Raw genomic sequence first — 66,881 nt, forward strand, 5'->3', positions numbered from 1 at the left:
TAACGCTTTTCGCGATTTTGTTCAGCATTTTGTAACAAAATAACGAGTTTTCCTAAAAGATGCCTAACTCTTTAGTTTTCGTTGCGAGAGCAGTAAAATGCACTGTAAGAACTGAAACGAACTGAATTTGTTTTTGAAGGTCATGGAGATACACAAGAGATACTAGATACATAACCTTTATTGCTTCTATCGGTCCGACACGACAATTTAATTGCTCTATTTCTTCATCTGTTTCATAGTGGTCAGATCTAGACCGTTGCGATGGTTGCAATGGCATGACCTCATGAAAGAAATGATTGTCTACTCCTTGGAACACTTGTTTATTTCGAGTGAGAATTATCTAATCAAGGTACCCTCCACTTCAAAGTGGTATAAATGCGCAACCCGAGCTTTCATCATCACTTTTCAGCAGCAGCATGTTCAGAATAGTACTGGTTGCCCTGTTCGCCGCTCTTGCCGTTGGTATGTATGCATACATTTAATTTAAAAAAACTGTTTACTACAGAAGCAATAAAAAAAACAGAGGCAAGTCCAAGACTTCGTTCCCAAGTTCCCCAGCTAGATGGAAGAATTGTGGGCGGTGTCGATACGACCATTGAAGATTATCCTCACCAAGTTTCGCTCCTGGATTACATCGGTCATGTCTGCGGTGGATCGATTATTGCGCGCAACCTAATTTTAACTGCTGCTCACTGCACTTACGGGTAAGACCAAGTGATAACTACAGAAATAGGCACTAAGCTGCTTAAAATTACAGCATGTCTGCACAAGACCTAAAGGTCCGCTACGGAAGCAGTGTAATGGATCAAGGAGGCACCGTTGTTTCCGTTGTTCAGATCAACCAGCATCCTAGGTACAATCCCGTCATGCTCGACTGCGATGTGTCCGTCTTGAAATTAGCAGAAGACGTAGTCCTTTCGTCCACTGCTCAAATCATCGAGATGGTTCCTTCCAATACTCAAGAAGGTGGCCGTAACGCTTTCGTATCAGGCTGGGGAGCTCTTTACACCGGTGGACCCGCGCCGACCCAACTCCAAGTTGTTGAAGTCGCAGAAGAAGACCGACACGTCTGCAGCTGGGCTTACGGCGGAAAAATCACCGACAGGATGATCTGTTTCAAGAATCCTGGCAAGGATGCCTGCCAGGTACCTAATTGACATATTTGATTTTAGACGCTCTAACATAATTTATAGGGAGATTCTGGTGGTCCTCTCATCTCTGGTGGCGCTCAAGTTGGCGTCGTCTCTTGGGGATATGCATGTGCAGATGCCAGGTACCCGGGAGTGTATTCGCACTTGAATGAGGCTTACATTAGGGCTCATATTGTAAGTGTGATGGACCAAAACTAAAAGAATGAAGAAAATAAAAAAGAAATTTAGCTGTTGTCGCTGGCTAAATTTTTATTCGTTCTGACTCGGCTTACGGTTAATTATTTCCTCATCCCTCCTCGAGCTTGCTTCGTCTGCAATTGTAAAAAAATGTAAACACTCAAACGGTCTTTTGTGACATTCTCTTCAATCTATATTTTATATTCTAAGCTTCAATGCATAAACAAGAGCAGATGCGAATAAATAAATCACCCCGGCAGGAAATTCGACTTTCCTCCTAATCGACAGATTCATACCATTTGATACAATGGTTTATTTCTTTAGTGGCATCAATACAAGTACTGACAAAACAATAAATAGATAATTGATAGTCAAACGAAGGTACCAAGTATTACCAAATTCCGTCACCATTTGAGACATGAAACGCGAAATAGAAAACACGTTTCACGGAGAGGTCGTGGTGGACATTTTCGTGAGCATCAAAGATAACTTTAAACATCACTTTTACATTGGAATGAACTTGGCGAAAGATAACAATTCTTGTTGTATTATTCACAACTTCGCTCTAATAAATAGTTTTGCTTAACCGTATTTTTCCTATTGCATATTCGTAATGAAAGTAAAATATGTTGCCATTTAAAAAAAAACAAAATGGCGGCCCTGTCAAAAAGCCATACGGGCCAAAAAATTTCTTTTCATGCTAAAATATGCACAAACTCATGCTATTTAAGTGCTGAAACCTTAGACAAGGAAAGAATATGGACGCATAATTCACTAGCGGTAGTGTTACCAGCTGCCACATATTGACATTGGCCAGTGTCGTAGCATCCGTAAATGCGAATAGTGGCAGAAGCACCTAATTATAGCTAATAAATCACGTTGAAGTTGAACATACGAATGAAATTCGTGCGTTGCGCTATTTATTAATCAGACACGGGATAAACGAAACTTCCTCTCATCTTTTTTCGGAAATGCCTTCAAAACTAACTGTCCCTCCAGCTAAAGATTGTGATAAAATAAGAATCTTCATTGCTTTCTGTTTGATTTTTCACGTAAAGCCGTTTCCGTACCAATTTTCTCTTTGAAAAACGCGGAGTGCTAATGACTACGTCTATGGAGTTTATTGAATAATTCCGTCCTTGAAGACGTTTGTTATCAAAATTTGAATGCATGGGATTGGTCCTGTTGTAAGAAATTAAGTCAAGTCGCTCATTAAGGTATGAATTTTAACATATTAAAAGAAGAATATTCAAAGAAAAAACTTTATGAGGAAAAATAGGAAAATACGTGGTAACGGCATTAGGCACATTTTCAATATTTACGTTTGAAATGAAATTCCCGGTTCCTCCTTCTCACTCCGGCTTTTGCATCCACAATATGCACATTTCACCATGATTTTAAGTTGTTGTTTGTGTATTTCCTCTCAATTTAAGCGCAAAAACTCGTAAAAAACGATGTTACTTTAATGACATATGTGCCACATATAAAATGGCGGACTTGTTTAAAAAGGTAACACGATTCATACACGGGCTGTACGGCATACGCGGTATCCATACTCTTTCCTAATCTAAGGCCGAAACGATATGTCCAAACCGTTTTCAATGCCATCGCCTTGGTTATCCATAAATTTAATTAGCAACGTCATGTATACACGGAAGATGGCATTTAGAAATACGCATGGCGTATCTAGCTTACGCTTTCAACTACGTTTGATTAATTGACAGTGTATTTCGATACGGCTTTACGAAGGAAAAAATTAATGAAAATGGCACCGCACCAATCAAAGTTAAACAATGCATACTTCTTTCCGAACTTTCATAACATTATGGTATTTAAGGAGATTCTGGCGGCCCTCTTATTCTGGAGGTTGGGATCACCAAAGTTGGCGTTGTCTCTTGGGAATATGGATGTGCAGAAATGCCAGATACCTGGAGTGTTTCGCACTTAACTGAGGCAGCCATTAGGGCAGCATATTGTAAGTGTGATGCACTAAAGAATGAACAAAAATAGAATGAATTTTAGCTGTTGTCATTGGAACGTAAATTTCATTCATTTGACTCAGGTTTTATGTTTAATTCCCACCCGTTCCCATATCCTTCCTCATGCTTGACAATGCATCGTATGCAATTGTGAAAATGTCCAAACGTTTTTGTGATGCATAAAAACACGAAAGCGTATGCGTTTTTTCCCTGAAGTTTATTTATTTAAAAGTTAGTTTTGAAGAAAGAACTTTCAATCACCACAAACTATCATTACAAACAATTGGTCCTAATACATGATAAAATTAACTAAAAAGATCGGTACCCTGAAAACATTCTTTGCAAGCGTTCAATCATAAACGAAAAGAGGCACGAAACTAAAGCGTCTTTGAATATATGGCGTTAAAAGCTTACTCGCAAATATTCAAAACTAGGTTCGATTGAGCAACCTAAAATTACAAACAGAGTTAAAAAAGTCTTATGCAAGCAATAAATAACGAGAGCATTTTTAGTCCTGCTTAATAGTAATTTGTCCCAAAACCTTTTGATGCTTTCGTAAATAGCATTGCGCATTGTCTACATTAGAAATTTTATTGAATACTACCTTCATAAATAAAACATACAGCATGCGTAAACAGTAATTTTGAAACCGGTATTAGTTTTAGTTTCATTCAAAGTGTCTACATATGATATTTCATTTAACTGCTTTCATAAATAATAAAGTTGCCATTGCGCATGCGCAAAACCAAATTTTAAGATCGGTGTTATTTTTGCTTGTATTCCAAGTGCCTATGTATTAAATTTCATTTAAATGCGTTCATAAATAGGAAAGTTGGCAATGCGCATGCGCAAAACAACATTTTGAAAACGTCGTTAATTTATTTAATTTTAATTTTTTAAAGTTTCATTTAAATATCTTCATAAATAAAAAAGTTAGCATTGCACATGCGTTAATCCAAATTTTTGACACTGCGCATACGCAAAATCGAAAAATATCGGTACGCACGGAATCCTTGGACCAAGCCATTTCAAATGAGCCCTATATCGCCCAAATCGGTTCAGTGGTGTAGAAGGAGTACGTGTGACGGACGGACGGAGACAAAGTGCAGCCAATAGCGATTTTTCACTTTGAGGAAAATACGCTAAAAACTGTGAGTGATAACACCGCTGCAGAAGAAACGAAGAAGCTCCATTTATAGACGTCAAAATGAACACGTATTTTATCTTAAAATAATTTTAAAAGGTGCCCAAAATTTGAGTCCGCACATCATTTAAGGGTAACAGGGTTTGGATATTCGTGTTTAGAGGGAATGGGACCGAAATCTCAAAAGCAACATTCGACCAGCGTGCGATGCGAGCAATAACAGTGTTTTCACAAAATCTCATTTCGTAACCTTTTCCCACATTTTCAAAATCAACATTGACAAAATTATGGTTTTCAAAATTGTTTAGGTCGACCATCGATAGAATAAAATTTTGTTGCTATGACAGTAAGGATTACCCACTTACATCCAACCACCTGATTATGGCGTCTAAAATCGAAACTTGATAATGACAAGTAGAGGCTAATCAAAGGATCTTATCTTTTAAATCGGTGTAATCGACGTGATTGCAAGGGAAATTCAATGTTATGCCAAACTTTGTTCTCAATTCAGAAACGTTATCTCATTCATCAGTGGGTGTATTCAAATTATGTTTACACATAGGTTCTTTGATTGTCCCAAAAAAGGACAGGCTTAGGCTGGTGATTTCCAAAACCTTAGTTTCGGTTGAAAGAGGAACGAATTTGAAGGTGCTTCTTTATTTTATCGGTCGGTCAGTTCGCCTGGAAGATACAGTTTTCTTATTATTTTGTAGAAATTCTCACGATATATTCTGTTTGAAAGCAAACGTAAATAAATAGTGATCGCTATGTAACAACTTCTATTTCGCTTCATGTAGAAGCAAGACATTTTAATTGCCCTTTTTCTTCTTCTGCTTCATTTAGATCTAAACGGATATCCCGATTGCAATGACATGATCTCATGAAAGAAGCGAATGTCTAGTGCAAAACCTGTTGATTCCCATTGAGAAATATCTAATCAAAGTAGTAATCAGTCCTCCACTTGAAAACGGTATTAAAGCGAAACTCGAGTTTTGATCATCACTTTTCAGCAGCAACATGTTCAAAATAGTACTGGTTGCCGTATTCGCCGCTCTTGCCGTTGGTAAGTATATATCAATTTCGAAAAACATCTTCCTATATCAACATAAAAAAACAGAGGCAAGTCCGAGGCTCCGTCCTCAAGTTCCCCAGCTAGATGGAAGAATCGTGGGCGGCGTCGATACGACCATTGAAGATTATCCTCACCAAATCTCGCTCATGTATTTCGGGAATCACATCTGCGGTGGATCGATTATTGCCCGCAACCTAATTTTAACTGCTGCGCATTGCAATTACGGGTAAGACCAAGTCATAATATTACAGAAGTGGGCACTAAGCTGCTTAAAACTACAGCCAGTCCGCTGAATCCCTAGAGGTTCGGTACGGAAGCAGCGTAAGGGATCAAGGAGGCATCGTTGTTGCCGTTGATCACTTCCATGACCATCCCGATTACAATCCGGGCAGCAATGATTACGATGTTTCGGTTTTGAAATTAGCACAAGACGTAGTGTTTTCGTCCAAGGCTCAAATCATCGAGATTCCCCCTTATAATGCCCAAGAAGGTGGGCGTATCGCTTTCGTATCAGGCTGGGGCGCCCTTCACTCCATTGGACCCTCACCCAACCAACTCCAAGTTGTTGAAGTCGCAGAAGAAGACAGAGATACCTGCAATAAGACTTACAACGGAAAAATCACCGACAGGATGATCTGTTTCAGAAATCCCGGCAAGGATACCTGTCAGGTACCTAATTGGCATACTTGATTTTAGACGCTCTAACTAACATAATTTATTAGGGAGATTCTGGTGGTCCTCTCGTTTCTGGTGGCGTTCAAATTGGCGTCGTGTCTTGGGGATATGGATGTGCACATGTCATATACCCTGGAGTGTATTCGGGCTTAACTAATGTGGCCCTTAGCGATCATATTTTAGGTATAATGGGCAAATATTATTACCCGGAATCGTCATGAAATTCTTAATTTTCATCCCTACTTTAGGTTAAGAAATGTTAGTTTCCAAGACAGTGACAGTAACACTTTACCTGACTACTTTTCAATTTTCATATAGAACTTTGTCAGTGATTACAGATGTCATAGACATTACAAATGTGTAAAGACCAGACTACTCCTGCCGCTTTGCATGTCACATTTGTAGTGTCTAATGACTTCTGTCATTACTGGCACATAATATATTAATCAGAAGTTCTATAGTATGAAAATTGCAATTTTATACTAAAAAGACCATTTCGGGAACAATTTAATACAAAACTGGTCAGTAAAATGGCACTACTTAACTCGAAAACTAAAGTACTCGATCTCACGGGGGCCTCGAATGTAATGTGTCATTTTTCTGACTTTTATCATTGAATATAAAGTGCTTATTCAATGCTTTCATGTAAGTAACTACTGATTTGGTTCCTTCATTTTTAATAATTGATAACATTCCATTTGTGATTCTATTACAATTTTGTGATCACGTTGTTCTGCGTATAATAAAAATTTGCTCTTACAATAATTAGGCGTATTCTTGGCGTTGTATATTTTGAAGTAATCGTAAGTACCTTATTTATGCTCACATTATGCTATTTTTTCTCATTTTCAATATTTTTTTATTTTTTATTTTGTCTTTATTTTTGAGTGGGCGGGGGTTCAGCCAAGGCTGCTCTACCAACCCAACCCAAGGTTGTTTTATTAGAAAGGTTGTCTGGTAACTCTAAACCAATAGAATGCTTGCATTTTGAAGGCGGGAAAACGTCATTCAGAATTCACATTTAAAATTGCTCATAGGTTACAATGCTAATAAAAGTGGTAAAAAATTTAGCTTTTTGCAGTATATTTTTGGATTTATATGGGTATATGTATATAAGGGTGGATCTTATATTGGAAATCTTGGAAGTTTAAACTTCCACCTTTGAAAGCAATCAAAGTATTGCAAAAATGAGTGTGGTGCGTAAGCTGTTTTACATTGCACGAGGAAATTAATTTTAGAGGTGGAAATGGATAAGATTCCGCGTTCTACAAAATAGGAACCACCCCTATGTACCAATACCTAGCCTTTGGGAATTAAAACTCTAAACATTCTTTAGCGGATGACGCCAAATAAAATGCTGTTGAGTTTTATGGAAAATGTATATTTATAGTATGTACAAAATGGTAACCGAGGTGCACACGGCGAGCTCTGTCGTTGGGGTGAGCCCAGATGCAGGTCTTCTGACTGATGGAGTGTGGCGCGAGGTCGAGCTGGCAAGGCGACCTGGTTCTGCAGGTGGAGAGCTTTTTGTTTCTTGAAGTGCAGTCGAAGCAGAAATTGCGTTGCACTTTGCAGAGTTCGTGGCTCTGCTTTTAAACGTTTGCGGCCAGGGAGGGACGCCACGTTTTCATTGGTTGACCGTTTTGACCAATGAGGGCGCAGCACATTTTAGTTTGCTGCCGGATGTGAAACATTTTCTTACCCATTCTTTAAGAACGGTAGGGTCCTTGGGAAACGTAAAAACCGAGATTTTATTTACACCAGGATGAGGAATTTTAGTGTTACCGCCACTCATCTAAAAAAATATTTAATTATAACATACAAAAGTGCATATAATTGATGAACTAACCTTTCAATCACGGCTATGAAAACCCACAAAATTCACAAACCAAATGTCTTTATATTGCACCAAACAGGTATCTACACCTAAAATATGTCCTTAAGCACTTCAAAATTCAACAAATTTTAAACAAATAAACTATAACTCAAGAAAAATAAGCACCCGCGCGACTACAAAACAACCTTGAGCGTCAATGTCTGAATTCTCGATGACGTATACATTACGTCCCTCCCGCTTCCGCCCACATAGTTACCAGGTAACCTTTGAAATAAAATAACCTTGAACCCAACCCACCATATATTTACAAATATCCAACGCCGAACCCGGATTCGAACCAGGAACCCTTAGCACCACAGTTCAGCTTTAACTGAACTGCGCCACCCGGGCCGGCTATTGACGTGATAAGTTCACCTTGTCAATATGCCTAGACTAGGACTAAAAAATTCCTCTAAAGCCCGGTCAATAACTGTAAGCTATTATGCATGTAATGCGAATAGAAATAGTAAGGAGCGAAAAATGGGAAGTGTTTTAAGAAATGATGTACCCTATCTCATTTACCTCTTTCATGATTATTTCACGTAAGTAAGCGGAAATTTTACCGAAATTCATACAGAACTGTAGGAAAATTATTAGGTTATTTAAAACTGGCAATCCAAACTTGGTCGTTAGAATTGGCGAACAATTAGAAGTCTAGGTATAATTCGTTTAAATGTCAAATGTAGAACCCCAAATGCAAATTCGAATTTTTGAAAAGTTACGTTTCGGGTGACCCTTATGATGCTTCTTTGGGGATAAACTTGATCTTCAACACTTTATACCAACCAACATCAAGACAAGTATACCTAAAATTTACAATGACTCAATCTTGTACAGGAGAATGTGTGCTTTTTTCGGTTTTGACAGCATTTTTATTTTTTATGTATAGTGGAGAATCAAGCTTTCAACCATAATCACGAATCACTTGACATCCATTGCATTGGTAGAATACAATATTGTTAAGTGCAGTTTATGTTATGTGATCTTGCTTAAGATTTCTTTGGCTAATTGTCCTGTTTTGGGGTCCGCTCATACTTATTCGTAATTGTTGATAGCAAATCGTATAACGTAAACAGAAAACCACCCCTAACAAAATTCGAATGAATAAATCGTACAAAAAAATCATACGGAAAATCGTAAGCAAAATCACATAACGTAAATTGCACTTAACGATTTATTCTTAAGTTTAGCTTTGTTTACGGCTTACATTTACTGCTTATCGAAGAACCCCCGTATAATAGCATTGAATCAATTTGATAGAGGGCTCCACCTATTGGTGGAATGTTAACCACGCATATTTGCCTTGATTTTCGGTGTCTATATTTATATGAATTTAATTATTTTGTTGTTTAGTTATGTTATGTTTTTCTTGTGTTTCTTTCTTTTTCTTTTTTCTTATTACACTAAATAATTGCGCGTTAACTATTAAATATGTATTGTCCTGTAATTGGAATGTCTGTGCTGTTGGGCAATAAATCTCTATTATTATTATTATTATCGAGATTATTATTATTATCAAAGTACACGTCGATTAAAAAATCAGCTGAAAGCGTAAGGTAAAAGGCATGGGATTCGCATTGCCGTCTTCCGAATATCTCGATCTCTGGCGATTGAATTCATAATTTGGTAATTCTGTAGTGATTAGTTTAGACGGGATTCGCCTGTGCTCTCAGTGGAGGATTTACATATGCGTTTTACCCTTTTGAAGTAAGTACCGCCATGTTGCACCTCGTTTATTTATCGTGTACCTTCTTTACGTTTCGGCTGTAATTTGTTGTAATGTAGTTTCCATCGATAATCGTTGCTTCATCGCCCCTAGCAACTCCGTTCCGTATAAAAAGCGTTTATTGTAGACTCAAACCCTACGTATATAAAATAAGCATAAATGTCCACCGGATATTGCTATATTTTTGTAGGAATATTATGCGTTTATTATTTCTCATTGATATACGATTATAGCGTAGGTATACGCGTATTTTAAAGTGTTGTTATACATGGTGGTGTTCTTAAGTGGACCATTAGAAGTATCTCGGGAACGGTTTGGAATTTTGATTCGGGACCCATTGCCTTTTTTAAATAATCGATCAAAAGGAATCATTTAAAAATATTTTCAAGATGGCCGCTTTTCCGGTTGTATCAGAACGATACCGATGCTTTCTTATTTCAAATGGCACTATCTTTTCTGATGGCACTATTGAATTCCTCATAAAAAATCAGTATGATTTTGTGAATGATGCTATGTCTAACGGCCATGGTTTCGCAATTATTCGACATGCTTTTACAGTTTCAGAGGTTCAGTAAATTAACCATATCACTGTTGTTTGACAACTTAGCAAAATGTTTTTTTCACGAATGGACAGCTAAAAGTCAACGCTACCAAATGTTATTGGTCTGATTTTCAAATGTGATTCGAAAATAATACGAATAAGCGTTCAACTTTGTTTTTTCTTATGGAAGCCATTTTCTTTTATTTTCAATTTCAAAACGCCATTATGTTAAGTACCAAAATATGCAACTTTTCCCAATTTAAACTACCTATAATCCCTTATACTTACCGAGATCCGCATGGTAGCCCTCGAATTTGAATCAGGCTGTATTTGTTTCGCTGATTGGAAATGTTGCATCTTTCTCAATTTGACGAAACCGTATTCTGCGATTTTTCTCAAAACTATACCATAGATTTTACCCAGATCTTTTGACGCGTTCGCATTTCAGACGTCCTGAACGTGGTTTATTGACAGGAAATTCGATTGGTTTTGTCATATCCGAATTTCTAATTAGAAATAAGTACAGCACTAACCTGGAAATTCTCCAATGGACTTCGTATAACTCCGCCTGTGGTAGCAGTGTCTCTGACCGAGTCGATCAATTATTGGCTCAGAAAGAACATTGCAATCACTGCCGGTCCCAAGCCCGGATAAAGGAGGAGGGTACGCAGGTGAGGTAAGTAACATACCAGTAGTAAAACAGTCCTTAATGAAATGTCAGAGAACACATTCAGAAAATAAACAAATTACAGGTGACGTGAAAACGGGAGTGATTATGGAAAAGTCCTAGAAACCAGAACGTCACGTCGTGGAGGCAGGGCCAGAACTACTCAAATCTCCGCCCCCCCCCCCCCCCCACCCAATTAAAAGCATTTTATACCCCAACCAATATAATTTTTTACTCTTTACAGAAAACTGTTACTACGATTTTCTTCGCCCTAATTGATTTAATGAGCAGTAAAACCATTTTTTATATTAATTACCTATGAGATTTAAAAAGTGTTATTGAAACAAAGTATAATATCTGTAGTTTGAATTACAAACAGATAACTGTTTAATATTTAAAGAAAATGTACTCCTTTTTTTAATATTTCCATCATTACATCAACAGGTGATCATAAGGGGCTATATCTAATTTTATTTTTAAGAATATACGTTATTACTTGATATTTACAATGTGAAATTCAGAAGTGGTTCTCCAAAGTACCTACCCCAGGTAACGGACGATCAAAAATGAGTTGCTGTAGAGTCGCCTTTGGAAGTTCAAGTTAAGTACAATTTCTCATGTAAACAAAAATTATAAAGGTGACTCGACAGCAACTCATTTTTGATCGCATAGTATTAAAATTGATAAAAATGGCTAAAGGACACCTTAATTAAGTGCTTTCAACAAAAATACTTGCGGGAGAAGCCCTAAATTGTTCACAATCTTAATACAAAGTTCGCATAATTTCATCGAAATGTGAGGTTATGTTACTCCTTATTTCATGATTACTTTTAAGTTGGTATGAGTGTGCGTAACATTCTAACTTCAATTTCTTAAGAGGTTATGTTATTTTTCCACGATAATACTGTAGAATTATTTCCCAAATTTGTTTTTTTGCCGCCCCTAAAAATTTACCCCTATGGACCCGGGCCCACATGGCCCCATGCTAAATCCGGCTCACCCCGGACCTTTGGTTTTCAGGTGAATTCTTGATCAAATTTGTAGATCGGAGTTCGTGAATTGGTAAAGTAGGCCAAAAAAATAAAGAAGGTCCTTTTGACATCTCCGTTAGTTATAAACGGAATTGCATGAAATTCAAAATTAGTATAGCTTTAGCCATATAATTCGCAATACCAAGCTATAGCCATACCCAGGAGCTCGTTTGCTATATTTGTTTAATTTATTATTAAATGTATACAGGTCACAATAAATACTACGGAAGCAAACATCACCGGTGGCTGTGCTACTGCCTTAAGCAAAGCAAATGAAGAAAAAGAGACGATCTATAGTACCTAGTGTCTCAGGATTCAGGAATAATCAGACGTGAATCCATCAACACAAATGGAGCTAATAACAATAAACCATGGTTCACACTACTGCAGCAAAGAGACTTCCTCATAAAATGAGCACCATAGGCAAGTGAAGTTTACAAGAAAGCTAGTGAGATAAAGAGACTGAAAAGATATAATGGGAAAAATTTTCAGTAGAGTACAAGGTATGGAACATGCTAAGAAGGAGAAAGAAAAAAGATGAATTTTGAAATACAAATAAATTCTATAACACTAGAAACCTAGATAGAAGTGTCTGCACAAAGATACTAAAAATAGATGTGTAGATATTTTACTCCCTGTATTTAAAAGCTTAGTGGGTGAAATTTTATGGAGTGGTTATCGGGTACACATATTACGGATTTAAAATCTGGCGTCTGTAGGCGTACCTATAGGGAACAGCTGTAAGCTGTGACTTACATTTGAATTGTTAATATCCTAAATTATAGACTCCTTACTTCCGGCAAACTGAATCGACTATATATAATGGGAAGTAGGTAGTACATAAAGTTTTAACAAAGTTTTCTCAACTGCTTCCATAGTAAGCGAATTTATTTCGTGAAGCTCGCGAGAAAGCAAAATTACTACGTGTTCGTGGAATGTGCGCGTGCGACCTTCAAATTTGCAGAGAACTTGCTACACAAAGTTACAGCAAGATTGAAACGCACACGTAAAACCCGTAAAATAATTTTGGAATTAAAAACACTTGTGCAATGACATATTCAGAAGTAAGGACTTTTATATATTGACAGAGTAAACATTTACGGGAAAAAGACAATGTCTGGAGGATTTTTTGAATTTATCTTTTGATAAGCGTAGGAATATTTACACATATACCGCTTTATAGTGAACAGAAACAAAAGTATGTCCGGAAATAAAAGGCGATAGTGGGATGAGTATTTTCAATAAAGCGTGTCTGGGATTTATCTTTTAAGATAAGCGGGGAGAGGGACTGTGTAAGCGGGATTTTTAGACAGCAGACGAGGTTAGCCTTTAAAAGAGTAAGCACGTACTACTGGAGTGAGAAAAAAGTGGTTATTCGGCGTATTGGCGAAAACGTCGCCGCTATTTATTTTTATCAATTCCGTGTGTAAGAGCGCGCCTTTAAGAAACGCTTTGTAAATGAACTGGTGACAAAGTGGGAGTATCTACAGGCTCAAGTTTACATTAAAATTCTGAAGTTATTTTGTAGTAGGGCCATTCATTTGCAATAATTTAAAATGGAAGCGTTCTAATTTTCACTAGTAATCTCACAAGTGCATTGATTCTTTCCGGAAATTTTTTTGAGTGCAGTCCAACAACGTATTAATCGGCCCGAGGGGAACGCGTTATATACCTCGGTTAAATCCTGTGAATTCTTATCTAATCCTCAGGCGTCCTTATAGCAGGTGAAATCAAGGTTGACTTCATGGCAGCTCGACAAGATGACCGCTATCTAATAATCTAACTGATAAGAGCAAACAGGTACTATTCCTAATTGCTTCTGTAGTTGGTATGCCCTCGAACTAGGACTGGTATTTGTCAGCAGTGATATCTGGAAAATGGATAACCAAAAAACCCCAATCTAATCCACGAAGGGGTGTGGACATCAATTAATAACGAGTAATGATAGACAAATAAATTGATGTAGCTACGTCGGCCCAACGGTCGGATTACATTCTAAGTCCAAAGAGAATGCACCAAGATAACGCCAGTAATCAAAATGGCAGGTTTTTTACCACATCTGTGCAATTTCCCAGTTAATTCCTCATAAACTAAATAAGTGTTATTTGAAATATAATCAAATCTTCAAAAATTACAGGTGAATCGTCAGATATTGAAAATCTTCTAATTTAATATACAATCCACTTTAAGGAACAATTTTAACACACCATTAGCAGCTTTCACAAAGCGTGCCAAACGAAAAATAAGATCGATAGGGGGATCTCCTTATCAAAAAGCCTTAGATGTTACGGGGGTTCCCCGACAAGAAATAAAAACGTGAACATTAATAACGGGCTGTTCATAATGAAGAAAATAAATCGTTACAAGTTTTTTATCGTACCCATAATTATGAAAACTTTGCTACCAATCTACGCACCTACTTTAAATTTGTGACCAGTCGCGTAAGTACCTATTTCTGCATGGCCAAGGGGCGCAATTTTTAATGGTAATTACAAGGTTTCGTTACATATTAAAATCAAAAAAATAGCTCGTTGACTTGTTCGTTCGGTTCCTTATTATTCGTCTTAATTATTTCTTGCCGAACTTTGCTCTTTATCCCTCCCTCTTTTCGCAACTCAACTTCTTCAAGTCTTCATTAACGGTAAAACCTCAAAACAGAATTAGTCATTAATTATATTGCATACAAATTACAAAAATGCTTAAAGACGTTGGTTCGGATGTGGATCATGATAACCGATGGCGATCTGGAGATTCTGTACCTTTACTACTAAAGTAGAAATAAGGGCGAAAGAATTGGTTTGATCCAAAATAAGTTATATTTTCCGGATAAGATCCGAACGAGAAACGTCAGGGTTTGCGTCAATTTCATACGTTTAGAAAAGGGCGAGTGTTATCACACTGACACAATTAAAAGCTATGGCATAGAAAATGATTGTACCAGAGAATTAATCCACTGCAGTATGATATTGTGCTTACCTGTATCTGACAAAGAGGACACTTTCGAAAGAGCCTCGTTCACTTTCATGCTTTTACACCAAAAGCCTCTAGTAAACACTGAAAGAAAACACCTCCTAACACATGCGTATACGTGTCATTCAAACTAATCTTCTTAATATTAACTTGTTTAAACTTAAATTAGTTCGAATTAAACACAGATGCGTACACTTTACACTTGACGGGATTCGAGGATTACCTACCAGCCCATTGCAACCAAATTAAAATTTTCTTCAAAATAAAATTGTACTTCTGGGATAGAAGTAAATATTTGTCCCCATTAAAGTCCTCGTCAATCGCACCCGCTTGTTTCTCAAAGCATATTCGGTTGAGCTTTATATTTTAATAATCATATTCCATCAATTCCTTCAATTAAAAATTTAATTTCTGAAAGTTTTCAGCGCTGATACACCCAATAATAAACCATCGTGCTTAGTTGGAATCGCCGTATTTGCTTTATTCGATTTAGATACTAACGATTGAAAAGGATTCGTTGTGCGGAAATGATTATAAACACTTCTGTGACACTGAAAGGAAATCCCTTGAAAATTTTTCTTTGCCCTCTATCTCAAGTTGAAAATATCAGATGCAGAAAAGGGATTATTTCTATAGCGAATATAACAAAAGAACTTCAATTTTTGTTACCACCACACCCGCATTCGAAAAATGTCACCTGTGGATTCGTGTTGAAATTGTTTGTATTTCAAAACTAATGTGCGTCCTTGCTGCGGGAATATAGTTTGGCATAGTAGGTACTATAGTGAGACAGGTATAATTACCCTGATACCACTCACCTTCTCACAGACTTAGACTTCCTACATGATAGTGAGATTTTATGTTGTGTGTTGTGGTATTTTAAGTTACAATGTTAGAGGTCGTCGCGTCGTCTACTAGTTTTATTGATAGAATAATAATACCTTTATTATAAGAGGCGTAGTTCAGCCTAGGTCTGCTTCTCACAGAACTACCAATTAAGGCACCATTTGACCATACTGTCATCCGTAGTAACCAATTTAAAACCTACTTAAAACCAGTGTAAGTTACTCTTTGAAACACTTTAATAAAAAAAAATGTATCAATATATTATATGAGGAGAATAAAATGAATTAATTAATCCTTTCAGCTAAGTTAATATAATTTACTAGCAATTACAAATAATTATAGCCCAAGGCTGCTTAATATGTTCATTAATCATAAATTAAACAAATACAACAAACGATCTCCTGGGTACCGCTATATCTTGCGTGGCGTATTATATGACTAAAGCTATGTTCATTTTGAATTTCATGCAATTCGGTTCATAACTAACGGGGATGTTAAAAGAGCCTTTCTTATTTTTAGCCTACGTTGCCAATTCACGAACTCTGATCTACAAATTTGATAAAGAATCCACCTGCAAAATTTCAACGTAATCGGTCCATCGTGCTAACGAACAGACAGGCGGACAGACACCGCAACATTATGAACTCGATATTAGCTCATTAATAAAGTACATACACCAATCTGTAGTTCGTAACTTTAATTTATTATGTGTGTCCCTCGTAACGCCCCCATCTGTTACATTTATTCATATCAGATCACGCGCAGATTTATATAGCATTATAGATGCTTGCAAATATTATAACGGGCGATCAAAAATGAGTTGCTGTCGAGTCGCCTTTGGAAGTTCAAGTTAAGTACGATTTCCCATATAAACAAAAATTCCAAAGGTAACTCGACAGCAACTCATTTTTGATTGCAAATTCAATTAATTAATATTAATTGAAAAGAATTTACCTTATAGTGAATTATTCCTATTGTGGATTCGCACTAAATATAATTAACAAAAATGCTTCCAACTGCACATTTTTACATATTATGCTTGACTCCACTCCCAAGGCTTTCTTTACAACTTAAATATCCATTCCTTAAGAACCACATAAACAATCAGGCATGCTAGAAACGTAAATTTTTCGCCTTTATTGCTTCAGTGCTTATGCTCCACATCATAAATTATTAGTTTACGTGTTTAATATCATTAGCTAACGACTCGGTTTTGTTTAAAAAAATGGGTTTACTCGGAAGAAGAGTACTTTATGCATGTTAGTAATAACGAGGGTCTAACATAAATGGACCTCTTAAAAAACTTTCGTTTACCCAGTTAAAAAGCGCGTACGCATTCGTTATTTCTATTTTAAAATTCCAGTTAAAGTTAGAGATTCTTACATGCTTAATTATTAATTAACAAGTACGTAGTACCTACATTTTTCTGCAAATTAAAAGCTTTTAAATGCAAAAAAATATGCTTTTAGCTGGACTCACCTCTCTTTAAACACCACCTTTTTCTCCATATTCTCTTCTTCTGTTACTTTGTAATTCTATTTGCTCAGCTATTTGCAAAAAAAAACGATGGCCACAATTATTTTTTTTTAACTCATTATCATGCAACACAATCACAGCGACCGAGCGAACGACAGACTCGATAGGAATGTGTATAATAGCTTTCAATATTTCTAGCGCGAAACGTGTCGAGCCAGGAATTGACGCCCAGATCACGCTCCAAAGCTGCAAGTGTAGCCCTAGCATTAGACTGTTCCTTGAAACGCCACCCACTGAATATTTTGCCGAATTGCATTCTTAAAATACAGGAATGACCTAATCCTGATTCTGCGGTTTTAGAAAACGTTAAGGTAATAAAGATAGGAATTATCGCCGACAGGTTGAAGCCAGCGATTTCCGTAACTCATAAGTTCAACACGATATAGAATTTAAATACGCAGAAAGAAAATATCATAATTAACTACGAGTTCCATACAAATTTAAATTTAAAATGTATGAAGCCAATACTTCCATTACCCTGTGTGCTCATAAAAAATCTTTAAAATTTCAACTTTATAAAAATTCGAAAACATATAATTCCAAATGGAAAGCTACCGTTACACACGTCAGTTTCACTGAAAATATGTCTAAACGTGTCTGGAGTGAAGACAAGTCAAAACCTTTCCTTCGATCAGTGATTTTCAAGCTTTTATTGTGTGCAACCACGGTGCCCCGTGGGGCCCGGGTCGAAACTGTAAAATTGATATTGTAAAATTGATATTTTCTGAAAAATTCCATGCAATTTTAAACTTTGTGGATTTGTCATTTTAAGATAAACGATGTATATAGTAAAAGTAAATAAAAAGATTAACGCCCTAGTGTTCAAATCGGATTTGTGGGAGTTTCATTGTCCAGCCCAACGTGAACATAGGGGAATATGTCCCCAAGAGTCCGAAACACATTGCTGCGTTTAGGATCAATTTCAAAGCAACTTTACTTCAACTTCAACGAATAAAACTATATGGGGAAGGTTTAGAGAGTTTTGATCACACAATATATTTCAACCCCCCCATTTCGAGGAACGATGGATCCAACCCAAAAAAAAAAATTTCAAAGCAACTTTGGTGGTAGAACGAGAGCCATTAACCGAAGTGTCACCTAAGTTAACTTTACGGAATAGTTAAAAATACATAATGAATATTCTGCGATTGGGAAAACAGTAGTATCTAATTTCATACAGGATGTTACAAAAAAATAAGTACGTATAATTAATAATTGCAGTGGAATTTTTTCATGTTCAAAAACTCCTAGGTACTAAATTTCGTCGAAATCAGAATTTTTTTCGTGTGAAGAATTTTGAAAAATCGGAAAGGGCATACCCCTAAACATATTCAAAGACGAGCTACCAGTCTTTGTAACTCTTATGGTTGCTGAGACAAAAATTAAAGAAGAAATGCAAATTTCACCACTTTTTTGAGGGTGGGTCCCAAACTAAACACATTTGACCTTGTTTTGATCCCCTCTACAACCCATTTTTTTTACTTTGCTTTACTTTACTTATAGGTAACACCCTGTATATGGACAAAAGTGCATATGTACCGCTTCATACGGATAGCAGGCACGAGTCCTTTTATTAGCGAAAACGTGCTCATTTAGAATGCGACGGTGTTTGCCAAGATAACAGAGAAACGTCTGGCTTTGGTGGTTTCCTTGTGCAGAGATGAAACTGCATAGTAGATAAGAATCGGGGCTTTCGGATTAGCTGAAACGGGGACGAGCTCCCGACATTTGCGTTGGATCCGTTATGTTTTGCTAAGCAGTTGTTATACCATGTAACTCGTCCTCAAACGAGATCGCGAAGTTAAAGGACTAAAGGTCTTACACGCATAGTGTACGGACATTGTAATTTACGGAATAACCTAAGGAAACACTTTCTAAAACGTGATAACTGCAGTTACTTTCGAAAGCGCTTTAATAAAGTAAATCGTGACCGCACAGTTCTGTTGAAAATATTGTTATGGATGACCAAGATAAAACACGGAACTCTAAAAATAAACGAAGTGCATTGCCGTACCCGCATTGTTAATTTCGAATTGGAAAATACACGATATCGTACTCGCATTCGGGTTATGGCAGTATCTCAGAAGAGCGGCATACAAGTGGTTTTCACTGTAGTAAATTAAACGAAGACAAATTAATTTCGCTCTACAATCGCACAAACCAAAGAATACAAAACTCCTAGAAATTAACATGATTTTGTTTCGATCGCGCTACAGTTGATTAATTTCTATTACCAATTCATTATCAACCAAAACCACCTTGACATCAGAGAAGCCGAGGAAGTTTTAAATTCAGTAAGGAATTCTTTACAATCTGCGCGGAACGTAAGTCAGATGATCTTTGTGGACTTACTTGACATAAACACGAGTATAAACTTCGACCTAGGTCCTAGGGGGACCTTGTCTTCAGACAAGTTCTATGTTTTTTATTCATCGCAAATTTGGTAGCTTAAGGCCACAATAATTTCAATTTTCTTTTAAATAGCTCATTTGGCTTCCATTAAATTTCAAAAGAAGGGACATAAGACACTACGACCATTTGTCAATTTTTAATTAGCCAATAAAGTGTGTATGCTTTAGTGGGACTTAACTGGGAAGGTTAAATTTTTAGTTAGTCAGATTATTTACTGTTTATAGCTTTAGAGTTTTTTACAAGAGCCTTCCCATTTAAAAGTACAAATGTACCTTACTATAGTAAGGTTATTGAACTTCCAACAGAGTTAACGGAAAGGAGTCAATTTGGCTGTAAAGGTGATCACCTAGGATATTGCAATTTTATTTTGTTACGAAACCAATCCCATAGATTTTGATATTTAATTTTGTAACTACCCGAGTCAAAAATGTTTCCTGATTTTGAACAAAATCCAGCAATCCAATGGGATAAAAAATACTTCACAGTACCTATATTCATCAAAGTGCTAGGGACGAGTTATACTAAAAAACTGCCTTCGCATTTAGTGCATAAAATGCAAGCTGTGACACGACAATGATAAATAAACGTGCCACCAGAAAGTGTTGCAAACACTGTAGAAATTACACAATAGAATATAAAACGTTCCAAAAGTTTTAACGTGCTTTAATAAAAGATCAATAGATGCGGACGCATATAAACGGTTATCAATTTCAAACCAATGTCATATTAAATTTACCGAAATCAACAAACCAACAGGTATTGCACCAGTATAACTGATTAAGAATCAGTTGCGAATTGGATAAATGTAATAGTGCAACTTTCCTGGTCTCTGACATAGTTTAGCTCATACTTTGATGCTCTTTTAGATGTAATTTTTTTTCAAAATTCTAGTAGATAATAGCTAAAAATTCATTACTCGGAAATTAAGGTACTCGGTCACAAAGGGGTCTCGTACTTCAATATTTTCTCGCATTCTCTCCATGAGCTCGCCTAAGACCAGCAAGTCTATTCTTACACTATGACCTTTCTAATTATATAAAGCACTATTTCAGGGTATTATATTAGTTAAATTTCATTACAAAATAATAAGAAACTGTGGCAGCTGTTGCTCATACCAAAATCTCCAACATTGCAGTATTCAAATAAAGGTTGGCTCTGCTGTTACTATTTTGACACCTTTCCAGTTTACACACGCATTGTGCGTCAGGTATTTCATGAATACTAAACAGTCCGAAAAAAGAACAATCGGTTTCTGTGATTTTGCTTGTATATTTAAACGCAAATGCTATTTGTTCAAATTACAAACTGAAAAGCAACCACATCTTTGGTATCAAAGTTACGTAGACATCTATAATGCAATATACCAAAAGTAATATTCTTTATGTCACTACACAAAAAATAGGGAGAAAAATGTCGTCGAAGATTAAGCTTTACTATTGATTTTTTTCAATTTTTTAAGTGTCCTTCCAGTAATCTTGATAGCTGTATTAGAGCTTCTATTCATATTTTACGATGAGGCCATTGATACCGTGGTGGAAGCCTTCGAAAAGGGAATTTTAAATGTTTTCCCATCATTTTCCCAACGTTTTATAAAATGAATGGAGGTTAAAGAGCGAGCAGGAGATGTAATTTAACGATAGGTGCAAAATGAATGGTTTCGTTGCATAAAAGTGATGATAACGTAAAACACCTTTTAAGTTAAACTTCTGTTTTGAAATTTATTTGACTGGATAATGGCGCAAACATTTAGTTATCAAAGTAACGAACGCTGAAGTTAACAATTAGCTATTACAACCAACAAGCAAAAGTGAGAAGTGTAATTGTAAATGATTTATGTACCTAACTCGGATTTCATTCTGGTGGTATGTCGCTTGAAAATAGACAATTGCCTTCAATTCATTATAGTTTTTTCCATATAAGCACATTATGTATATTTTACATTTATGCGAAAAAGCATAAATAACAAAACATTTGCGTCTTGTAGGTCGGGATAATGAATTGTGACGTTTCCCGAACAAAATAGGTGGTAAATAACGATGTGGAATCTTAGTTGGAGTCCTTAGTCCAAGTGTAGTAGTTGAATATTAGGTAGTTTATTTACTTTCTCCAAATACCAGTAAGCATTAGGCATACTCTACGTATCAAAATTAGGTATATTCTAATAAAACTGGTTACGTCGCCAAATTAATGCCCATATGTGTCGCGCTTATCAATGCAGGTGTCCTTTAATCAAACCTGGTCAATTAATTTTTCTGATAACAGCTTTTACACAACACATTTGTCCAGATAAACTTATTTCTTACGCTGGTGTCGTTTAAATGGTTCCTTATTTAATATTTATGCGTTCCTTAGATTTCATACATATACAATAACAACCCTTAAAATAATTCACAATTAACAATTTAAAAAAAACTAACCTAGTAATCAATGGGGAGAATAGTGCAGTGAATTTTCTAACGCGATGTCTAGGCGCCACCAAGTTGATAGAGGACTAGTCATCGGCAATAAGGAATGAGAGCAGGTAGGACTCATTCTTTCTGTAAAATATCATATGACTTCTAGACTTTTCGGGAAAGTTTATTGTTTTCAATATAAGTAAATTAAATTATGCTTAGTTTTTAGTGTTTAAAAGAATATTTTCATTGAAAATGACTACAAAATCTCAAATGACAAAGAAAATCAAACACAGAAAATCGGCTCCAACCAGCCGATTTACACCGATCGGTATCTTTAGGATTTTTTTTCTTGATTACTAATTCTAACAAAAAATATTTACGCAGTTCCTTAAAAAGAACCAATCACTATTTTTATACAAATCAAAATCATTACAGTAACTTACATATAGCGCTCTTTTAAATGATGGTTTGGTGGAAAAATTGGATCTTCAACAGGATTACAACCGTAATTCTCTGGATGTGAGTCCCTCGCGTCGTATTAAACTGTGCGGGTAAGAAACTTCTTTGTTTATAGTCTCTGAATTGAACTCGCGTTATGCTCTCCAAACATAAATTATTATTAGCGTACTATGAAAACGCCAAATAGGTTCAAAGTTACTAGTCCAGTCAAATTAGCCCAATTTTGGGCAAATAATAACATTAATCGGTAACGTTCTGAATTTTGGGATACATGTTTATTGTGGATGTTTATTGAACAGATAATCTGTTGTGTTCGAGCCGCCATCTTGAAAACAGAGTACCGTTTTTCATTTTTTGCCCATATCTCGGCTATTACTGATACGAAAAAATGTTTAAAATGAAAAATATAATTTACAAAATTACCTATAAAAAAGAGTACCTATCACATTTTGTTGTAGCTCACACGAGGAGCATTTTGCCAATTCGTATTCGATAAAGCGGATTTTAAGATTAGTACGCTAGATGACTACATTCCATACTATGAGAGGCATTGTGTGCTCGACACCAGCTACCGCAATTGTTTCAGTCGAGCAAATTGCAAAAGTCATGGTAACATCAACAGACCAAAGTATGAAAACATTTGAAAATCTCTGAATGGAAGGTGATGGAAAAATATTATGATTGAAGCCCTAAAGTTGGGATGGCGATATTGTGGATGTAATACCTCTACATGGTTACGTTGGTGAAAAAATGTATACAAACAGAAAGGGAAAGTAACTGGAGCGATCACCTAAAAGTTGTACAAAAAAATGCTTCCATTTCTTTCACACCAGTGGCCCCTTGGTGTACGCCACAGCATAGCCTTACTCTTATTATGCCATGCGCCAAAGCATATGATATGTATCTTCAGGATACCTAAATCTACAGACTCACATGGAGATTAAATCGACAAATACCGTATTCGTGGAAGATGGCTACTTTGCAATAAGAAGGACAGACAAATATTGATCGATAACTTGGTCGAATATGGTGATAGAACAAAAATCGTATGCGATGTGGTATTACTTATAACTCGAGGATTCACTGATAGTGTTCGTTTAAATGGATTTTAGCAATGCCTGCTCTTCATAAAATCTGCAAATCTTTGAAACAATATGCAGCGGAGAACAGAACGTCGATTCGAGGGAGTCGCGAATAGAAATAGATGACCTAGACGTGAAGCGATTGTAAAACTGGCTTTCCGGGCTTATTTGAAGGATGAAAAATGACCTACAGTACCGTGGAAAGAGCCCACATCCGATACTGTATCGAGAAGCTGTACCTAGGGAAGCCACCTCACATATGCAGCCAATGAAGAAGAGTACAAGTCGCCCTAATGTTATACATTGATTTCACCTAAACACTTCGTGATATGGCCGACTGACCGTTGTTTAGTCGCCTCCTACGACACGCAGTGCCTCAGTGGTAGAATTTCTACTGCCTGCCCCCACACGAGGAAAAATATACAGAAGACTATAGTACCAAACTGTACATCCAATTTAACGACATATCAAAAATTTAAAAAAAAATACGCTAGCGGGCTCCCATTATATCGTGTGAATACAGGTAAGTTATGAATAATAATGAACTGTTAAAAATCAATCTATTTAAAACAGTTTTAACTTAGTTTCTCCTTATTAGTGTTAGTTCCTGCGAACTTTAACAATTGTGCATAAATAAACATGTATAATGGACACATAATATTCCTACAGAATATGACAATATGAGGTCGATAACCATATGAAATACACAGTCGGTTAAATTAGAAAAAAGTTGCGTGTTTAGGATTTAGTAAAATGGGGTTGTAAAAATTCGGAAATTTCGGTCAGTTCCGTAGATATTCGAAAAAACCGAAATTAACCATATTCGATTTATTTTTTTCGGGCCCTGTTTGAAAATATATCAAACAACAAATAACACTTCCTCATAGGCTCTTCAAGATGATGCCCACACATCTTCACTACAACGTTTCGGCCGGTCTTCAACTTCATATTTTTATATTGACTGGAAAAAAGTAAAATTGTTTATTATTTAAGTCAGAAAAAAGGCTTATTAAATTCTTTCACATTTTGGTGTAGGTGTGTTGACAAAATGTTAAAACAATTCATTGATGGCTCCTTTAAATGGCAATAAAGAAGAAGATTGGGTTTTTTACGTATGGTTTTAGTAGTCTACAATAAACGCTTCTTATACGGAACTTTCTGACGGGTTGCTGGGTTTTAAATTTGATTGAAATTGCTAAAAATATGAACATAATCTGTTTACTGACTTGCTTGTTTAATCAACGTAAAACCATTGTAAAGAATACAACGGTGTGGATTAGAAATGCCAAAGACTGAAATTAAGTTTAATTGTTCATTTGCGTTTGTTGTACTATCGAACTTTAAATTAAACAACTTCACCTGGGTGCAGTAATTATGGACAAACAAAAAGTAATTTTCAAACAAAATTATTTCCGTAAATTCCGAATTTAGTACTAAATGCAGAAGTTTAATAGGAGCACATTTTTTTTCTAGACCGTGCAAATGAATTTTGTATAAATTCGCTGATTACTTCATTAAAATTAGATGACGTTTTCCAAGAAAGCCACGTAAGGATTCCTGCAGATTAACGTTGAGCGAAATTTTAACGAGATGTTGACACTCATCAAAGTATAAACTTTGCTCATGTACATTACTTGACATTGCCATCAACTTCGTAAACTAATGCAATCGCCATCGCAACTCTAGTAGTTCCTGTGAGAAAAAAAACTCTTCCACGAGGACCTGTACTTGCACCCCTTTTTCTCAATTAAAAAATAGGCGCTGCTGCTGAAGTTATTAACAAGCTACATTGTTACATAGCGCTAGTTTAGTTTCAAGAGTAGTTTAATTAAAACTACCCTAGGTAGGTACTTTCGGAGTAGATAAAGTATGAAGATACTTATAATTTGAAATGTAGAATAAGTCATACGCACAATACAGCTAAATCAGCTAGGTTTTCACGATTTTGCTTACGTCAGAAAACCAGGATTAGGTAATTAAGAAATGACAAATGTATTTCATTGGCATCGAACTTCTCTTCCCATTTTAACTTGGTGCACACAAGGATTTTTTATATTGTGGTCATCGAAAATGCATGATTCGTCGAATTACTTCGTTAGACGTACTATCAATCACTTAAAGAATAAATACGAATATTGTGGAAGGTAGAACAATTCTGATTTTATGATTAGAAATTAATGACAGTGTACGTATGGGGTTTCTTATGGTAGTCGTTTGTTAGAAATGTTCGTGAAGAGTCCAGGGTAGTAATTTTCAGTTTAAAATATTATCATGTGCATTTTTAAGGTTAAATGTGATCTCTGATTTATATTGAACACAATTTCGATCATATCATTTGAGTTGTTGTTTTGTATTAGAATTATATGTTTTGTTTGCTTTATTGTTCAGTGAAGTTACGTTAAAAAGATTAGGGACGCCGTCGTCGGAACTACCTTCAGTAGAGACAGGGTATCTTGGCCCATTAAATTTAAGTATTTTTTTTTTAAACAATAGCCTAATGCAAGCTAAGTTACATTCTTTCACTTTTCCTCTCTCTTCGTCCCATAACCAATCCGGCCCCTTTTTATTCCTTTTTATTTTTCAAATTTTTCAATTTTCCCGCTTTTGCCCCTTCCCTTCAGTTACTTAACCTGTCGTATTTAGTTTAGAACATTTCACACTTTAAATTGTTAAAATTGTTTCCCATGTCATAAATTAGTAATTGTCCCTGTAAGTATAACTACATTCTAGACTCGTTTCTAACACATGTTTTACAGCATACGGATAACCAAAATGTACCCTTTTAAATTGTAACTTTTCAACCACCTTTACATGATCTCGTAAATTTAAGGTATGTTACCTAAGGCGTTTCAAATATTAATATTTCAGCTTGATAATGACCTTCGGGTCGAAACTATAGTCGCTGTCACCTAATGCCGGAAATAATAAAAAGAAGTATGGAGAAGGTTTAGTGTCTTTTATTAATCTACTTATTCACTATCACCCCGTTTTGAGTCGTTATAAAGATGGATAGCTACCAATTATTTGTGATAATGAGTTAGTTATCGTTTCTTAAAAGCTTATTAAATTCAAGATAAGCCGCCAGGTGTCGAAGAGTCATATCGTAGTTGAGATTGGCAGTTGTCCTTTTTAGTAGGCTTGATTGGCTATTAAAGAAGCAGCGTCGGAAAGTGGTAGAAGGAAAGAATCGTTAAATAAGCGTAGAAACCGTTAAACTTTGCCTTTTGGTGTTTGGAAAGGTTTTTTTTTGAAAGACAGTCAGTCTTTGTGATTGTAAAGGTTGTAGAAGAAAGTTTTGATAGTGTCCCAAGAGATTTAAATTCTTCGTACTAAAAGTCAATTGTGCTAGTTCGAGAGTCAAGCAGTTATCACATATGTGAATATACAGAGTGGTCCAACGACAAGTATACAGAGGGCTTTTAGGGTATTAAATTTATAAATTTTGAAAAATCCTCGAACACGTCAATTTTGTATTCGAGGGGGACAACTTTTGGAAAACAAATCACGAACCCAAGTCTTCACCCCTCTACGTAGGGAGCTTAACCCCTAAAATTTTAAATGGAATCCTATGGCAAATGGCACATTATTTGAAAGCCAATTTAATCGTGATTATACTAATCTGCTTTGCTTTTTAAATTGTATTGATTCGTTTCGGAGATATTCGCATTTGAAATGATTTCTTTCCCCTGATTTAAGTCCTTTAGATTACTTCTTGTGAGGATATTTAAAGAATAAAGTTTATGCTACTCCGCCCGGAACATTACAAGGGTTGCGAGCACGTATAACCATAGTGTAAGAATAGAATACACTATGATATAACTCAACAATTTCGAGGGATTACCCCTGAAATCTTGCAACATGTACGGCAGCGTTTTGAAGCAAATCTTTATTATTGCATGGAAGCAGGCGGAAGGCAATTCGAGCATTTATTGAAATAAATGTTGTCTGTTTAATAAGTTATTTGTTATTTTTTGCACAATTTAAACCTTTTTTAATACAAAGTGACTTAGATCGCATTTGTTTTGGTTTTTTTAGAAAAAACCATTTCAAATGCGAATATCTCCGAAACGAATCAATAGAATTTAAAAAGCAAAACAGATTAGTAATCACGATTAAATTGGCTTTCAAATAATGTGCCATTTGCCATAGGATTCCATTTAAAATTTTAGGGGTAAAGCTCCCTACGTAGAGGGGTGAAGACTTGGGTTCGTGATTTGTATTCCAAAAGTTGTCCCCCTCGAATACAAAATTGACGTGTTCGAGGATTTTTCGAAATTTCTAAATTTAATACCCTAAAAGCCCTCTGTATACTTCTCGTTGGGCCACTCTGTATAAGGGATTGCAGTGTAAAACAAAAGATATCGCGGCAATTTTAGAAATTTGAGGCAGATTAATTCTAGATAATACTTCCATAACTAATTTACATTTAATATGTATAAATGAGCAAGGAATAAAATAGTATACGTTATACGAAAAGTAATCCTGTCGCTAATAGAAACCTCATTTACCTAATCTTACACGAAAGGGGACATTAAATTTTATTCCAGAGTTAACCTGGGTAATGTGCTGACCCAAATGCAAATTATTTCATTTTCACTAAGGAAATACAAAGTCGCTTAAATGGGTGAAGTTACACAGAATAGTATACTGAACAATTTTCCCTTTCAAAGTCTCTTGTAGCTCTACAAATAGCGTAGTTGCCTTTGCGCAAACAACTGAAAAATGTCATTTACGAGAGTACTCTGGCATTAATTTACTTTCAATGAAATCAGTATATATTACGCCAATTTGTTTATTTCTATCCAACGTATTTGGCAGGTCTTGAGTAAAGATGATTAAGTTCGTACAGGTTGACCGTGGGAAAAATCTATGTTTCTCATTTCCATTTTATGCTTTAATATGGGGAAATATTTTCCAGTACAGAATTTTTTCAAATATTTTGGAAACGATATGTAGAAGTGATATGGGTCGATAATTTATGTTGTTTTTATCCCTGTTTTTGTAAATTGGACCAACTTTTGATAATTTCCATATCTCGAGATATTCCCAATTAGTTAAAACAAAGATTAAATAATTCGAATATCTCGTTAACCATTGCCCTAAGAAAAAAAATGAATGGAAATCAATTGGTTTAGAATTGAATTTTCTATAAGGTACAGTTGGTCCATGTTACCATGACAATTTGCAAAAACATTTGGTTCAACACTTGAATAGCACCACAGGATTAAAATTTAATTATATGTATGGCCAAAGAGTATTTCGTTGTATACTCTTTGGTATGGCGAACCTTGATATAACTACGGCGTCCATAAGAAATAAGAAAGTTTATTTGCTGGAAACCCACATGCCCTAAAAATTTTATTTTAGCACCATCACAACGCTGAGGAAAAATTACCAAGGGTTTGTTACAGACCCGTAGCCAGAATGAAGTAGCAGGGGTGGCCGGCATCAAGGTGGGGCTTAAGAAGTTTTTGATAAAGACTTCCGCTGTAATTTTTGTAATGAAACCATCAACAACCGTAATTTCCAGTGGGGCCACCCCCTGGCTACGGGCCTGGTTTGTTAAAACTATTTCTTGATATCTTTGACCATAACTTCGCTATTTGTAGATTTGCAAGACAATTTGAAAGGGAAAATTGATTATCACACACTTCTGTATAACTTCGCCCATTTAAGTAACTTAAATTTGAACTTTGGTTACGCCGAAATATTTTGTGTGCAATCTTCAATCTCCAAGTTTTGAAATTTGGCTTTCAGGTAACTAATCCCTTCCAAACTTCAAGTTTGAAGTTACGTTTCACGTTTCAGTCTCGACACTTCAAATACTTTGTGTGCCCATTAGCCTCCAAATATTAAACTTTAGATTTCAAGTTGAACTTTAAAGCAACTTGATATTTCGATGCAGAATGAACTAATTTTTGTACTCCCTTCTATTCCCGAATTTTGATATTTCCACATAGGTAGGTTGAAATTTAAAGTAAAAATATCTTCCAAACGCCAGGTTTGAAATCTAGTTCGAAAATCTTCAACCCTCTAATTTTGATTCTCAAGTCAAAAATCTAAAGCTAGGAATGCCTTCCAAGCCTTAGGTTTGAAAATTGCAGTTTGACAATTTCTGTGGACCCTTTCGCTACCAAATTATGTTAGTTTTGCAAAATAAAATTAGAGGTGGAGAGGTTTTCTAAAACTAACTTGACGGTTACCTTTATATGTACATTTAAGTTCTTACGCCATATTTAATAACTTATACGATTTTCCATATATCTTTTTGAATTTGGGAAGAAATAGTTCCTTAATAGATTACTTTGCAGAGTTTTTACCGATTATCTGGGTCGTTGTTATCGTTCTCATTGTAATTCTTGGCCCTTTTAGTCCTGTCACCGTAAAGAAAACGCTGCATTCCGCGTTACCCCACTATGATGTTATCATCACCGCGGGGAGTGTATCCGTGGACAAATTTGATAAATTTGAAAACGTCCTCGAGGAAGATTTTAAGGCCTCGATTCACTTTGGAAGAGTGAATATGAAACCTGAATACTTACTAGTTCAACCAGCGCATTAACTAATTTCGAATTTTTATAGAGAACCGACAACTTTGATGGAAAACTTACGGTGATATTTGGACTTCCTGGCAACAGTATCTGCAGTGGTAACCACAATACTCTTCGTCATACCGGTTGCACCACTTGGAGAATATTAAACTACACTCACTTCCAATGATCCCGCATATTGATAAATGGCAATACCTTTGGCTTTAGGTTCATTGGGTGCTTACTGCATACTCTGTTGGGAATCAGATTAGTAGCAAAATTAACAGCTTCATTAATGCCAACGCTTTAATGTTAGTACCCAGTAAACTTGTACAATCGAACAGTTTCAAAAAGGGAGATATTTTAAATGCGATTACGTTAAACCAGTATAACAAATATAAGAACAATTACGTTAGTAGTTTTTACAATACAAAAATATATATGTACATAGTCTCAAAAGTGACCAAAATAAATGCAACAATGCTTTTACTGCATAAGATCTACAAGAAACACTTACAAATAACATTATTATTACACGTGTATTAATCTTAATGGTTTGCACCAGTATGGCCTCTGCATTAGTGTGTAGGTCTGTTTAGGCTCGGCTGATGAAACCGCTACGTCTATAATTTCGAGAGCTTTAGAGGTGAGTATAAGAGGTTGATAGTCTAAAACGCCGCTTATGTTTAAGGCTACTTCATTGTCTTCCTTGCTGTAATTAAAACTATTAATAAATCACTCCAGAACCCAAGTAGAATTACCTTCTTATTTTAGGCATCGAATACATTAACTCTGGTAAAATACCACGTGGATCGATTGTAATGACCTTAATACCTAAAGGTGAGAACTCTTGGCGGAGCGCGTTGCTAGCGCCCTGTATAGCGTACTTAGTTGCCGTGTAGGCGACTAGTCCAGATTCTTCACCATTTGTTGAACCTATATTAATAATACGACCGCTTGTCTTACGCAACAAGCTTTGAAATATCCTTGCTGTTCTTAGAACGCCAATTACATTCGTTTTTAGCATGGCGTCCCAGTATGTCACATCTTGCTGATCAAACCTTCCCCGATATGAGATCCCACTAGTGTTGATTACTGCCCATATTCCTATAACAATATTGTTTATAGAATTAGATTCACTTATGAGTGAGAATGAAACAGTTTGAAAAATAAAAGAAAACTAGTGTTGCAATTATTTCGCATCTAATAGAAATCGCCGTAAACTAATAGCAGTTAAAAGTCTTAAGTTGGCGTTAGATTATCGACGATAACACAAAGTTGTAAAAATCAACTGTAAATGATGCGTGCTAATGCCCATTATAAGTAAAGTAAATGATAAACTTCTAATAAGACAAGACTATCGAAGTGGTTTAGATTCGTAGTAACGATCTCAAAATTACTTAGTTAAAATTCGTAAGTAAAGTGCAAATTGCGAATTACTATGAGAAATCGTTTACAATCTAAAATTTAATTCTGGAAAAATAAAGAAGTAAGTGCCTTGTTTATATTTACTTGAAGGGTTAGATGAAATACTGCAATTGTAGATAAATAATACAATACATATTAATAAAACACATAAACAGTTGCCACTTTCATTGTACTCGTATTTTATTAGCATCTCATGCCGCTGTTGTACAATTACATTTTAGAGCAAAATAAGGCAATTTCTTAACTTTTGACTTACAACAAACTCACTTTTGACTTAAAATTGAAACAAATTTTGGCTCTAAATATTTGAATAAGGTACAAGAATATTGTCGCTTTTTTTATTTTTTAGCTAAATTGAAAACATTGTCAAGCGGTTTTCAGTTTATAATTTAAAAATCCTATTTTTCGTTACTAAACTTCACCTCCATTTATTAGTTACATCATAAGGGTTTTAGCTGTCATTCTTGTCATATCATATCATATCATATCATATTTATTATTTGTCACAAAATACATTCCATATACTTGTATAAGAACAGAACGTACGTAACAATGTGTCATGTGTAAAAATATAAATATAAATATTTTACACAAATTATAATGTTAAGGTAAAGCATACAATGAACAATAAAACAATAAAATCATCTTTCGAGATATTCGTTCAAGTGGTAATATGACTGCTCCATCAAAAAGTTTTTGAGCGTTATTCTAAATTTCGAAAAGGAAGTAATTTCTTTAATATTTCTCGGTAAGGCATTGAAAATTTGGCACGCTCGGAATAACAAATTCTTTTGAAAGAGTGTGGTCCTATATGTCTACAAGGATACAACTGAGTTTTTTTTACGTGTGTTGTATCTATGATCGGGATTTATGAAACTTGATTTGTTTTTAAACGCGTAGCAAGATATTTCGAGGATATATGTGTCAACTACCGTTAGTATTTTTAACTCTTTAAAAAATATCCTACATGGAGTTTTACATGGTAAGGAGCAAATAATTCTGATCGCTCGTTTTTGCAATACTAGGATCCGTTGCACATGCGCACTGCCACCCCAATTTGAAATATTATATCGAATGTGCGAGTGAAAGCTTGAGTAGTACACAGTAAGCAATGTGGATTTGTTGCATAATTTTTTTAACGCATTCAGTGTATAACAGCAGCTTCGTGCAAGTTTACAAACATTATCAATATGAAAAAACCAGGTGAGATCATGGCTTATTGTTAGACCGAGCATTTTAATAGTTTCAGAGCACTTCAAAATATTGGATTCAATTTTTGTGGCACCAAAAGGGATCACGGCAGTTTTACTGGAATTAAGGATCAAATTATTATCATTGCACCACTTAGGCCTATTTATTTGATCTAGCGTGTGAGTAATTTCAGTCATAATGATTTTGAAGAAGAATAGTTTTTACACAAAAATCTTTATAAAAGCAGAGAGAGCATATGTTTCTGGATGGATTTTTTTTCAATGGAAACGATTAGTGTCCATCACAATTATTACAAAACGTTCTGTTTCGACGAGCATTAGAGACTGGGTTTATTCCTAAATTGCAAAATTTCCAATTTGAACACATAACTGGAGGGATCTCTGAACAACATTATTCCGATTTATTGATAATAATAAAATTGATCCAAAAGTCAGCTGTTGGTTCGAGAAGAATAAACATGCATATATGTACATGCGAAAGGATAAAGCTGGATTCATATGAATACGAAATCCGACGATACGGTCATCCGAAATGCTTATGATTGGTCAATAGTTTGAAACGTCAAGCACTTTTATGCAATCTGCCCTTTTTAAAACAACCATAAATGAAAATGGTTAACGTCCAGGGAAAGAGACACAGGTGAATTTTCTCTAACACAAGAAGAAGAGAGATCCTAATTCGGTGTTTCGCCTTTTTTTCCTATTTCTACTCATTGGGACGTTCTTACAAACACTAACGGGCCGATTCTCAAAGACAATGAAAGCGAATATGCACAGATATCGCGGTCTTAAAAATGTTACCTTTGAAAATTATTAACGCGATTTGCTATAAGTACAAAAACAATAATAACGTTGGGTAAAGTAGGATTTCAACTTTCGATTCCACTGAAATTTATCAAACGCCTGCCGATGTAGAATTCAAATTTGTTCGAAACTACCATCCCGGCAAACTTCGTACCGCATTTGGGAAATCCTGTTTTTTCAGGTACCCGGTTCACATTTTAACCGTTGTCGTGGGAACTTCGGGAAGTCTCTTTCGGAGTACACTTTAACGTCGTTAAAGAAACCTGCGTTCTAAAAGTCCAGTCTTCTCTTTTCGACTGTAAAACAAAATCCTGTTTTTTCCTTTACCTGTTCCTGTGGGAAATTCGGAAAGTGTTTTACTACATCCGAAACCTTCGCGGTCATACATACGTAATTGATACGTTTGACCGACTAGTTTGTCGCCTGAAGTCGACGGTATGGTTCTTCTAGAGTCGTGGTTTTTTACATGTTTCCGTACATTTTTTTTGAAAATTATCTTATATAAACCTGGTCCTGATTATAGCAAACCCAACAAAAAAAATTATTTAATTTGGCACATCCGTTCTGAAGTTAGGCGCCTACATTTCGGTGATTCATTTTTATTTATATAGATACGAATACCCACGACCCTCTAAGGTTTTGGGCCTCTAGGGACGGTAGCGATTCTAAACAAATTCATTTCCGTTAATTTTTTCCCTCAGCAATATTTAACGAGATATTCGAAGGCAAATGCGAAAAAAAGACGTTTGTTTATAACAATATGTTCCGGGAGTTTCCGGCCAGGCGGATTTTCGGATTCAGCGGAGTTAAGTGAAGTGACAACATCCAATCCAAACCGAAATTTGGCTGGACTAATAATATTAGCTAAAAAATAAATGAAGACAAAAAGGTAAAAAACTGAGCAAGCTACTTTTGAGACAAATCGCTTTAGCTACATTCGAAATATGTTGGGAAGGGTATTCCAAACTTATAAGAACAGGAAAATCTAAGTAATAAATTAACCATTAATCTTGGATTCCACCCTCACATTATTTTGTACTTGTTACTTATTAGGTACTTTACTCTTCCATTGAGAACTGTCAATTTACAAAACAAAAAATGGTTATCTAAGAAATCAATAATACGTTACTCATTCAATGATTTATTCACATTTGGGATCACAATGAACTCGTTAATCAAAATTATTAAGGCAATACATTACGCAGTTGTGATCGCCCAATTTGCAGCCTAAGACACAGTCCTGAGAGGCTTGGCCTCCCAAAGCTAAAAATTGAAATAAATGTCTGAATAAATATGACACAACATTTTTCCAACATACTTTGTTTGACCATTGCCATAAGCGCAACAATTAAAATAAGAAAAGCCCGGATGTTGATCATGGTGAATGACTTGGTGTTAATAATAGTTTGCGGCCAACATTTATTTATATAAGGGATTCGATTAAGATTAACAATTTTAGAAGTGGATTATCAAGATGGAAATTCGTTAGCAGCATAGTTAGCAGAATTAGACCACAGTGTAAAATAAAAGATAATGCAGCAATTTTAAAAGTTTGATGCAGATTAATATATTCTAGATAAAATAGTATACGTTATACGAAATGTAACGGATTCCTATCAAAATAGAAACATAATTTACCTAATCCTACACGAAAGGGATCAGGGAGTTAACCTGGGTAATGGGTTGACCCAAATGCAAATTCTCAGATCAGGTCCCTCATTAAATGTCTCCCGAGGTAAATAATAAATATTAAGAAAAGTAGAGGACTCAAAACAGCACCCTGAGGAACACCTGATGTTACTTTGCATTTTTTTGACATACTACCGTTATATATTACCATAATGTAAATATTACGAGTACTACCACTTGCTATCGGTGCGTAAGGTATTAATCCAATAAAATTTGGCGAAGGACTCTGTCAAATGCTTTGGGAAAATCGTATACATTACTTCAATTTGTCTATTTCTGCCCAATGCATTAGCCAGGTCGCGAGGAAAAGTGATTAAATTTGTACAGGTCGACCTCCGTGGGAAGAACCCATGTTCCTCATTTATGCTTTAATATAGAGAAACATTTTTCGGTATAAAATTTTTTCAAATATTTTGGAAACGATATGTTAAATTGATATGGATGGGTCGATAATTTATTATGTTGTTTTTATCCCCGTTTTTATAAATGGGACCAACTTTTGATAATTTCCATATCTCGGGATATTCAAAATCAGAACAAAGATTAAATAATTAATAATAGTTCAGAAATAGACTCAGAACGTGCTTTACAGAGGGTGTTATATATAAAGTATGTAAAAAAAATTTGGTGGTAGAGGGGACCAAATCAAGTATTTTTTCCAAATAGACCGAGGGGAAATTTGCATTTTTTCCGATTTTCAGAACCGATAACATTGGAAACGACTGAAGAACCCAAGGTTGCTCTCGTGACGTAGTCACTCGTACATTAACATATTTCACTCGATGGTTAAAACATCCCTTTATCGTCTTGTATAATAAATAGCTATTAATTGATTCTTAATCTCTACTGTGCGCATGGCAAATAAACTCTCTGTATGCCGAAACCGAAACCACCAAAACCCAAAAGCAGCGAGTCGGTGATTACAAACATAGTTTTCACCAAGGTTCCACTGTATTATCAGAAACCTGTCACCCAAATTACTAACATACGAAGAGCATTTAAAATGTACAAAATTAAACCTGATACATTACAATTATAAAGTGAAACAGAGGGTATATATGATAGACAAAAACCATGTCAATACTACATCCACGCTTGGGGCTGTAAAATTTGAGTTTTCTATTCCAATGATAACGATCATTGCGGATCGAGAACGTCAGGTTGTATTGCAGTAATGACTTTCCTAGCATAGTATAAAGATACCTACATTTCCAAATTTTCTCAGAAACACAAAATTTGCAAATGGGCGCTCAAATCTCTACAAAAGTAGAAACTTTCAATTACCCCAAAATGAAAGTGAAAGAAACTTTTGTGTTTTGATCTTCCAAACGCCAGATTTGAAATCTAGTTTCTGCAACCCTGGATTTCAAGTCACAAATTTAAAGCTAGGAATGCCTTCCTAACCTTAGGCGTAAAGATTCTTTTCAGAATTGTAGTTTGGCATATTTTTTGTGGACCTTCTCTATCGTGGTAGGTATATATATTATTTTTTTCAATACTTATTAAAATTGACCATTAGTTTTGTCACACTGTAGAAGGGCGATCAAAATTTAAATAATTCGCATGTAGCATCAAATCAATATTGTTGATTTTGGAAGATTTTTTGAAATTCAAATCGACGGAGTCATAGATACAGGTACAGGAAAAGCAGTTAAACGTCAAAAATTTTGAATAACTTGAAAACCTTTGATGCTGCGGTATAGGGAAATGTGGGAAATCAAACGAACTAGATTTCGAAAATGGGACACAGGGTGCTCTATTTAAAAATTAAAAATTTTATCTACATCCGGTAAAACTGATAGTGAAACGATCATGATATTTTCTTTTAATAGATCATGAAAAGCTGTGTTGGTATGGAAAATTTCAGATATAAATTATTAATGGGAGTCTGAATACTTTTAGGTAACGGTTTGCGTGTAACTTCCATGGTAGGGAAGTCTATCAATGCCTTCGCACCTTACATCCCTCGGCGCAAACGTCTCGGCATGTAATGTAACACGAGGGAAAACAGGAAAGGGAACGAGACCAAAGGATAGGAACATCGGAAGCCAATGAACGCCCGGAGAAGAAGCTGTCACTAGAAAGCAGAGTTCCCTCTAAGGCAGAATACCAGTGGCGAAGGCAGAATACCAGTGGCGAAGCTGTGGCCGTACCCGTTCGGGTCGGATAACACCCAGTTAGCCGCCCCCCCCACAACCCCCCAATCCACAAAATCCACCACATTGTTTGGCATATGTCGCGGCCCAGCGCGATGGCAACAAAGTAGTGGAGAAACGTCCCTGATAGTGTCTACCAGGGACGCATCCTCACGACAGTTGACTAAATCCTGGGAGAGGCGGCGACGCCAGGCATATGTCAAAGTTTCAAGTTTCAATAGTGTGGACTCACGTTAGTGAGTAGTTACGATAGGGTCGACTTTGGGACTGGGGACCACCGAAAGCAACTGATTGATTAAGGACCATTAACTTTGTTCATTTCCACAAAGGAAAACAAATTGTTGTTGTATTAAATGTATAAATTTAACTAAACCATGCAAGACAGGCCCTAAGTAAATTACCTATTATACGAGAGTGAAAATTTCAATTAGAATTTTTTGTTTTATTTATTTATAACCTTCGTATAATTTAATAATCTACATCCGGCACTTGTAAAAACACTAATGAAAATAACTTTCATAGTTTGAAAAAGCAATGGCGAATAATTTATTCACCTAGCGCTGCAAATAATTGCAATTTTTATGTGTTTAGAAGAAATATGAAACAGTTTTGAAAGTTGACATATTACCTACTATCATTAAGAGAGAAAATATATAATAAAATTTTTAGACCACAAACGAAAGGTTGACTAATGACCAATTTTTTGTAACCGTCCTGAAATAGAAATTATATACGAAGTATTCGAAGTATTCAACCGTATAAAGGTTGTGTTAATTAATATCTGCCAAGATGGAAAACTAATATAATAGTAAATAATGGTTTAGTTTTTTGTTGTTTCTATCGCCTTGAATATTAATCATAAAAAATTAGCACAGCTACCACCAAAATGATTTGAGGTCGAAACCTTTCTCGTATCAGTTCGATTACATTTTCGACTAACCTCATTCAAACAAGGACGCTACGCGATTTAAATAAATAATTTACGCCTTATACGTACCATCCTCGCCGGCCGGAAGGTGAGCTCTTATAATATCGACGGCTTCGTGAGATATATCTTCCCTAGTAACATCTAAGGGAAGGGCGATCAATGATCCTTGTAATGGCACCGAAAGACTCTCTCTATGCTTCTGCCATGCTCTTATGACTCTGGCGGACGCACTATCATGGGGTGATCCAGAAGATGCACCCTCTTTCAACCCCGCAAACACGCGGAACCCCCGGTTCGCGAAGTGCATTGCAATCTAAAAACGCTCTCTACGTTATTTGAACTGACAATTCAAGCAACCCACCTGTAAACCTAAGGCATTGTCACACGATGTCACCAGTATAGGTTTTCCACCGCAGACCATATTCTCACCGGACTCCAGGCTGGAGTTGTTCCGGATCTTGCACAGTAGGTAAAGAAGTAGCGCACCCGCTATTGAAAATAAAGCTATCAGCTGTAATGCCAGAACTAGAGCTGTCTGCTCATCCATGTTGTTCTGAAAATGAGAGTAAAGAAAATTAACACTGATTGCATAGTTCATTAGCTGTGTATTGAATTAGTAGACCGCAATTCTTTGCCATTTTTACAATAAATTGGACGCAATATAAAAATGTTGATCTATTTGCGTTCTTACAGTGACCACCTGTTACTAAAGTAGTTTTAGAGTTCGATGGTACTAATGGATTTCGTTTTAATGGATTAACTGTTCACGTATTATTGTTAATTGCGCATCAGTTGTGAATGACCTTTAAGGTATTTAAAACGATATTTTGACATTTCCAACAATTTTTGAGGAGAACGTCCATTAATGTGAGAACTAATGCGTTGTCATACGACGATAAAAACAAGATAACTGTATACCCACGTATAACAGCAAAACCCAATTACCGAAACCTAAACTATAATTTAAATGTGTCGCCATGTACCGGAAGTAAACTTGAGAAATACGTCTTGTTAATTGAGAAAGTTGTCCAGAAATGATCGCAAAATCAAGCATTGGGTCGAAATCTCAAAGAAGAAATTTCGTCAAGGATGTTTCAGCAAATATACAAGGTGTAACTTAAAAAACGCGCAAGTGGAGTCAAAAATCAAAATGATTGCAAAAGATTCAATTTTTTTTTAATTACTACCATTGCGGTCCACCCGGAGTCAATTTAATGTTTTTTTAGATGTCTTGCCGTTATAAACCACGAAGGCTGATCACTGGCGTATTGTTTTTTCATAAAATGGTACGTAAATTGAGTGAAAAAGAAACTTTTAAGCTTGTTGAAAGAGAGCAGGAATGCTTATGGAATATCCGATGCTTTCAGCCAAGAATTGTTCAAAGTATTTTACCAATTATGTTACGATTTTAGCACTGAATCTTGTAATGTACCCCAGGAAGAGTTGGAAAAGAAGATAGAATGGACCAGAACGCGGAGTTAAGAAGAGATTCGGGCGGTCTCAGTTGCTCAATTGAATTGGTTGCATAAACATTCTTTCCCCTTACACTATTCGACGAATTTCATACTCATATCTGTACCTCACTTTTGAGGTGCCAATGTTCCACAGCAGTGCAGTTATTGCAGAAATCATCTTTTTGCACAATTTCATGTGGGTAATTAATCCTGAACAGGAAAAAATTGATTTTCAAACTACAAGGTGACAATACTCTCTTCTATTTGCGACATCTATGAGTACAGTCTGCGCGATTTTACGACATAAACATAACCCATCATGCTCCTTTTTACAATTGTGGTTTGTTTAGTCGTGACAAACTATTTCTAATATTTGCCACAAAAGTATATAATTAATTATCCGCTAGATCAAGTCTGGTAATGAATAATTTACCCAATTAGACCTCTTCATTCGTAACCAGATGTAATGCCTATTGCTCTTCGACTTTCTCGTACTCTCGATAAAATGAGTTTTCAAGATGATACGTTCCAATAATTAACAAATAGAATTAATTAGGTTTTGGATGCATTGAACGGTTATAGAAAATAATATACAAGCGTGTTTTAATCACCGCCTGCACTCAAAATTTAAGCTTTTTTTACAAGTAGTAGTAGAAGCGACTTCATTACCTCCTTTATATTATACCTACTAATGTAACAACGTAGATATTCATTTTAACTTACATCACATGATGGATAATTTCTCTCCTTACATTGTTAAACTATTATTAAGTTTTGGTAGTTACCAACCCCCGATGATTTTCTACGTTCGCGTCATGAGGTACCAATTATATTGTTTTAGTACATTCTGACTCTGATTGTATTTAAGATTTACGTAGGTAATTGCAACGTTACAATATCTATACAATGTGTCCCAAGCAAAATGTGTAATAAGACAAAAAGTTATCGCCGAATGTCGGAGATTAACCGCTTAAGAAATGTAAGGATGATGAAAGTTAGTGGGGGTCGATTAACAATTCCGTTAGTTTAAATCTTTTTGTGCTTTTATTATAGTTTTTATTTGAAATTTGTGTAATTGTCTAAGTGTGATCGACCAATCATCATCCGTGGGTTAACCCATTCATTTCAGTAAGGGGTCAAAAGGGCTAAACTTGCACGAGAAGATTAAAAAATATAATTAATCAGCGTTATACTCTCTGAGTAACTCATCAATCGCCACTAGGGGGTTGAAATATTTATCCCTTCCAGTAGGGGATTAGGGGATTAAACTAAAGTGTACATTTTTTACTTCAAATGTATAAGTTAAAGTCGTTAAGATACATAGAAAGTTTAGAATTCTTCAAAAGAGAGGCATCTTTGAAGGTCTTAAATAAACATTTCACCAAAAAAAAGTATACACAGATAAGGATATCTATCAGGAGGATTTCCGAAACCATAGAAGATACTACAATGGTCAAATTAGGTTTCAACAGGATGGCCCTGATCTTGCGAAAATAGGTCATTGTGTAACGATGCACCATCCAGTTGAACCAACAGTTTCCAACCCTTGTTTTTAGCGTAACACAACGAAGTTGAGGTAAAGCTTATGTGCTCGTGTTTCCGTCCGTCCGTCCGTCCGTCCGTCCGTTCCATCGAGATCTCGGCCCCTGGGCCACCTAGAGACTTCGCGTTTTCGCTAATTGATAGCTGTTATGGTCTATATTTGCCCATTTCGATCAGTTTCATTTAACTCCATATTTTGCGCAGACTGCGCAATGCCAACTTTCATATTTATAGGGATATTTCTCTGAAATTTTAACCACAGACCCTTCTAGTAAAGATAAACATTTCGCGCATAGTAAAAATTATGTGGGCATGCGCAGTGACTGCGCAATGTCAACTTTCTTATTTATGGAAATATTGCTTTGAAATTTTAACCTCAGACGCTTCTAGTAAAGGCAAACATTTCGCGCATAGTAAAAATAATGTGTGGGCATGCGCAGTGATGTGTGGGCATACTGCGCAATGCCAAATTTTTTATTTATGGAGATATTTCTTTGAAATTTTAACCACAGACGCTTCTAGTAAAGGTAAACATTTCGCACATGGTAAAAATTATGTGTGGGCATGCGCAGTGACTGCGCAATGCCAACTTTCTTATTTATGGAGATATTTCTTTGAAACTTTATTTTACTTATTTAACTCCTCTCTTTCTCTGGACGTGGACGTGCTTCAATATGCAGATTCGACATTTTGTGTGCTTTCGATGGCAACGCATCGTTTCAATACTTTGTGTTACGCGGCAATACCCACGAGTGGGTTTTGGAACATTTTTTTTTCTGTGTGCCGTATACATCGTTGTACTGGAAAGAAAAAATGTTACTCAATACAGTATGTACTTTTTTATTGGTCATATAAAATAATAAAGTTGATGATGATTTCTCCGAAACGAAACGTTGTATTGAAAATCTCTGAACGGTATCTTGTAAAGCTCAAAAAGTTGCATTGAGAAAGTGTTTTTTTATTTTTTTGCTGCCTCTACTCTGCTTAAATGTTAGAAAATCCGTAACTTTTTTAACCTTGCATAAATAAAAAATACGGTGTGGTGTGTGGAGTGACAATTAGGAAAAATTGTCTCAAAACAATTGAATATCTTGATATCGGTGAAGCCAGTTTTTAATTAATTTAAGTTTAGACCTACTTCTTTCACACGAAGACATAGACACGCATACTGTTACAAAAATGGAAGACCGACCATGACTCGTTTTTTAAAAACAACACGTACAATCGTTAGCGCTGCTTGTGTTCAAAGATTACGATTCCAACGTTTCACCTTCCCAAGAAAAACAAAAAAAACTAAAATATTTTGTGAACTTGGCCCTACCCATGACTCGTTTATAAAGAAACGCACATGCGATCGTTAGTGCTACGTTAGTGCTGTTTTGTGCTCAAATACCACAATTCCAACGTTTTTCGTTTCCAAGAAGAAATACTAAAATATTGTGCTGTTTGGTGCTCGAATATTGCAAGTCTAACGTTTTATATTTTCAAAAAAATCGAAAAAACCAGCGTGTTGCTATTATACTTTATGAACAATAGTTTATAGTTTTATACGTACGTACGTAATCCATGGCAGTCAATTATTGCTACATATTGCGTCATGATAAATTTAATTGTAAAACTGGATCTTACGTCAAAATGAACGGTACAAAATATTAGAAAATATTGAATGACTTTATCTATCGATCTTGCTTGAGAAAATATTGGGAATATGGTCAGACTAATCCAATTTTAACCATACTTAATACATAAGTGTAAGACATGCATTCCTAGATATTGTAATCCATCGAACCGCGATTTTATACGCATCCAGGTATCGATGTCAACGCAAATAAAACTTGGTGTGTAGTTTGAACATTAAAAATAGGGCGCACTTCAGTTTAAAAAGTAGGTATCGAATACAAAGGGGTCGTTTATATCTAGGCAAAAAAATTGATCTTCAAGTTAGAAGTTCCTAATATACTTGGGCATGAGACATTTATGAATGCGGCTCATTTCATGGAACCAAGCTTGATATAAAAGTTTCTCATTTTGATAGGACAATCCCAAATAAAACATATGAGACATAAGAGCAGCAACCTTTTTTGTTAAATGAGCACTATCTCGGATTTTTACATTAAAGAGAGTTTGTTTTTCTCTTTTCAACCGATGTAACCTAATCAACCAAGAATACTAATAAAATGAATTATTTTGTACCTTTTATTGAAGAAAGAGCATTAAACCTTGTTTATCAAAATAATAAAGACGTATTTCTTAGTCGATCAGACCTTTTATCGTTAAAAGACACTTCTTACCTCGATAAAATATGCTATTTTTGGGCCCAATTAACAAAAAAGCTTTTGTAAGTGAAGGTGAATTTTTAGACGGATAAAATCGTTTTTTTAGTTTACTAGTATTCTTTGTTCAGTCGTTGTTACATTGTTGACAAGAGAATAAAAACAACTATAATTTTTAGATATGTAAAATCCAATGCCTATTTCAAAAATTTGCTGTGGCTAGCACAGATACCACATGCGCATGAGCGATTCTGCTCTTTTGCGTCTAAGAATATGTGTATCAAATTTGGTTCCAATCGGTTCAGCCGTTTAGCCGAAAATGAGAGTACAGGCCGACCGACAGACACCATCGAGATTTTGTTTGATTCGGATTCCTCGTACTTCAAGTTTATTATTTCCGTAAATAAAAGACAGATAGATCGACATCATCAAGATTTTGTTTCATTCGGATTCCTGGTGCTACAAAAAGTGTATTTCCGTAAAAAAAGGGGCGGGTCATTTTTACTCCAATGCAATATCTCCCTTACTAACGTGGGGGTGGTAAAAAGAAAGAAAAATATGTCAGAGCCGCCATCTTGAATTTGATTTAGACATCGATTTTGAGTTAGTCTTACCAAAACGAGAAAACATGTATTTTTTTGAATTTTTATAATAAGATATTTAATTATTTAGAAATCGGCATTTTTCAGTTCAACTTTTAATTGGGAACGGACTTTCAAATTTTCTAGCGGAAATTATAATCAGCCCACAACACTGCAGAACCCATAATCACGGCCTTTAAGAAGAACAAGATTAGCCATACAATAATACACTTATACGGAATTTGGCCCCTTAATTTCAGGAAGCAAAAAAAAAAGTTTTTGAAGTGGTTTTAGCATCGTAGGCACACGACTGCATTTGTCTGCGTCCACAGAGCGACCGATTGCGCATATTTACGCCCCGAATACCTTCATTTGTCTATTCTATTTTTTTCAGTTATTCCAAATACAAAATTCCATACTGTCCGAGTTTTCAAATTTGACGTTTTTTTCTAGTGATCGTTTGCGCTTGATTTGCGCAGGGTTGTCCCCCGAATACCTTTGTATGCGTCACCGCCGTTTTCCAGTTATTCCGAATGCATAATTATAATACCATACTGGTTCCCCCGATAATAAAATAAAAAATAAAATGCTGGCCGTTTTATTTTTACACATTTTGTAAATAACGGAAAACGGTGAGGGTGCAAACGAAGGTATTCGGGGCGTAAACATCCGCAAAGGGTCACTAGAAAAAAACGTCAAATTTGAAAACTTGAGGGGCAGTATGGAATTTGTATTCGGAATAACTGAAACACGGCGGGGGCGCAAACGAAGGCATTCGGGGTATGAACATGCGCAATCGCAAATATTTTTTTTTTTAATTGGGAGGCAGTTATGAAGTTGACTTCGAATGGGTGCAGTCCATTTTAAAAACGAATTTTTGTGCTTCCTAAAATTGGGGGACCACATTCACACAGGCCAATCCTACCCCGCTTGAGACACCCCGTAGGTTCTGCAAGTACTGTTTTAGGTTGAACAATTTTGTTAATTGCCATTTACTCTGACAACGGCCACAAATTAATGCACTTGAATTTTGGAAACCGAAAGGTCAACTAAAATACAGTTATAGGAAGTGTATCCAGGTTACGAAGATGATGTGTCTTACCGTCGATTCATTGTGTATTTGATCGGTAGAGGGAATGTGTGCGGAAATGACTTGCGGAGGTTATAGAAAAAAATGTTTATGTCTTGGAGCGCAAAAAACCTTTATCGCGCTTCATTTCTGAAAATGGAAAACGAATTGTGGGTCCTATATTTTTTATTATACCGATAATGTGAAACGCCATCGTGCCATGTTGCAAACTGCATTACGACAAACCACAAGATTTCTACATAACGGCTGGAGATACAAAGAGATTCATTCCATAATAGGATAGAAAAAAATTGCTCTTCGAAATCACCTGACTTCATTTAGATTTATAACTGATTCCGACGATACTTTGAACACTTGCTATAACTTGAAACTGCAACTACCGGTTATGCAACATTTGTAAAAACAAATAAACGCTAAAATTGGATATGCTTAATCGGATGCTTCTGAGGCTCTTGATTTAGTTGTCTAGCGGCAAACTCAAGAAAATGGACGCATCAATAACCGTCAGATTGATGCTAAAATTTTCGTTGCACCTATAATTAACTCGGTTGGTGTCGAACGAAATATGAAAATGTCACCAATGGTCACTTTTATTAAACCTCAAACTTTAGAAGAGTTCCGCTCACCGTTCACTTAAAAAATTATTAATTATCCGCTCGATCAAGTCTATTAGTCATAATTTTACCGATTAGACCACGCCATTTAAAAAACCTGATCTTGACTTTCTCGCATTCTCACTAAATTATAAGATGTCAAAGACGACACATTCCAATAATTAATAAATTGAATTAATAGAACACAATACGCACCCAGTACAATGCAAGCGTCTTACAATCACCACTCACACCTTTTAAAAATAGAAGAGCAAATTTCAGCTTTTTGAAGATGGAAAAGTAAGTCAAGTCAAGTGTAGTTCACGCCACATAATTTTTATTAATTTACGTGAAATTAATGCGTTTATGCATACAGTACGCAGATGCGATTTCAGATCTTCCTTACCCAAATCTTTTTTATCTGGACGTGAGGATCCGTCATTTTTTGAAACTGAACAGCGCTTCCACTGAAATCACGACACTTCTGGTGAGATCTACTACATTAACTCAATAATTAGCGGAAACCTTGACAAAATTAAGTGTATAAGCATCTCGGCCAAAGCACCTTGTCCGCGCAAATAAAGAGAGAGTGTCATTAGTCCGTTACGAGAAGATGCCTTTATGATTTTTTAATTTATGGAGGCACTTTCGCTAAATCCACTTATCATTCCATAAATATATTAAAACTCCATTGAAAATTAATTGCGTATTACGCGCGTATAACCTGATAATTAGTTTTTATTTTGGAAAGGAGGCCAGTCGGTGTATGTGTAATCGTTTTTCGTTCAATCACTTCTATCGGTCTTTACCTACGTTTTGGTACGAATTTATTGCTGTCTTAATAAAAAAACACACATTCCAAGTAGGCCATGTTACTTCCATTACTTGTGGCGTAACTTACGGAAAACGCTAAAAATATTGCTAATGTTTTTCTTTATTTTGAGACAGAAAAATAGCGGAATGTGGTTTGCGTTTGTAACACATTACGTGTTTTAGAGTACCAGTTTCGTGATGGTAATAAGACTGAGTGGACTTCTTTTGTACCCAGTCATTATCCGTAGATATTCAAAGTTCCAAACCTGCTTTACCAGTACCACTACCGAAATTGAATAATTTTTTTACAAATAATCAATTAAAATATCGACTTACATCATAACAAACGCTACCTACCGGCTACGTGCCATTTGTAGTGAAAGTTTGCTATTTCTTTTCCGCGTTCAGTAATTGTCATCAAAACCTATCGCCGAACAGGTTTTGGAATTACACTACTTGCAAATTAAAGTAAATCTGGATAAGCAATTACATCGCCCAGATTCAGAGGGTTTTTGAAAATGATACGAATGCGAAGTGCCGCACTTTCCACAATCACCACAGGAAAACTTTTTCAGTTACGATTCGAATCTTACATGGAATTTATTTATATCGTTTAAATTGTAACTTTACCGTTTGCATCTTAAATAAAGCAGACGATGTATTGCCTGCATTTTTTGGTAGTAGTTATTGATTTGAAGATGTAATTCAGGTAACGTATCGATTTTGATCTGACAACAAACAGAAGAAATGGCCATAAATATAGCATTCGCAGTAACCACCACCTATCACACCAAACCGTTACCAACAAAGTTATCATTTCCAAAGATAATACTGCTGTTCGACAATCAATCAACACAATAATGTTCCATTTGTATAATTTGCATCAAGTTTAAACCATGAACAGTCAGTGTCACTGCCCAAAATTAAAAAGGAATCGGAATAACCAGCAATAGTTTTGAACAGACCGCACAGTCGATTTGAATAGGCGAAGTGTTCGCTTTTGAATCAGTCCCTGCCCAACAAATGCTATTTTGCGAACATCACTATGTAGAACTAAACCGTGGACGATTTATGGTCCTTCTGAGACACCTCCTGGTCTTTACTAATGCAATTTTAAACAAGCCAAAATAAAAATTTCTGAAAGCTGAAGCTGATCCAGGAATGCGTTACTTATATAATTGAGAATTTAATAGGCACTAAACGCGGCATAATAAAATTCTCATGACATTTTATTAATCAAACGACATTTTCTGGTGTGGTCGTGCAAGTTACATCTTACGCAATCTATAATTTCAAAACGCAAAAGCAATACATAAACAAACGTTCTAGCTACTTAACTGCTCACTAATTGACGGCATTACCTACTTGTAAAATAACGTTTCATAACTACTATACTAAGACATCGAATGCTCTAGGCTTGCACATTTGTGCATGTGTCGAATATTTTGCAATAGATTGCCAAGCTTTAAATTTATGTACTATTCACATGCGAGATAAATTACATGCGAAAATTTATTTACAAAATAATATGTTTCGTATTTCGTGGCGAATAAAGGAAATTACGTTGTATAAGGTGATTAGAAAATAAATTCAATTAAAGCTTTCAATTTATTGTTATGTAAAGAATGCGCGAAGGTGTGAAACTTTTCTTCGTACTTGTAACTACATCAGACGTAACATAAAAAATATTCCCCAAATATTTTCTTTTGTATCGTTATGACGGGGTAATTATACATTTTCGTGAGGAAACTAATCAATCACAAAATGAAGGTTGTCCATCATTATGTAGTGTTTAACACCTATAATTTCCTTGCCAGAAATAGTATTCTCTTCCATCACTAAATTACACAATATTAAAGTTCTTAGAAACTGAAGGATTTTAAATACGTAGGTACCTGCATATAACTGCTGGCGGTATAATAAATCCTGGCGATTTCAGCGTTCGAAAAATCTCAAAATACCTTTGGAAAATCTCCCGCACTTACGAACGATGAATCGACTATTATTGCCTCACCTCCAGTAAACAAAAAGAAGACGATCTACCATTAAAGTCAAAAATTTGGAGAAAATTCAACAAGAGACTAAGCGGAAATCCGAAAAGGCGGAGGAATAAGTACCCAAGAAAGACGCTAGAAATCGCTACAAAGAAAACTATACATCCAACATAGAGCGTAGGTAACAGGAGGTAGGTGCAAGAAAATACAGCCCCAATGAATGCTTTAATAAAGGCTTCTTACAGAGATATCTGACTTAACGGAAGAAAATGGGCAAACTCGGAAAAAATCCAGTTACGTTTTTGTCCAGTGTTACAAAAATTGGATGTGAGTAAACATTATATAACCATAATCAGAGCAACATCTCTAATGGAAAGCAACAGTGACCTTTTTTGTTAAAAAATCACACATTTTCATTCATTTAGAGTGATTCGAGATAGATATTCGACGTAAAGTGTGCTCCAACTAAAGTTGCTCAGTTAATTGATAAGTAAAGCATTAAACATTAATACATCCTCAATAAAAAATTCCGAAAAAAGCTAAAATGCTTATTGATTATCCCTTCAAACAATAGTATTATTTGTAACCATAAAATGAATGTTACAAACTAAAATTTATATTCGCTAATTATAAATTTCCAAAGTTAGTTGAAGAAGAAAATCTAAAAATGTTTCCTCTGCAAACAAATAAGCAGGTGAGCACGCTGTTATTAAGAAGAAATATAATCTTTACAATTGGGTTAATTTTCAGTGAAAGTGAACACTGCTTATAACCTGATCTCGGACTAATTTATTTGATTGAATTTATTAATTAATTCCATTACAAATAAGAAGTACATACAGATTTTATTAGATATTTCTATTTAGTTGTCGATAATTGGAAACGAAGCAAGGTCATATGAACTGAGCACTTGCACCGTGCAATTCACACCTTGTCCTTTGTATGAAGTGACTTTTAATACACAGTGTGGGCCTTTGAAAACAACGGTTATATTTTTTTTTATTAAAGAGAGATATCAACAAAATAAAAACATCGTTTCTTTAAAAACCGAGGGAATCCAAATGACTTATTTTTTAAACTACCCCCGCCACACAACCCATACGGATGTAAAATTTTATTTTATGAGCAGTGAAGAGCATGTTTAATAAGCTTTCCAGAGAGGTATCACAAGCTTTAAGATTTTAAGTCAGTATGGGTAGTGATTGTTACGAGACTGGAATACCTAACATTTCAAGAAACTAACAAATCAGATGAATTCTTCTATTCATCGGAAGAATCTTCTTAATAATTTTATCGGAAGAATTTAAAGAAAAGGAAGAATTCAAAGAAACTGAAGAATCCAAAAAATCTGATGGGTCAAATGGTTCTTAAGAATTGCACGCAAACACATAAGAAAATCAAAAAAAAATTAAGAAAAAAAGTAGAGGAGGAGAAGGATCTGAGTCTTATGGATTATAACCCTTATTAAACAGCATTATTAGAGAGGTTTGTTGTATTATTACATTATAAACATACTGTTCACCCAAGGGGCAAACCACTGAGCCATTATATACTTACCAGAATTCCAAAAGTATAAAAGAATTCCAGAATTCAAAAAAATACCATCAGACCTCCAAAACTGCAAAATAATTCCATTCAAATTCAAAAATTCCATTTACTTCCAAAAAGATCTCCAATGAGAATTTTAAGTTGATATTAATGTCGTGTATGCTTATGCTTGTAAAAAGGATTGATATTTATTTGTGTGCCTACATTATGATTTAGTTTTTCACGTAACATTTAAGGAAACGCCAAAAGAAAAGCGAGGAAAATTACTTTCATTTATTTAATTTTTTATTTTATTTATTTATTGTCTCTTTTGTTCTAGGCCCTCAACAGGCTTACGCCAAATTACAGAATGATCCGCATAATGCTTTTAGAGGTTCCCCTGCAGAAGGTCTTAAGTTGTTCTATACTACTCCGGTATTTACCTTACGAATTAGGAAAACAGAGGGAAAACTGCAGGAAAACCTAATTCGGAGAAGCCGGCAGAATACTCGAAACGGATCTAAGGAAATTCCCATCTCTGCCACAGATGAAAAATTCCTACCTCAGCCCAGGTTCGAACATCCGACCTCCGGGTTTGGAGCCCACTGAGCTACAAACCCGTGATCATGAAGGACAACTAAAAAAATTTAAAAGTGACACTTGGCGAGTACGGCTGCCTCGCCTCATCTCGCTACATTACAAATTTTTGGGGGTTTTCTTGGTTTCCTTTACAATGAAAGGAATTATTTTTGTGAAATATTTAAATATTTATGACATTTGACTCCACACGAGAACATAGCTTCGCCTTCGGTGGCTGCGTAAATGTCAAATAACTTCGAAAACAAAATAAATGCTTTTTTAACTGAAAACCCCTTATACAATATTAAAGATTTTCTTAACATTGACGTTAAATTATAAGTTTTAGTATTTCTTGAAGTTTACGTCTTATGTTTTATGTTATAGCAAGTCTCTGTGCTTTATATTTATATGTATTGTTCTGCTTTTATGACGCGTGTAAACATTACTTTTAATGTACTAGTACAATGAATATATTATTATTATTATTATTATTAGAAACCATGTCAGTTTGACATAACATCATATTGACAAAGTCATACTGATTTTTTATGACGCACTCGAAAATGCCATCAGAACAGATAGTGCCATTTGAAATAAGTAAGTTCCGGTATCGTTCTGAAAAGCTGCCAAGTGCCATCTTGATAATATCTTTAAATGAATCCTTTTAATTGGTTATTATTCAAAAAAGGTAATGGAGTCCCGAATTGAAATTCCAAACCGTTCCTGAGATACTTCTAATAATGATCTACTTAAGCAAACCACCTTGTACAGGGTGTAAATCGAAAAGTGATATGATAAAAGAAAAACATAGTCCATGGCTACTTAGACTAAAAACGCATGAAAACAGAATCTTTATAATTAATTCTTTCGCGCACAAGATGAGGTAGAATAATCGTTTCACATGATTTAGATGCAGAATTTATACCTATCTCTATAACTTTTATTTGAAGTATTTTTGGGTAAAATAATTAGGACACGTTTGCGCAAAGAAAAAGTAATTTCCCATGTTAAACGCCTATGTTCCACTTTTCGATTTACACCCTGTACATGAGACCACGTAACCGCCGGAGTACCTATCAAAAAAACCGGATTATCGAGAGTAATAGAAAAAAGGCCAGTTTTACTGTGAATATATGTGCATATAATGAAAATGCTTATTCAAAAAAGGTAATGGGTCCCAAATCGAAATTCCAAACCATTCCTGAGATAATGATCCACTTAAAAACACCACCCTGTATGTCGGTTTATCAAGATTGAACTGTAATCTCGAATATTTTAAGAATCTGAAAGATTTGATGAACCAGAAGAATCAGAAGAATTTATAGGATCAAAAAATGTTTTTAAACAGTGATAGAATTGATTAAAATTAAAGAACGCGACTGATCTGGAACTGAGGAATAGGAATAAAGCGATCAAATAAAACACTTTGAAAAATCTTAATTAAAATGAATCTGAAGAAAGTGGAGAATTGTAAACACTTGGAGTACCGAAAACAATATGAAAATGCCGAAGAAACGACTGAAAAATCCAAACAGATAATCTTAAATCAAACAATTTGACTACATTCGCGACTAAATTTAGTGGTGAATTTTGATATACGAATCCCACCCTCACTACATTGAAACAGTGGTAACTCCAAAAACATATATTGCAAAAAATTGTTCCAAGGTACTTACTTCGTTCCCCCTTAATTTAGATTAGTTAATTTATTCGTTCAGCAGGTTGTTGCCGTGAAGCAAGGTAAGAATGGTTAAAACTAGATTTAAAAGATTATGCTCATGGTCGTTTAGTTGGTGCTTAATTGGAACGAAATAAAAAAACTTCCGACAGGTTCGTGTCGTCCCTTTCCCTTCTAGCAAAACGTTACAGAAATGAAATAATTCGGTGCGAAAGTTCTTGCTATAACGTAAATATGTTGTATTTTCTTTTTCAAAATAATACGATGTTAATTATAACGGGTCGTCCTACAAATTGAAACTATAAAAGATTATTGCTCAAGAATCCTGTTCGGCTACGGTTTTCAGTAATGCAAAACAATTTCCTTAACACTCTCACCCTACGATGGCTACGATATCCCAAAAAATTGTACATCAACCCAGTTCCGGCGTAAGTTAATCATTTTGGGTTGTATGTGGAATTTATTGTGTATAGAAATCAAGGTTTTACCAAAGAATACCGTGCCGTGGTTTTTTGCCCTGTTTATTTTGTAGTGATCGTAGAATAAGTGGTAAGACCAGAAGAAAGCTCAACTGCGGTAGCAATTTCGAATTTTAAGGCATGCCTTGTTTCACCACAATTCGTATTCGCTATGACCGTATTGTTTTCTAATCAAGAAAAAGGAAGTAGGTACAAACTGTAGTGAAAGTCAAAGTAGTCATCAAATCGTTCAATTATTATTCATATCACATACCAATGTAATAATTAACGATGGATATTTATAAACATAAATCACAACACGAAGCCAAGTAGTTCTATTTTTAAAAGAACCAATTTACTCATACCAAACTTCTAATTTTAATTATGACCGTGTATACTACTAAATCTAGCTACATATTACAAATTACAAAACGTCTTTGATTTCCTTTAGAATTAACCACAGTCAATTGTATTAACTCGCTGAACTGTAAAAGACATAAGCATCGAACCGTGGTGGACAGCTAATTATGGTAAAACACGATGTATTAATATACTCGCTATATAGAACCCACTTTCTACGCCAAATGATAAGTAATTATTGCAATAATGCGTTTAATACACGAAGCGGTAATCACCCGTATGACGTTACTTTCTCCGTTAAGCGCGGGCGATATTGTTACCAGTTCATCCGATAATTCTAATTTCAAATCAAGGTGAATGGCAATTTGTCGGAATTTTACTGCAGTTAAGTGCAAATTAAAAAGGTTGTAACAGTATAAGTGCTACTAATGTAATAATTGAGAAGGGAAGTTATGTAATTGTCGGTAATTACTCTATTTAGAAAAAATTGTTCTGTTAATATTAAGTAATACTATATGTAATATCCATTTGTAAATAGTTGTTTATTATAAATGTGAAACAATGTTCTTTTATTCTCACACTAATGCCAGTGTTCAGATCTTAAATTACGTTGCAAATTTAGGAAGAATTCCTTGTACCCCCCTAATCCTGAACCGTAGAGCTCCCGGCTGCTATTGACATACGGTGGGAAAAGGAAAAAACCTTGTGGTAGGGGCATGCAAGTAAGCTGTATTGGATTTCTTGATATTTTTCTGAAATCGGAAAGATGGCGAGTCTCATCTCTGAACCTGCTCGACCAGCGCTTCGTTGAGCATTTCCAGAACGTAAAGTAATGGCACTGATGAGTAGCTGACAATTGTAAGAGAGGGTACAATGATGTATACCCACCTTAATGGAGAACTCAGGAGAGCAAAGACATAATCAGTGATTTAATCAGTATTCTTTTATTATCTTGCCCTAAATATCTCTGTTTAACAGTAATGATTCTCAAGAAAAAAAGTCAAAGCTGTAGTGGAAGGGATCTCTTAACTGTCAAGTTTATTACATCTTCAAAGATCGACAAGTCAAATACTTTCCGCAATCTTTTTATTCAAAAACGGATAATCATGCATTCCAAGGCACATTCTGTAGGGCTTTGTACTATCTGGTGGGGGAATACCTGTAGTTTTAATCTCTATACCATTGATCAAGTTCGGTATGGTAAGTCTTCAAATTCTCGATTAGGTGGGTTTGGTAAATTTAAAAGGAAAATCAATTATACATGTATCTAGTACTTCTACTTATACGTTATATAATATTTATATATGCACAGTACCTGTTTCTATAGCTATCTGCAATTGCAAAATATTCAGTGAGATTATTATCGATCACTACAGCTGAACTACTTTTATATTATGCCACTATGAAATGGCAACTATTAGAATGTACCTACCTAGACTTGTCAAACTTGATTTATCGTCACTATTTATAAAGTTTTTGAATATTTATCACGTAGACATAAATAACGTGGTAACATACTGAGAAACATACAACTAATCCTGTTATTCGTTTACGCGTTTTAATGCAAAAAAGGCCTTAAGGGCTCTTTATTTCTTGAAGAGTGGTGGGAAGGGCTGAGTCTTTACTAGTTGTTCAATAAATTGTGAATGCATTTAGGCAAAGATTACCATCCTTTCTCCATGAGGGATGCTGTCTCTTAAATAAAACAGTTGTTCAATAGAGATCGAATACTTTGTGATAAGGTTTTCTTCAGCCTCCAATAACAAGAGTAGATTTGTCTCGACGTCCTCGAGTCATTTTTTTACCACTTTTTCGGCCTCTAATGCCAAGAATATATATGTATCAACGCCCCTTATTCATTTCTTTACCACTTTTGAGCTCGTAACAATTTTTTTCACCCCTTAAAGTCCTCTTTCTCCACTTATTCCAATACGGTGACCAAGAATGAGTATGTCTCGACGCCCTCTAGTCATTTGTATACCACTTTTCAGCGCGCAACAATTTTTCTCAGCCCTTAACATCGTCTTTCTCCGCTTATTCAGCTTTCAGTAACAAGAATAGTATGTCTCGAGTTGTTTCTTTACCACTTTTGAACCCACCACAATTTTTCTCAACCCTTAAAATCATCTTTCGCCGCTTCTGCAGCCTCCAATACCAAAAATAGGTATATCTCAACCCCCTCTAGTCACTTCTTTACCTCTTCTGAGCTCGAAACAATTTTTCTCGCCACTTAAAGTCCCCTTTCTCCACTTATTCCAATACCATGACCAAGAATGAGTATGTCTCGACGCCCTCTAGTCATTTGTTTACCACTTTTCATCCCGCAACAATTTTTCTCAACCCTTAACATCGTCTTTCTCTGCTTATTCAGTCTGCACTACCAAGAATTGTGTGTCTCGGCGCCGTCGAGTTATTTCTTTACCACTTAAGCCAACCACAATTTTTCACAACCCTTAAAATCGTCTTTTGCCGCTTCTTCGGCCTCCAATACCAAAAATAAGTATGTCTCAACGCCCTCTAGACACTTCTTTACCACCTGATCCCGCAACAATTTTTCTCGTCTCTTCAAGTCCCATTTTTCCGCTTGTGTCAACGCTCTATAGTCATTTACTTACCACTTCTGAGCCCACTTCTCTTCCCATAAAGTCTTCTTTCTCCGCTTCTTTAGCCTTCAATATCAAGAAGATGTATGTCTCGAAGTGATTTCTTTACCCCCCCCCCCCCTTTCTTTATAAAAACTTCATACCTTCATCACCTTATACGAATTTTCAGATTTAAACAACATTTGGAAAGTTTGTTAAAATCTTCTTAGGAATTTATTATAATCCTGGTCGAACCATGGTAGAATCTTCGCGTCCTCTATAATCTTACCCGGTTTCCGTAGAAAAAGACTTTAGAATTTTATAAATTTGACATATCAATACAAAGAAAATCACGAAAAAAACAAAAATAATTCTCTTTCTTCCCAAAAAGTAAGTTTGAACTCTATATTTTCATGTTGTTTTCGTTCAAAGGTTCCCTATTCTTACATCGTGCATTGGAGGTGGGCTATCCTGGGATAAAAATGTTGTTTCCCTTCTGTTTAGGGTTACAGTAGGAATTTTTAAAACAAAAAAGCATAAGAAATGTCCTATCGAAAGATATTCTTCTCAATGCGTCTTGCGGTTCTCGAGAGGAGAAATGAAACAGAAATGCAACTTTGGGTACTCTTAAAACTTGAAAGGTGGCCTACAAACGAAATAGGTTTGTTAAATGTAGAGTTATCAACGAGATTTTCAATGCATTTTGCATTTTTTCTTTTCTTTTCTTTTTTGGATAAAAAATTGGGGTAAATGTTGAACCAGTTAGTTGTTCAATAGATTTCTATAGGCTAATGGCTATTAATTAAACCACAAAATTATTGTAAATTACACCAATATACACGCAGTCAATATTTCGGCAAAATCGAAAGCTCACACAACGAATTATAATGCTTTTTGGAATCGTTCATCAATAAATGCTTTAATTTTTATGGTATTACTTTCTTTTCCTTTGCAAAACATGTAACTCAATCGATTTTTGCTCCTCTTGAACTAGAACGCGCAAACGAAAACGAAAAACTTTCACAAAAAGATTGGGTAAATTACCGAATAATGCCAATTCATCATACTTACTCAAATGAATAAAACAATGCTACAGATAAAGCAATCAAATGTGATCTTGAAAAAAAACGTGTTTTTTAACCGACGTAATAAAGAAACAATGCTTTCGCCAAAAGAATAGATTCTTTGTTGTGTTCAAATTAAATTAGCCGATTCCTACTGATGTAAGAATCTTAAGATTACACATACACGTGCATTCTGAATTTATTTTTAGTTTACTTTCTACATTTCATGTATTTTTAGATTAGTTGGTCATTGCATCCCGATTTATTCTCTCCTTTTTTTAAAACGCTTTACTATTTTCAAATTCCAAGGTGCAATTTCATTGTTTCTGCGCACCTGCGATACTGTAATTATTCCAGAATGTGGAATGTTACCTTGATTGATTCAAGTGAATTCCGCGTCATTTCTTTCGTGATTCAACTAAATTTGCAATTAGACTACATTATATTGAAGAAAATGGCATTTATGTAATAAGAGAATTTCAAAACATATAAAATGCAAAATTGTGTAATTATGACATTGAGCCCGATCAATAACAGTATTTGATGATCAATACCACAAATCATTTCACCGTGAATATGCCGACACCTTGGAATTTAATTTGAATAAGTAGACGCCTTTTATTCATTTTCGACGTTTTTAATCACCGTAAAGATGTTCCTCATCGTTAAATTTAGTAACTATATAAATTACACGAAGGTTAAAACAAACTACCATAACTATCTACGTTTATTTAAAAACGACAAACATTGTCTCATTCTCTACACAAATACTGAGCGAAGAAAAAAATGTAAAGATTCTCAAATTATTTGAATGGGCGATGAATAAATAAATAACATAAACAAAACAAAAGTAAGTAAATAACGTTCCTGTTCTGGTAGTGTTGTCTTTTCGTTTCTTCACCTTAGTCGTCCATAAATAAGATAATTACGAGACGCTGTGAAGCATTTGGTACAGTGAACTGTTGTTGTTAATCAAGCTCAAGGATGAATTATTTTGCACATTTATGCACTTGAATTTATAAGTAATGATGCATGGGAAAAAGCGCAAAAAACCGTGACATTTTTATTTTTCTACGCGTTTTTAGTAGAAATCGCCGAAAACGAAAGTTGTTTGTCTCTGAACCATAAAAGAGTATGAAACAAATTGAATGTGCATTGTGTGTACTGTCCCATACTGGGACTTTTGATTTTCTTCCCCCGGAAGATTCGCTCTTGAAAAATTCATGCCGGGAAGTACTGAAGCACCCCTCGTCTAAAATTATTTTTAATTCTCACAAAATTCGCTAATAAAAATTGATTTCCACCCCAATTTTTACTACCCGCACGTCAGTAAGGGAGGTTTTCCATTGGGATAAAAAGTGCCCCCCCCCCACTTTTTTGAAGGAAATACACGTTTTGAAGCACCAGGAATTCGAATCAAACAAAATCTCAATGATATCGGTCTGTCGGTCCGTCTGTACTCTCATTTCCGGCTGAACCGATTGGAACCAAAATTTGTATACATATTCTTATCTTATACATAAAAGGGCAGAATCGCGCATGCGCAGGTGTGGGGGTGATATCTGTGCTAGGCACAACGTTTGACCAGACGTATGGGTTAGTAAAGTAAATTAATATACGACCGACTTCCAGGAAGCATATTTGTAAACGGCAGACGCGTACGCTTACAGTTACATGCACAAATTGACCCCTCCGTCCATCTATTTCGGAATGCAAAATCAGTTTAATAACGATTGAATGTGTACCATAATGGTCTAGTGGTAGGGATACTCGGCTAATAACCGGGCGGCTCTGGTTCAATTCTTAGCATGAAAACTTTTTAACAAAAATGGGTATCCCAATTCAGCGGAGTTGAACATTAGGTTATCGTAGGTTTAAGACTGTCTTCTGAAATTGTTTTGAAAAGCAAAGTTGTACAAAAATGCTGCGGAGTTTTCCGAAGGGATAACGCGTCTGGTATTTACGAATATTCTTCGGAAATAGGACCGTGCCAATGTTGAACAAAAAGTTAACGTCAACTTTCGTAAGGGGCTTCATCAGGACAAGAAACAAAAGTAGCAAACAACAATAAAATAAAATATCATCAGTCAAGTAAGGCTGCAATACAGTCCTTATATTATATTACGAGAGCTGGCGTGAAATCCATGGAAGTGTTGTTTGTAACGTTTTGTAAATACGCTTTAATACTCCTTACGCCATTTGTATATTTTTCCTGTAAGTCCATTGTAGTTAGATCATTGCTATCAATTTCACTGTGAAGTACGTTTTTCGTTTGCACGACATTATATTAACATCGTATATTTCTCCTCGTTTTGGTTCTTCCTGTTTCGTCTTTGATTTTATATTACCATCTACATCGATTTCCCTCTAAATTGATTACGCCTGAAGACATATTGATTGTTCCTGTTAACTGCAAGTATTACCGATTACCTTTTTAAAGACGATTGTTAACCGTAGAATTGTTTCGATGCACCTTACGAGATCATGTTGATATCTCCGATTTGATCTACGCTACTTTTTAGCGCATTTCCACAAAAATAAAAAAAAATGCGCTATTGTGGCCACTTTGTCCGTCCGTCCGTCCGTCCGTCCGTCCGTCCGCTAACTTTGCGACGCTACTAGTTCTTTATCTTAAGAGCTATTGTTCTACTTTTTTCGCTATTTGGTTCGTTATGGTGTCGAGTCTTGTACCAAGGAAGGAATTTTTTCTGTACCGCTTACAAAAAAAGTTATTGTAAAAAAAACAAAAAACCGTTTTTTACATGTTCCATAATTTTACACTTTTGCCGTTTATTAACGATCCTAGAGATCGTTTATAATTTTGCATTGCTATCTCTCGCCTGCCGGTTGATCTCTCCGTCTGTTCCTTTGTCTGTCTGTCCATCTATCTGTCCGTGTGAACGATAACTTTGTTTAGAAATGTTCGATCGCTTTTACATCTCCGTTAGTTATGAACTGAATTGCATGAAATTCAATATGGGCATAGCTTTAGCCATATAATACGCAATGCCAAAAGTTGAATCGAATCGATTCAAAATTCACAGTGCCCTTTTCGCATCTCGACCATTTGTAAACCGAATTGCAAACTTTTTTACTTATAAAAGTATTTGAATGAAATTTGATACATAGGCACTTGGGATAAAGGAAAATCAAACGCAATTTCAAAATTTGGTTTTGCGCATGCGCAGTGCCAACTTTTTTATTTATGGAAGAATTTAAACGAAATTTGATACATAGGCACTTGGGATAAAGGAAAATCAAACGCCAATTTCAAAATTTGGTTTTGCGCATGCGCAGTGCCAAGTTTTTTATTTATGGAAGAATTTAAACGAAATTTGATACATAGGCACTTGGGATAAAGGAAAATCAAACGCCAGTTTCAAAATTTTATTTTGCGCATGCGCAGTGCCAACTATTTTATCTATGGAACTATTTAAGTGAAATGTGATACTTAGGCGCTTGGAACAAAGGAAAATCTAACATTAGTTTTAAAATTTAGGTTTGCGCATGCGCAATTCCAACTTTCTTATTTAGAAAAGCATTGAAATGAAATTCTTCTCATAAACTGAAATTGAAGTAGCACGTCAAAAATGGATTGCCCATGTGCAACGCTATCTTTCATATTTGTGGCCAGATTTTTACGATTTTAACAGAAGTTGCATCTTACAAATGGGAAATGAATGCAAGTGGAAATGCGCTTTATGTAAATCGTTTACGATTACTTTTTAACTTGTTGTTATTTTGTTGCTAGTTTACTTAAGTTTCAATCTTTCAGAATAGTTTTTTTTTAATTGCTTATGAATTGTAAATTAGTTCCTTGTAGTTACATTACGTGTAGTCCTGTACGTTGCCGTTTTGTACACAACTCGTTTACAAGACAACGTTGATAGATTTTCAATACAACGTTTCGTTTCAGGGAAAATCATCGTCAACTTAATTTTTTTAGATGACCCGTAAAATAGTACGCCGTGTATTGAGTAGCATTTTTTATTACGAATGCAACGATACAGCCCACAACAAAAACAATACTTTTGTAAGCTGTTGTGTTCAACCGGATGGTGCACCTGCGTGCACCGCCCTAATCGTGAAATTCTTGCATATCTTCGGAAGTAATCGGAATTTTCTGGTATTCCTTAAACTATCATAATAACTCTTTAATTGCGCATCGTCGTATCTTCTATGGTTTCGGAGATCCCCATGATAGACATCCTTATTTAGGACACAGTGTATAGTTCCTTTCAGGTTTCATTTAATGGATTTAGATATTTGTTTGATACGTCCATTGATTTGTTGACTATAATGATGTAGGAAATGCGAATGCTATATTAGGCAAAAGAATGTATTACTATCAATCTCTACCTACACACAATTTAGCAACGAAGAAATAAGCAACAAATTAAAATATCAACAAACATGAAAGTTCAAATTTAAATAGATCGGAAGTCAGATAAGAAAAAATTGAACACGATGAATTCTCAGTCGAACTCCTCTACTAATTATCTAATAGATTTCGGAAATCCTTATACGAACAGGTTTAAACGACACCGATTCAATAATTAGTCAATTTGTTATTTAAATTTTTGCTTCATTACGCTTAGTATGTTTTGCATTCAAAAACACGTAAAAGCACCTTCAGTAATGTTTGAACGTAACATTAATTAATCATAAATAACTTTGTTGTCTCGTTTTTGGTTACTCGTGCATCGTGTTTAAGAGGGCATGGAATATTGTTCGTGTCGCACGTAGGTTAAAATAATACGCTTTAGCTAAATTAAGGTTGTGTACATAGCCACAATGAGGACGACCTACTGGAGATTATAGGGACTAGACTAGAGCATTTTCCTAGCACAAAGCTTGGCAACGGTAATAGCGGAGTGGGTTTCAGTTAACGCATGAATTATTTAAAATATATGCAATCTTAAGCAGATTATATCCTTTGTGTAAGTGACCCAAATGTATGCACCGTAAATTTTGGCACGCACCAAACTGTAGAGTTTTATAATTTAAAGGCTCGGTCTTACAACACAGGTCGTTAACCGTAAGGTTTTGTAAATAAAATGCTTCAAATATCCATTTTGTGAGGTAACATTGCTTCTATAACGTTCTTGAGACTATATTTAAAACCGAAGGGTAATTATTTGTTAGATAATAAATAATTATAGAATGCAGCCTTGGCGATGGCATTATTAAATATTTATTTACAACTGTTTTAATAATTAAATGAGAATATGTGTGGTACGTATTTGGAAACGATTTGTAAATAACCAGTGTGCTTTGATCGAACACGCTGAAATGTTCACCTTGCTCTTATTTCTACCTGAAGGTGCCAAAATTTGCCGTATCACTGTGTTCCAATTTTTTTCTAGAATCTGATTATTGACAAAATAAAATTAAAATATTTTTAACAGCCAAGTTAATTTGATGTACAGTACATCATTCCTTTACTTTAGTTAGATCAAGGAAAAACGATAGTGTTTATGCAAAATAAATTACGCAGGATTTACGGTTAGGAATAAATAAAGCATTTGAATTTTACACCACCTAACCTTTTTTAGATTAGTATCTACTCTTGATGATTGAGAAGAATGACACTACTTGACTCGTACGATCGTACGGGGCCGCACTTCAATATTTCCTCGCTGGTAATGTGTCATTTTGCTGACGTTTATGTAAATAACGTTTTTTTAAACATTAAATGCCCGATTTCCTAGCCGATTTCACACTCATTTGAGTGTTCAAAATGGAGACTGTGATTCAGGTACAATATAGTTATTTATTATACAAGAAATAGAGGGATGTTTTAACCATCGCATCGTGTGAAAGGTGTGGCTACGCCATTAACTTTCTCGAGATGGTTAGTTTCCGTTCATCGTCTTTATTTTTTATCAGAAGCCATATAAATCAATATAACTCTTCTAAAAATTCTGCATTTAATGTAGACGTCAAAAATATCAAGCTTAGGTGCGCCGTCGCTTCCATGGAAACATTATTGTTTTCTGGTCTGAATTTCATTTTATTTCGTGCTCCGCATTCTATTAGAATGCACAATCAATTGTTTTTCTTTATTTACGCTTGCGGTTAAAGAGATCACTTTAACCACTCTTATGGTTAAAAAGAGAATATTACTAATCATTTAAATCTATTAAAATGTCAATTCAACATCTGCTATAAAATTTAAAAAAATGTATTAGCGTGATTTTTTACACGTTGTCTCACATCAATTTGCTTCTACAGAACGTACCAAAAACTAGGTCGCTGGGCGTTTATATCTGAAGCACATCACAATATTTTTGAGAAAGTGTATAGAAATTCGAAATACTGTAGGTACGGGAAAGGTTGTAACCGGAAGTAATATCTAAAGAGAGTTTTATAAATAAAAATAAATATAGACTAGTTATTTCTGGAACTAGTGCATCATGATTACTACTTTTCAGCTGTTTATAGAGAACAAATACGAACGACCATCTTTGTGATACTATCAACGTAATCACGGAAGCTACTATAACCCTTGTCGTTAATTACAAGAATAAGGATATTAAAAATTCGATTACTTAATTATCTACTAGAAATTATGCTGCATCACTATGTAAATACAAACCTCGATTTAAACAATCGCGTATTTCTATACTAATTGGAATGTCTATATCCCGTTATGAAATTCTGGTTTGTTTTACAATCACAATAAATTACTCGTACACTAAAGAAATGTGGTCATCGACACGCAGTCAAAACGAGGAAAGCCCCAATTTCTGACAGCTATAACTAATATACTAATTCCCCTTGAACATCAAGAAACATCACCCTATTGACAGAAAATAAGGATTACACACAAAAGCGACTAAACTCGTCATCACCACGGCAATTTAACGTAATAAATGAAGTACAGAGAGCAACTGGAAAATACACCGATCGAAAATGGTCATCCTGAATAAAAATTTTTTATTTATTAGTTACTTCATGGTCATGGCGGATGCGTTAATTAAAGAAATTCACCACGAGCTTAGGTACGAGGTAACTCCAAGGATAACTTCATCTATAATTAACAAATTTGAGCGATGGTGATCATTACTTATCAATTTATCGCCTATCAATCTAGCTTTAATTAACCTAAAAACTTAAAATTTTCAAGTTTATATCGAATGTATGTCAATGGCCCTCCATGGTGGCGAATATTTCATGGATATTGCCCAATTTAAAGTGGGTGTTGCGCATTTATGCGATCGGCTAAAGTTAACTATTTTAAATTTCTATGAAAAGATTAAATTAATCCATTTCCGCTCACTCCTTTATATTTTGTTTTAATTGCTCAAGGAAAGACAAACCGGATAAATTTTTATGGTTTTTGTTATGAATTGGGAATGGTTGCTAATGTGTTTAGCATGATACGTCACTATTTTACACAAGAAAAATCATTTATGATGTTTGAGCCCGATTTTAACCATTCAGAAATTAATTTTATCTTCCATAGTATTCTAATTAAAGGTCTCGACTGTTTGGGGGACTGGTTTTATCCTTACTCTAATGAAAGATCTCAACGATAGGAATTAAAGACGAGAGACGAGACGAAAATATTGGAGGAGGGTACCTACAAAGGGAAAATGCCATATTTCAGAGAATTTCTTTAAGGGCTTGATTCTTCTTGCTTTATATAGCGTAGACTTTGAATGTATGCCAGGCGCCCTTTAAATGCTTATGTCTAAACGCCCCCTCTTTGTTAATCATCTACAAAGAAAGTAAACATCGATAAATATAGCATGCTACTACCTTATAACTCAACCTTTACTAAGCTATTTCGGTTATAAAATATCTGTACAAGAGTTGTGCATAATTTATACTTGTTTACAAAAAGATTCAACACGATCCGAAGCATCAGAACAACATTTAAGCAGAATAACAAAAGAATTACATGAATGCAAAAAAAAAAATCTAAACAATTTGAAAAATCTGAAGACGTCAAATAAACGGAAAACAATGGAAAGAATCATATAATTCTAACAAACTTTCAAAATCTGAAGAATCCCAAAGAATTTGATGATTCTAAAGAAATCACAGGAAAAGAACGGAAGAATTCGAAGAAACATAAGAAGAATCCTCTGAAGAATCATAAGCTCTGATCGAACTATAGAATCTGGAAACGACGAAAAAATGGGAAAAACCAAATTTGTGCCTTGAAATTACATGTGACCATATCGAAAAAGTTGCAAGAAAACTTCATGGTAGTGGAGGTCCAGGAGGAAGCAGCTCAGATCAACGGACAGATTTGCCCCCTTAACCATGTACGCCACTGACCATAAATTACGTAAATTGGTAGCATTTTTTTTATAATTGTGAATACCATAAAAAACTTCTTTAAAAAAATGTTTTGAAGATGTATCCAGTATTCCAGACAAAAATGTTCACCCTGTATAAGCCGTCGTTTATCTATGAAGATCTGCAAAAAACTACAACCAGCGTAGTAGGTACTTATCGAATAATAAAAATTTTTACCACCACTATTGTGAGTGCGACATTTTCCAAAAAACTCACAATAAAAGCTAGGAATAATTACAAACTGATTCAAAACACTTGGCTCTTTCGTTTGTCAAGTTTGTATACTGCTCGGTATACTGTTAGTGACAGAATCGTCTATAAAACAATTACCTACAGCCATTTCAAAACAGACTTATTTCACTCAAATACATGGGCATGTTACATTTTAAGATCTTTTTTCAATAGATATGGGGTCTTTTCTAAATTTCAATAATACAAATATTTACCGCTGCAATTTTAAACAAATACACTTTGGAAGGAACTTATATAAATAATTAAAAATTAATTAAATGAAACGCACTCTCCCTCGCTTGGGCCAGAGTTCCAAAATTCGTCCTTTTTTTAATTCAATTCAATATAATAACCTGCAACTAATAACCCAATCAATTAGTAAATTGCTCTCCAATTCCCGTTGAACTTCTAATTTACAAACCTCTAAATGCAGAAACGGATGCTTGCGCCAACCCAACACTGACGAGTATAATTAACTCAATCTATTAACGGTGTCAGTGTAAATTGGTTAATTAATTTTAATTAGATAATAGTGTCAATAAATTTGGGTATACATATCACGTTTTGGCATTTTACAAAAGCCACTTATTTAACATCAGTGGGAATAATCGATATCAAATCGGAAGTTATTCTAATTATAAATATCATAATAAAAAAAATTAACCCCTTTCATAAGATTGATTTTGTTAAACTTAAACGCACAATCTGTCAACGCTCATTGTCGTACGTAAACCTGTTAGTTTGACGTCTACTTACTCCAATCTCCCCTACAAAATGTTTAAAAAAGTAGGTCCCTAGTGCTCGTATCCATCCGTAGCATATCACGACATTTTGATTGATATAAAAAGTAGCAGAGAATATGACTGTTTAAATACTTAGTGGAACCCGGCTTAAAATGACACATGCAAAGCCGGCTCATCGTCGAGAAATGGGCTATCGACAACTTTTAATATGCCTCAAACACTTAAGAAGAGCATCAAGCAAGAAATACGGATAACAAGTAGGAATAAGTGTCCTGGTTGGTACGAAAACACTATGTCTGCAGAAAACTTTATGCAACACTATTACGAAGCATTGTTGTTTAAGGTTTATTACTTGAATAACACCCGTAACTTTTGAAGCGATTTGATAGATGGCTCCATCTATTAATGGAATTTAACCACGAAATTTTGCCGCACATATTGCCAGACCCTTGATTTTTGGTTGTCGATTGTCACTTCTTTTCCTTCGTAAGCCGTATCGAAGTACACGTCGATTTTTAAAAAA

General features: G+C 35.3%; 2 protein-coding genes across 3 annotated transcripts; one reads left to right on the forward strand and one right to left on the reverse strand.

Annotated features, from left to right (window-relative positions):
- Nucleotides 1-257: 257 nt before the first annotated feature.
- LOC116175474 (transmembrane protease serine 9-like) lies at nt 258-6,766 on the forward strand. The gene is made up of 8 exons (XM_031493611.1): nt 258-462; nt 524-704; nt 758-1,145; nt 1,194-1,343; nt 5,457-5,514; nt 5,569-5,749; nt 5,805-6,192; nt 6,246-6,766. Exons 1-8 carry the CDS (start codon nt 417-419, stop codon nt 6,417-6,419), a joined length of 1,566 nt encoding a protein of 521 aa, XP_031349471.1. The 5' UTR covers nt 258-416; the 3' UTR covers nt 6,420-6,766.
- Nucleotides 6,767-30,739: 23,973 nt separating this feature from the next.
- LOC116177042 (D-beta-hydroxybutyrate dehydrogenase, mitochondrial-like) lies at nt 30,740-46,493 on the reverse strand. Of its 2 annotated transcripts, XM_031495901.1 has the most exons (5): nt 46,426-46,493; nt 38,848-39,039; nt 38,556-38,799; nt 31,032-31,377; nt 30,740-30,982 (listed from the first exon to the last, which is right to left on the reverse strand). In XM_031495901.1, exons 1-5 carry the CDS (start codon nt 46,459-46,461, stop codon nt 30,802-30,804), a joined length of 999 nt encoding a protein of 332 aa, XP_031351761.1. In that variant the 5' UTR covers nt 46,462-46,493; the 3' UTR covers nt 30,740-30,801. The 2 variants fall into 2 exon arrangements, with proteins under 2 accessions (XP_031351761.1, XP_031351760.1); XM_031495900.1 differs by lacking the exon at nt 46,426-46,493 and having other exon boundaries at nt 38,848-39,106.
- Nucleotides 46,494-66,881: the final 20,388 nt, after the last annotated feature.

Source organism: Photinus pyralis, unplaced genomic scaffold (assembly GCF_008802855.1).
Source record: "Photinus pyralis isolate 1611_PpyrPB1 unplaced genomic scaffold, Ppyr1.3 Ppyr1.4_LG7, whole genome shotgun sequence".
In the NCBI taxonomy this organism is placed as follows: domain Eukaryota; kingdom Metazoa; phylum Arthropoda; class Insecta; order Coleoptera; family Lampyridae; genus Photinus; species Photinus pyralis.

Coding starts and splice junctions, on each gene's coding strand:
- LOC116175474 (XM_031493611.1), top strand. CDS start 417: ATGTTCAGAATAGTACTGGTTGCCCTGTTCGCCGCTCTTGCCGTTG. Junction 463..523: donor GTTCGCCGCTCTTGCCGTTG/GTATGTATGCAT, acceptor TAAAAAAAACAG/AGGCAAGTCCAAGACTTCGT. Junction 5,515..5,568: donor ATTCGCCGCTCTTGCCGTTG/GTAAGTATATAT, acceptor ATAAAAAAACAG/AGGCAAGTCCGAGGCTCCGT.
- LOC116177042 (XM_031495900.1), bottom strand. CDS start 39,084: ATGAACTATGCAATCAGTGTTAATTTTCTTTACTCTCATTTTCAGAAC. Junction 31,378..38,555: donor CCTTCCGGCCGGCGAGGATG/GTACGTATAAGG, acceptor ATATTGTTATAG/GAATATGGGCAGTAATCAAC. Junction 30,983..31,031: donor TCGATGCCTAAAATAAGAAG/GTAATTCTACTT, acceptor TTTTAATTACAG/CAAGGAAGACAATGAAGTAG.